A 61795-nucleotide genomic window follows, 5' to 3' on the forward strand; every position below is an offset into this window, starting at 1 on the left:
GGCCTACATTACACTTCAATATCATTGTGACTGAGTGTTCAAAATATTCAAACAGTGGAAACGGTTCAAGGCCAGAGGGACTCTTTGTATCTCACACAAGGATCACACATGCCTTCCATATGCCGTAAGTGTTGGGAGAATTGAAGCAGTTGGCAGCCACCGGTGGGTCCACGCTGGGCTTTCTCTGGTGGAGTGATGGCTGGATCACACTCAACAGGAATAGCTGTGGTGGAGTTAAACCTCGGTGCATCAGCCAGGAGTTCTGCCGCAGAAGCAGCTCTGTCTCACCTCGATTGAGGTCCATAAAAGCCCTCATTGTGCCCAAAACATGGCCAGACTAAGGCAAGCCGCGCCGCACCATGTCCTCCATGCTGTGAGAAAATAGCCATATTGCCAGCATGGGGAGCTGATGAAAAAACAGCAAATATTTACACAAAGTTGGTCTACTGCTGGTCGGTTAAGTGCTCAAGAAGAGTCAGTGTTCACAGTGGAATGAATATTTAAGATGTCAATGTGGCATTGTTGCAGACAAAAATATATTTACTAATTGGGTTATTATTCTCATCTTATGTTAGTAAGGGGTCCTTTGATCAAGTGTAACATTCACATTAATGCATTTTATGCTTTCAATCCCTGTGAACTGAACTCTATTCGCTAACAATTGAACCTAAGGAACACAAAAATCTAGGCGGATTTAATTAAAACTAGGAAGACTATACCATTCATTCTGTTCTCTTAAATAAACTCAGTATCATTGCATTATCAGTAATGGGTTTCATCCTAGCAAACCTTGAAAATTCATCGCACTGTATAATGTACTGTAAGTTGCTTTGACGTTGAAGTCTGCCAAATGCACAAATGTAGAAACGTAATGCTTATTCATTGTAGTGTGTCACAAAATACAGAACGGTGATGTTATGTTGGCCGCCCGTGAGCTGGGACTAATACGGCAGTGCCAGACAGCTGAGAGAATTTTAAATCAGAGCCCCTAATGACAATACAGAACTAAACAGAGCTCATTTCTATCTAATTACATTTCACATTCCTCTTAAATGCACTGAGAGGTAACGCATCAGAGCGTATAAATATCTGTCACACTTTATTAAAATAAAGCTGACAGTAAGATGGTTTTCATTTGTACATGATGAATTTTGGTGTGTGTGTGACTGCATTTGATTAAAAAGCTATTGTTATTACACAACACGTCTGGGTGTGACGTGAATTATGTGCCAATGTAAAAACCCAACGAAGATCCCATTTCTCATGGGCTCTCTGGTCAATGGTATAAACCTTGCAAAATATGCAGCATTTATTGTACACAATAAATTATGACTGTAATTCTCACACAAACTATAATACTAGACCACAAATGACCTTTATGCCTAATGCAATAAACTAAAAGTAAACAGCTCTCAGAAGTCATATTTGTTTATAGGTACAACACATGACTGCTGTAACATCAATTGAAAACATTTTCAATAACTTCTATGCTGCAAGGCGCTGACATACAAAAGCTGATGGAACTTCACATAGTTAAAAAAAGTTTGAATCTACTTGGTAATGATATTTCTATATAAACTGATGATGTAGTAATGTGTTACTATTACTTCTCTCAAACTGTACATTTTGTATACTAACAGTCTAACTGCACTTCTTTTGAATCACTTCTTGTGAATCACTGTCTCACTGTTAGATGGAATGACAGATGAAGGTTTGAATAAAATAAGCATGTGAAGCAATAGACGAGTTATTAATAATTGTCATTGATTTCATTACGATCAATGTTTTATGTTAACAATGGAGTTTGCATCTGTATGTGTTATGGTTTAACTGAGAAAATAGCTGAAAACAAACTGCTGGAGAAAACCGATGACGAAATGTATCCAAGTGACCTAGTTCCTCAGAAGTTTGTGTTCCTTCATGCAATCTCGTGTTCAGATTATTGATATTCAAGGAGTAATGTAGTATCGCACTTTCCCTCCATCTAAACTACACAGCAGTCCTCCAAGTTTGAAAAATATGTGTATTGGCCTCCTCGAGGAACAACACATGAGCACTGAAACAAAAGACAGGATGATGAGCTCATGTCTGAGGAAGGTCTCTCTGTCTTATTATCTCTCTCTGTCTTTCCTCCAAATCTGGGAGCATTTTAGACCTGGATTCTGTCTGTCTTTTCTTTATCCCTTTTTAATTCCTCCAGACTCGGTCTGTCTGTCTTTCTATCTCTTTCTCCGCTGGCCTGCAGTCACATGTACCAGGGGGTGGTGAGCAGTTGTTATTCTCAGCTCTGAGCCCTGTTCTTAGTCTCAGTCACTCAACAGTGATGCCATAACGTGTCTGTTTTGATAGATTTGTTTTCCGTGGAATAAATACTTCTTGAAAACCACATCCATGTGCACAACATATCTGGTTAAAAACGCTGAGAGCGCTTTAACTCAAAATCACAATGGCATTGCTGTTCATTGATTCAATTCATAATGTATTATAATATCATATATTATATAATATATTAAAAGTCTAATGTAATGTTCTTTGACACAAACAGCCACTGATCATTTTGTACTAATGTAGTTTATCTATGGAAGCATTTCCAACCCAATCTAATGGCAAGCACGTAACTGTTTTATGTGGTCGCTAATTTTGGATAATTCGCATGAATTCGTACAATTTCATACCTACATTTTATTACAATTTGTGACATTAGGTTTAGAGATGGGGTTAGGGGGGGAGCTACAGTATTGTTGTTTTCGGTAACATTTAAGTTTTTATTTGTTTCACAAAATAGCCACCTTGTAAAAGGGTAAATCAAATTCCTTTGAGATCAGGTTGGCATGTCACTGAGATTTGCAGCCATATTGTGTAGTGAAAAAAAAGCTATTACTGTAAACCAGTTCGTTGTGGTCATTTGGACTTGTTCTTTCTGAGCTAAGGTAGAAGATTGCTGTTTTATAATCCTTCATCTCAGATGGTCTGTGACCAAGCGGCCAAACTCCACTCCCACATATTTTTAGGGTTTATGTAATAGTGTGATAAACGAAAAAGCAGCTGTTAAACGGTTGAAAAAATGAAGGAAAGGGAGAAAGAAAGAGAAAAGGAAAGACCTGTGGAGTAGGTTCGTATGGTTGGCCAGGAAGATTCCAGCTCGAATTCACCTTTGTGTGTCCTTCTGTGCTCTATTAAAAATGTGTTGGTCAGAAGTGTGTGACAGGTTAACTTTTGAAAATATCACAACCCTTCATGTTTTGTAGATACTGTATATAATCTCTTTGTGTAAATGTTGTGCAGGGATTCAAATATAAAAACTTTTTAAAAACGTTTACATTAATCTTCATCGCACATGCTTTGATTCAGATGCAGATGTAATTTCACATTAAATATTTCCCTTTTCTGTCTAAATCCAAGAATCTCATAGAAGCAAAAGTTGCAATTGAATGTTTGGTTGGGCCACTTATATTGTTCCCTGCCATATGAAGCAAAAACACAACGTGAATAAATATTGTTTTATTCAAAAAGTGGATTGTGTAAATGTGAATTTATTAGAACATTGATAGAACAAACATTGTTATGTTTCACTCATCTAAAATCCTATTTTATATGTTTTTTTGACTGCCATTAAATCTTTAAGGAAAGCAGCTGAACTGTTATCAGTCCTGAGGGAATGTTCTGGCTCTGCACTGATTAAAATTGTTTGTTTTTGTTCTTCCAGCAGAATAAATAATTACTTTAGGAAAACTATGTTTGTGCTCCTTCAGTGGTCAGAATTGTATTTCATCTGTCTCTGTAATCATTCACAATATTTGACATTTGAGTAAAACTCCCCATTCATCAGCCTCCTCCAGTCAGATTCAGTTCACAGGTCCCCGCACTGAGCTCTAAACTTGCAAATGAGTTAATAAAAAAGAACCCTGTCCCGACAGATTACATAATTTAACTGTTATTGGGTCAACAAAGACCTTGTCTGCTCACTCTGCTAGGACACTGTCATGCATGACAATGTTCACATAATATTTTATTCAGTCTTATCCAGCTGTCTATAAATGCAATGTGTGTTTTTGTGAAGTCAGAACTTGGTTTGATGTCCCGTTGTTTAATTGTCTGGCCTGTGGGTATCAAGCTTTGTTCTTCAGAGTCAGTTTATGGCTCAATTTAATTTTAAATAAGATCCTTTTGCAAACAGAGTTTCCCAATGCCCCTATAAAGTGTTAAACTGGAGAAACTGATAGAAAGAAGCAACAGCAAATGTTGATGTTGGTTAGTTTCTATACCTGTCCACTTCTTTTATTGTAGGACACTAATTGGATTTAAATTATTTAATTACTTTATTTTTAATTTGTGGCCGTGCACATTATGCTGTAAGTTAAAATTCTGCTCCCAAAAATGGTTTCAGTTTAAAACAACAGTTTTTATAGGTGTACAAAAACTCCAGCAAAGTCAGGTTCTTTGCCATTTTCTGCCCTCAGTATTGTATGAATAAGCATGCAATGGCAACCATCAAGACAAAAACTGAAATTAAAGCAAATCTGCCATCTGCTGGGACAGTGTGGAAGCACAAGTCATTTGGGAACTTTCATTTTTGTTAAATGTTTTAATCAAGTTATTTTTGTATTTTCATTTGAAAACCTTTCAAACACTGCAAAATGTAGGCTAAACAGATATGTTGGTCATGTACATAGTTATGCTTTTATTTTATTTTATTTTATTTTATTTTATTTTATTTTATTTTATTTTATTTTATTTTATTTTATTTTATTTTATTTTATTTTATTTTATTTTATTTTATTTTATTTTATTATTTTATTTTATTTTATTTTATTTTATTTTATTTTATTTTATTTTATTTTATTTTATTTTATTTTATTTTATTTTATTATTTAAGTTTGTTTTTTAAATAATATTTAGGCAAATATTTTGTTTTATTTCAATTTACATAAACATTGTAATACTTTTATTTTTATGTGCTGTAAACTATAATAACCTTGGTGTAAGAGTGCCATCATCTATGTATATGTCACTGTCAAAATGCATCCCATGACCCAACTATGACAAAACACATCCTAATGAGCCCAGGCTCATCAGTCACGTGAGAAAAGCATGTGTCGTTTGCGACTGGATAATGTTTTAAAGAAGGAAAGCAGATCTGCACTATGCGTTGCCATGGTGATGGTGCACGGGTGGAATTCTCTGAGGCCCAGCGCGACAGGTGCTCCTCCCTACAGGGAATTTTAGCTGTTTAACCATATCAAAACCTTCTTACTTTTGAACCCGCTCCAGGATAAACCTGTGTACAGTGAGAAGGTGTGTTTGACTGACACATGAATAAGAGCACGACATGCTGTTTAAACTGACGCACATCTCTGCATTGTTGGTTGTTTGCGTCAAGGAACTCTGATGCAGAGGTGTGGTTTGCAGGTGCAAATTCAGGTAAGGCCAGTTCCCGGATAACCACTAGCCAGATAGGTCCCTCCCTTTACCTCTTGTGTTTGAATGCATATTCTCTGATCTCTCACACGGTCCTAGTTTAACCTTCCTCGATCATCTCACCGAGGCTTATCAGAAAGAACATAGGTAGGTACACAATTTTAAACTTAAGTACATAGAGACCTGATTCACATGCATCCTTTCTTAAAAATTAAACAGGTTTTGTTTGTTGTAAAATGGAGAACTGGTATTAGATGTCAGTGATGTATTGAAATGTTTATCCCCATCAGAGTTTGGAACAATAAGAATAAGAAAGGGGATGTTGATGAATAATTCAATGAACGATTCATGATAATGTCTTAACATGTGATTGTATTATAATGTTACACACATTATCAAATGAACTACTTTGTAAACTGTGTAACTAAATTTGTCTAACAAATAGCTTAACCACAGAATCGTCAACAAATTTGCCATTACATTTCTTCTAAGACAATCAATGTTTTCTTTCTGATTTTAATTCTGTCTTTCATTCTGCTACGTACATCATTAGTTTACATGGGTCATGCCACAAACTCAATAAGGGAAAACCTGTTCTAGTACATTCTAGGATTAGAATATACTGTATGGCTGTAGGAATGTTTCGCAGATAGAGAGAGAGAGAACATGTCTAAAATTGTGTTATAACTTTCTAATCACTTCAAGATTTCGACAGTAAATTTCAAATAGCCTCATAATTCTGAATGCATTATGATTAATTGTTATAATATATAGCAATACAATGTAAAATAATAATCCATAAACAGCCTATATACATCAAACTAATTCAAATTAAACAAATATGAATAGTTATCATTTATGTTCCACAATTATTAATAATATAAATAAAAACACTCTCTTAATTTGCCAGATTAGCTCATCTGAATTCCGGGACACATCTTTAGATTGTTTAGAACATTTTTAAGAGGTGTGGGGGTATTATTATCACACTGGTTATAAAGCTTTGTTTGTGGGTAACAATAATGGCCAACAGAAGAAAAACTGGCTCAACAAGAATTTTCTGAGAAGTATCAATGCAATGAGCATGCTCATGTAGTCATACGTAAAGGTCTAGGTGTGTCACACAACTATTTTCATTATAATTATTTATAGAAATAAATAAACAGATAAATTAAACATCATTATCATCTTAAATGGTGTAGCACACCTTCAAAACGTGTATTCTATTAGTATTTGACTTTATCGTTTTTGTTTTGTTTTCTTATTTGCTTTGAAATAGTTTCCTCAGAATAGTATCTGTTTTTACCAACCCCAGAAAAGTGTGTGCTTATTTCAGTGTCACGGTTGAATGGTGTATGTTACATGAAGAGGTCTTAGATACACTTCATTAGAAATGAGTCATGGGAGTATAAAAACAAAGTTTCTAAACACAAGTTTCTAGTAATGAACTACAGTAAAAATAACTTTCATTTAGTAGAAGAGACATTTGAGGTTTCGCCTCTGAGCTTTGATTTCATAGTTACACAGCATTTTTAAAAAACGATTTGTTCAAACTACTGGCCAAACTATTGGGGGTGACATTGTAGCACATGACACATTTTCGGTAAATGGCATCTGTAAAGTTAGCTTTTGGAGATATTCCATCTGTCAGTATCGGTCAATGACGGCTGCCGTAAGAGACATAAAAGAATACTAAATGCAACTTTAACTTTGCACAATTTTATTTTATTTGAGTTTTTTATTACAATACGCATGAATGTTCCTTCTATAAACACATATAATATCTTAATGTCATGATGTTTTGGCAGACAGAGGAACCAAACATGAAGTTGCCACTGGGCATCACGCTCACGCTCCTTCTGTTGCTTCAGAACCTCCAACAAGTATCCACCCAGATGCCTGATAATACAATACCTGAAAATGACAATGGAGAACAGTCATTGGAAGAAGAGACCAATACTGAACCAACAGGAGAAAATGATTTAGGCAATTTGACTACACAGGTGACACCACAGAACAGCGAGAGCAGATCAGAAAATGACGGACAACCATTTGGCTACATTTATGTTGAAAATAAACAACAGGACCAGAATCCCGCAGTTACGACACCGATGCCGCTAGCAGCAGACGTGCTGCCTACTAATGAGATAGATGAAGGAAGTTCTGAGAGCCTTGCTACTACAACACCACATCAAATCGCACTTAATTCCAGTTCTGAACTCTCAGAAACATCAGCAGAACACAATGAAACAGAGACACAAGAGACAGCACCAAATACCGTCACATCTGAGCCGACCCAGACCACTCAAGTCGATCTTAATGGCACATATCCTGATCCAAAGCCAGAGAATTTCACCGAAGACACCATCCATCACGAAACAGGTTCTGGATACTTCTCCTCAGAGGTACCTGCTGAGATCCCAACCACCACGGTAGAAGCTCATGAAGATCAAGAGAACATGCAGAACATGACGACCATGAAGCCATCTGAACCACCAGCATACAGTACAACAATGCTTGTGACTCCACCTGCCATTCCTGAGATGGACACCACTGCTGCCCCAGAACTTGAGAATACAGATACAGATGTAAATGGATCTTTTGACACCAGGGGCGATTTGGCAAAAGGTTCGACTCATTAATTACTTCAAACTGGCATTAAAGTATAGAATGTTTGAAATGATAAAGTCATAAAAGGGATAGGTCACCCAAAATGGATGTTCTTTCATTTCTTGCTCACCCTCGTGTCACAGACAAAGGCATTTTAAAGAACATTGGTCTGCATTGACATCAATTGTATCTATTCTCAATATACTTATTTTGTGTTTCACAGAAGAAAGAGTTATATACAGGGTTTGAACAACAAGAGGGTAAATACATGATGACATGATCATTTATTTTTATCTTTGGGTGAACTATCCCTTAAAGGTTATTTAATGGCTGATTCATAATGAGACACCCAAAAGCCTTTTATTAAAGTACATTTACGTTTAGGCATTTGGCAGACGCTTTTATCCGAAGCGACTTACATAGCATTATCCTATACATTTTGCATAGGTATCTGCAATCCCCTGGGATCAAACCCACAACCTTGCGTTGTTAACACAATGCTCTTACCACTGAGCTACAGAAAGTATGGTTCTGATATGAGTATTGTTTTTAAATATTTTTTAATTAATAGGTTAAAAAATGTAAATTGGTAAAAGGTACGAAGTGGCAGTATGACAATAACAAGAAAAATCACATCAAAGTAGAAATAGAATTACAGTAATTTAATCTCAGTCACAGTGCTTTGACTCTTCATAAGCATTATATCCCTGTTCTTTTCCACAGGTCACGTAGTTTCAAAGCACACAAATCTTTTAATTTCATCCCTCAAGCTAACCCACATTTCCAGCTTTTCAATTTGGGTTTAAAAGCCATATTTGCTGCTGTCCCTCTGTAATGGATTGGGTTTCGGTCTTTGTTTGTCCCCTGCCCTGGGCCAGAGTGTCCAGTTACTGACACCCTGACAATAAGAGTGGTGTTCACCCAAGAGATATTGGGAGGGGCTCCTTTTGAGGTCATGCATGGACCAATGTGACATTGACAAAGTCCAAACCGCAATTGAGATTTCAAACTGATTTCACTGTCTATATTGTTTATTGTAATTTTCTGATCAACATGAATTTAACTGGAGCAAGAGGGTGTCTCTGTACAGTTTTGTTTTTAGATTAAGCATTTGTTTAATCATTTTGGATCTTTGGTTATTGCAGCTCTTATATTTGTTATTTTAAACATCAAATATGTCTATGCAGGTTTTACTTCAGACGGGTTTCTAGACACTAAGAAAAACCAGGCATGGGGTGTCATCCTGGTGGTTGGGATTATTGTTGGGCTCATTGCCTTGACAGCATTTCTCGTTCTTAATCGAAGGGACAGAAGAGATTTCTCTCACAGAAAACTGGTGGAAGACATCTCACCTGATCCAGGTAATACAAAGCTTTCCTTTCTTCTTATTTTCTGTCTGTGTTGAAATATGATCGTGAGGGTTTCAATGTGAACAGTGTGTAGGTGTTTATTTATTTTGTTTTTTTTCTCATCTGACCAAAGTTCTCCGACTGGATAATAGCGAGCCACTGGACTTTGGTTACTACAATCCAGGACTACAAGGAGACAACATCCAGATGACCAACTTTCCACAAGGCCGTTGAAACTAAGAAGAGATCTGTGATGCCAAAGACACTTTATTTAATTTCACACTCATGTGAAGACAGAAGGATGTAATGAAGAAAGGATTCATCTTTGCCAAATGAAATTATTTTACACAAGTGCACAATTAAACAATTTTGTTGTGGTGTCTTTTATACCTATCTGAAGGAACCGTAAACAAAGGAACCAAGAATATTTCTTTGAAGTTCAAAATAGTCATGCCTTTAATGTTATGTGTTATTTTCATCTGAAGGTCTAATGTCTTGACATTAATATTGTAGTTTGTGAAAACTATGTGATTTCTGAATGTCGAAATAAGCAAAATGGTATGTCACAACTAATTCACGTACTGTATGTAAGAAGATGTATGAATGAACTGGTGGATTCCCTACTAACTTTCTTCTGGGCCTATAATTTTTTTGAAATAGTTTACAAAGGATTGAATTAATATAAAAGGGTATTGTAAAAGTGAATCAATATCACGAATACGTTTTAGAATAATAAATAATAAAATAACATACCACTGTTTCAGTATCAGATCATTGTATAATCAAAATATTTGTAATGATATTTGAAGCGCTTTGATCACTAGTTCAATGCTAAACGGTTGTTTCCTCCACTCCTGTAGATGGCGCACATGCCCTTTGAATATAATACACGCGTCATAGTAAACAAAGCGAAGAAAGCGTTTTGCCTCTGGTTGTTGAGGTAGTTTATTTCGGAAGACATGATCAAAACAGAAAAGATTTTACATTTGAAAAGCTCAAAGGGCAGAAAGGTTCGTGTGGTCCGCGAGCATTATGTGAGGGAACAGGTGCCTTGTGGGAATTCACTGTGTCAGGCGGGCTGTCACAACGGTAAGAACATCAACATCAAAATATAATACTGAACAAATCTTAAAAATATCCCCCCTCTGCCTCGAATGTACACAAAATATTAAGCGTTTTGTCAACCAGCTTCCTGACAGATGCTTTACTAAAGGGGTTCACGTTATATGCTGCGCTTTTTGTCTTGCCTTCGTTTTTTCATAATTTTTGCTCCCAAGTCGTCAATGTCTCCTTAAAAATGTAAAAATAAAAATGTGAATTTGTGATGTAGGAAATACTATTTATAATAAACATTATTAGATTTTAGAGATCGTGAGACATGAATACATTATATTAATGTTGGTATGGTTAAGTAGATACCATACTGTATGTATAACTTTATCAGTTAACAGCATGGCTAAGAACAGTGCCTGACCAGCATAAGCCTGTCAGCAGGGTGTATAGACAAAAAAATTGAAAGAAAGAAGACTTTTTGTACTCCACTAGATGGAAAGGTGCTATCCAGTGATGTGACCCACTATGTGGTTCCGGATGGGGGGGTCGTTCGGGATTTTCTGGAGATTCTGGAGTTCAGGGAGCTGCAGGGGATCGTGTTCACCCAGACAGCCAACCAGCACACCCGTGGACGCAGGTCCATACATATCACAGCTTTTATTATACTACTGATATTCTTAAATTGCACGAGTAACATGCATGTTTAATGAATACTCATCTTGGACTCAATTGGACAGGTTTGCCATGTTGCATATTTTAAAAGTTATCCTTATCTCATACAGGCACTACAAAAGACTGCGTGCTCTGCTTAAAGACCCTCGCCATGATTGTGTGCTATTTGCCAATGAGTTTCAGCAGAACTGCTACTGCCCCAGAAACAAGGGAGAGTCTCAGGAAAAATGGCATACAAGGTGAATCCTCAAGAAACCTGTCAAGACATATTCAACCACACATTTGCTGTTTTGGGTTGTTTAGAGATGTATACTCAAGGAAGTGCTGCTTACTTTCTTATCTATACCCAGTTCATTTTAAAAGTCATGTAACAGTTAGAAGAACAAACATATTTTGTACAATCTCCCAGTGTTATATAAGTTCATATAAGCTGCAGGCTTGATAACTACAAGAATAAAAAAAGCAACAAAGTGTATAGTTTTAGATGTATAACAAGTCACCCCGTATGTTGTCAAATAATTTTTTATGAAAGGAGATTTGAAGTTCCGAAATAATATTGGTATTCATTAGGTAAAATGTTGTCGTGCATGACAGTCTCATATACATACAGTATACTCATGGTTATTGTAGACACTTCAGAAAGTCAAAACACTGACTCAAAATAATTTCATGCGCGAAAATGACACATTCATAAAATGAATGTTTATTTTATTCCAGATGTGTCTACAATGCAGCAGTTTGGTACTATAACCATCTGGCTGGACTAAGGCCTGTAGTAATGCTTACAGAAGATTGTGATTCTATTTCAGAATTTAATGCCCAAAACAGCGGAGTGTATATCATCTCAATTCAGGTACTGTGTGTGTTGTCTATTTCATGTGTAGGCAGTAGTGTTTGACTATCATAGAGGTCCTGTTAATCTTTGCTGTAGGAGTACCTGGCAAGTTTCTGTCCAGACCTGCGGGCAGCTCAAGAGCTGTACAGCTCTATTGCTCAAACACTTCAGGAGCGAGAGAGCGAGGGAACGGAGAAGGTGTATGCTGAACATCTGCCCGCTGAGGTGCTGGAGGCTGGCATTAAATCTGGCAGGTACATCCAGGTAAGTGGTTTCACTTACAGATCTTCCGATTATGTTAAACTACCGGTCTTTTCTGGTTGTTGCTTAACTTCATGTACTGTATACAATCCACTTTCTACTTTTTTAAGGGAATTCTGAGTGTGAACAAACATCGGGCCCAGCATGAAGCCTTCGTCCGTTATCAAGGCTCTACTAACAAGAATTCAGGTTGTAATAAACATTTATCACAAGGCTTGTTGGAATGCTTGATTCTGATTGGCCAGTCGGGACATTTGCAGGTTCCCTATTCCCAGATAACAACCTCTCAATATTAATAACACACATGGCATTTTTTTTACCTGGCCTTGTTCGTGTAATCCTGTGTTTAGAGCTAAACAGTGATGTGCTGGTCAACGGAGTGAAGCATCGTAACCGGGCGGTGCATGGAGACATGGTAGTTGTAGAACTCTTGCCACGTAATGAATGGAAGGGCCGGAATACGGCACTAACAGAGGGTCAGGGGGAGGAGCGGACGATGGAGGACACACAGAGCCAGCCCATGCCCACAGGTCATACTTGATATGCTAATATTTAATACATAATCCTGACGTCCCAAAATCACAGAATTCTAGATGGATAGCTATATAATATGTGCCTTATCTGCTTCTGCCATTTTTCCATTTAGGCAGGGTGGTGGGTATTCTGCAGAGAAACTGGAGAGATTATGTCGCAAGTTTTCCTCCTCTTGAGGAGGTGCAGTCGCAGAGCCGTAATTCACAGAAGATCCTGCTTATCCCGTGGGACTACCGAATCCCCAAAATCCGCATCAGCACACAGCAGGCCGAGGCATTGAAGGTTGATGACTAACTTAGTATTTTCAAACACATCATGGTATATATCTAATAGTAGGATTTATATGTGATGTAATATTACAATCACATAATTCAAATATATTATGTATGTTGTTTTTGTGAAGGACTGTAGAGTTATTGTGCGTCTGGATTCGTGGGAAAGTACTTCTATGTACCCAAATGGCCACTGTGTGAGGGTCCTGGGTAAACCAGGAGAGCTGGAGACCGAGATTCAGACCATTCTGTTGGAGAACTCCATCCATGTGTCTACATTCTCAGAGGCCCAGGTGAGATTATCAACCAAATCAGATGAGCTACAGATGTTTAAATTAAGAAATATAAAGTAAATCTCCAAAAGTTCTACAGAGATGTATTGGTGAGTTATGCCAAATGGCTGTTGCACTTAATGTCAATAGAAAAACACAGCATCATAATGTTTGTTGTTTTTTTAGTTGCGTGAGATGCCAGTTAACACAGAAGAGAACCCGTGGCAGATGGACAGCAGTGAGGTGTCCTCCAGACGGGACCTGAGAAACACTCACTTGGTGTTCAGTATTGATCCTAAGGGCTGTGAGGATGTGGATGACACCTTGTCTGTTCGAATTCTGCCAGGAGGAAAACATTTAGAGCTAGGTGTTCACATCGCAGATGTCACTCATTTTGTTAAAGAAGGCTCTCTAACAGACTTAGAGGCACAGTCAAGGTATAGTGATTTATCAGTCATCCAGATTATAATGGTATAATATTTATAGAATAATTGTTCAGTTTACCAGATATATATTCATGATATGAAAAATGTAACTAAATGCTTTTTTGGCCACATTTGACAAAAATTTGGTACCATATATTATTTATTGTATTAAAAAAATTATTGAATTAAATTCATATCTATAATGAAATATTTTAAAGGGATAGTTCACCCAAAAATTTTAATTCTGGCATCATTTACTCACCCTCCTGTCATTTCAAATCTGTATGACTTTGTTTATTTTACAGGACACAAATGAAGATGTTGTGAAGAATGTTGTTAACAGGCACCCATTGACTTGCATTGGTTTTGTGTCCATACAATAGAAGTGAATGGGGGCCAGTGCTGTTTGGTTTGGTTACTAACATTCTTCAAAATATCTTCTTTTGTGTTCTGCAAAAGAAAAGGCTACACAGGTTTGAAATCACAAGAGGGTGAGTTAATGTACATTTTTGTGAACCCTCCCTTTAAAAGCATGGCAACTCATTCAGAAACATGTAGTTTACTTGAAGTTTCTTATTATTTATGTAAGTCTCCAAATCTAAACTTAAATGATGAATCGCCCATCTTTCTCAACGTAGGGCAACCACCTACTACCTGGCGGACCGCAGGTATGACATGCTGCCGGCAGTGTTAAGTGCAGACCTGTGCTCCCTCCTTGGTGGAGTGGACCGGTGAGTAATCTCCCTTCATCTACTTATTACACGATTTATCTCCTTCTAGAAATTGACCGCCATGTGCTCTTAATATCCCCCCGCACCAAAAAATCTGTTGCTTACTACAACCTAAAGTAGTGAAGTGTGAAATACATAGAGTGTGAGATTCCAAAGGCCTGAATGGTATGACTCAAGGGGTATTCTTTGAGTACTCTTTTAAATGATCAAAGCATATTCTGTCTGTTACAGATATGCCATGAGCGTGCTGTGGGAGCTGGATGCTAATTCTCTTGATGTGTGTAAGGTCTGGTACGGTCGCACTCTTATCCGTTCATCCTACCAGCTTCACTATGAGCTTGCCCAGAGCCTGCTGAATGGAGAGGAGGTTGAGGTGCATGAACTAAGCCAGCTGAAGGGCTCTCAGCGGGATCAGAAACTGGCTGAACTTTTGCAGGCCCTGGAGACCCTGACAAGGATTGCCAGACACCTCAGGGCACAGAGGGATAAAGGAGGTGCTCTGGAGTTAGAAGGGGTGGAAGTGAGGGCTCAGCTGGATGAGGATAAGAACATTATTGCCCTTGTGCCCAAACAGCCTCTAGAGGTTCATGAGACTGTGGCCGAGTGCATGATCTATGCCAACCACTGGGTGGCACGCAAGATACAGGAGAACTTTCCTCACCAAGCGCTTCTGCGTCATCACCCACCACCCAAACAAGAGTACTTTAATCACTTGATTGATAGCGCGAAGGCCAGGGGCTTTAGTATTGATACAAGGTAAAATAAATGCCTTATCTTGTATATATACTGTAAAATACATGTATGTTAAATGTTAAAATATTTATGGAAAATAACATGAAAGCAGAGTAATGTATATACGTTAATATATATGTATTTTCTAACATTGTATGTATTATTTATATAAAATGCTAAATAATATTTTAGGATATACTGCTAATACTGTAAATACAGTAAGAAACAAAATCGACTAACTAGATAACTTAAATAAAAACGATCACCCTTAAATATACAGTAGGGGCCAAACACTAAAATAATCAAAAACAAACTCCTAACAACTACTGTACTCAACATGCCTTTTAATACATCTTTAATATTATATTTAAATGTAAATTTTTCCAAGTTGGACATCAATTTTGGCCACAATTTTATATTGTATTATGAAGTATTATCTTACATTAAATGCTTTTCTTACACTAGGTCAAACAGAGCTCTGGCTGATTCTTTGGAAAGGGCAATGGACCCTCACGACCCCCTGGTGAACAGGTTGTTGAGAATTATGGCGACCCAGGCAATGTCTAATGCCCTTTACTTCTCTACAGGAGCCTGTCCAGAAGAACAGTACTATCACTATGGTACATGCCATTCATTCACTCACCGCCGATCTTTTGTTACACCACTCCTACAAATTCCAGATGTTTATTAATAGTGGATAAACATTAATCAATCTTGTTTTCGTGTCATTTTTAGGTCTCGCTCTGGATCGATACACTCACTTTACTTCTCCAATCAGACGTTATGCTGATGTAGTAGTGCATCGGCTCCTTATGGCTGCCATTCAGCTAGAGAAGGAAGGGTCCCTTAACAAGGCCTTAGCTGATAACAGAGAACTCGAGGAGCTGGCTCAACAAATCAACAATAAAAACAGAGTAAGTAAGGCCATAAATCCCATCTATAGCACAGTTGCAGTAAAATGGTAATGTCTGTTTCTCTGTTTGAATGACAGGCAGCGCAGCATGCACAGAAACAATCCACAGAGCTCTTCCAGTGCCTCTACTTTAGAGACAAAGACCCTCACACAGATGAACGCTGTGTGGCTGATGCTGTCATCTATGCTGTCAGAGCGAACGGATTTCTCATCTTCGTACCACAGTAACCCACCTGCTTATGGATTCAAATTGGTTGTAGAGTATGAAGCAAAATTGTTCATGTAAATTTATCACACAGGTATGGATTGAAGGGAGCGGTATACCTTAAGGATCGGGATGGTCAAGTGGTCAGCATCAGTGGGGATGGAAAGTGTGAGTGGAATGCCGGGACGTTGCAAAGATACCCTGATAAGATCAGCACACGCACCAGCACTGGAACCCATACATTTTACCTATTTGACCATGTTACGGTGAGTACATCCTGAGCAAGTCATATTATTACTGAACTTCAATTTATTTCTGTCAATAACATTTTTCTTAAATCATAATTTTTCTTGTCAAATCCTTTGTAGGTTCGTATTTCTGTAAAACCATCCGGTTGCCATGCTGACACATTGTGTCTGGAGCTTATCAGCAGCAAGCCTCATCGTGCCATGCAACCCGAGTCACAGCCAGCTGGCCGCAGCCGTTCTGACCTTGTTCAGGAAGTCGTCCGCTGGGCAGAAGAGGCCTCGCTTCAGGCTGAGGAGAAGAAGGAAAGAAAGTCCAAACTGAGTAAGGAGGAAAGGCAGTTTAGACAGAGCAAAACACCAAACCTTTATGTTATTTTACAAGAAATCAGTGAGCTTGCCCTGCTGGATCTGTCTGCCTGCCAGATCACAAATACAGAAGCACAGATGTGCAATACATCATCTTAGCTTTATAGTGTCGGACAGTATTTCCTAGATATAATATCTTGAATACATAATATGCAGAGTTTTAGGGTAGATTTGAGATACCTGCCATGGACTGAAGATCGATTCCATGTGTCCAGATGTGCACTGTCCTCAGAAAGAAACCCAGGACAATAGTTCTAATCCAGACGTATCTCGTTTATATGTGGATTTGTTGTAAAAAACAATAATGTTTAGGAATTATAAACACTTTTTCTATGTCCAGTATTAGCACATTCTGTGTAAATATTATGTTGTTGAGGGTGTGGTGGCAGATACAGTATTTACTAAAACAAATAAACAATATCATGTTTAAAAGGATCACAAGTGACACAATTGAAAGGTGTTTTAGTGGTTTTTACATGGGGTGAGAAATTCCACTGAAGAATTTAGAGTGTAAACTTATAAAAATCTCCATCAGTATAGCAAAATAGTAAATTCTCTGTTGTGTTACCCTTTGGTTTTAATTATAAAATGGGAATACATATTTTAGAGAAACCATTGTGTAACTGATTATTTTCTAGATGGTTAATAATGCTTTACATTTTGCACATGAAGAGATTTGATCATGACGTTTTTTTAATGAAATAAATAGTATTTTTCCATTACTAAAATTGTACTAGTTCCATTTTTATTGTTCTCTGTGCAGTACTGTGGTATTAAAGTTCAGTCGATTCACAACTCCACTAAACGCACAACTACTGATGACTCACAATTTGCATGACATCATTAAAATATGCAAGGTTATTACAAACACTTTTATTTAGAATATAAAATCACAAAAACTGATTAAAATAACTTTTATTGAAAAAAAAACAATAACAGTACAATATAAGGACAAACCTACGACTTAAATCAAAATATATGGTCAACATCAAAAGCGCTTTTTGACTAATTGCATCCGTTATCTTTATATTTTGACAGTATGATGATACTCCAGCCAACAATATAAATGAAAGCAATGAATATTAAGATCTGAGGAACGGATGTGATTCCTTGTGAATCTGAGATGACGGAATTGAACATGTTTTTTCTTGAGCTAGTTTAAAATCCTCACGGAGGATCAATGTGTTAAGATTCAAAATGAAATTTCTCTCTTTGCAAGGCGAGAGTTCTAGAAAGAGTTGGTATTACTCTTCCCTAAACATTCATCCGAAATGCAGATGATGTTTTGTATACAAAGTCACATGTGTAAAGCAAGTATAACATCAGCTGATATTGTTTGGAGTGATGTTGAAGAGACTATCTATTACCAAAAATTATTTTGCAGACTTCTTGCAGGGTCCATAGGTGGGGTGCTCTTGGACCTTTGCTTTCAATTACTATCATCATCTATGCCATTTGGAACTGGGCTGGCACATTCATTATCATATAACGGAGAACTGGGAGGTTTAGTTGGCTTTTGTTTGAGTGGAGTTTTATTTGATGTGCTCTGCTCAACGCTCTGATTCTCTTGACTAACATACAGTCCTGAGGAACTGGTTGAAGGTTCATCTGCTTCGTCCTGGGTTAAATTCTGAGAGGATGCTGGGAAAATCGTACAAAAAACAGAGTAAATCAATTGTGTTTAAAGAAAGCAGAAGCTAAATCATAATAAAAACTCATCTTACACAGGTTTAGGGTTAATTCTTAAGACCAGAGGCTCAATATAAAGCCTCAAGAGACACCATACGTACCCAACTTTTGCCGTGCTAGTCTTCTCTCCAGAGCAAGCTGTTTGTTGAGGTCTATACGTCGCTGCTGTTCCTCAGTGAGAGACACTGGAGCAGGAGTTGAATGGACAAATGGATCTTCATGAAAACTTACATCTTCACCTAGATCAAACTCTTCCTGTGCAGGAGCCTGTGCCTCCTCTGAAGGAAGTAGGAAGTCATGGAACCACATCAGATGAATCTACTGATTTCACTTCTACTGTAAGGCAGTCAACATTTAAAATTATTACCAACAAAGTCCTCGTGTGTTAACGGCATGTCCATTCGAATTCGTTTGAGACACGTCTAATGGAGAAACAATAAAGAATTCCAATTAGACATGTTTTATAACTGATCATAGCAAAAGTTACAAACTATTATTACAACACAATTAAAATTGTTTTGTCATTTCGTGCTTATGGAGCCAGTTTCTAATGCATGTGTACATACAGCTAAGAATCTAAAACAGCACTGGCATAAAGGAGCAATGCATTCTGTGTAAAAAGCCCTGGAGTGAGCTTCATCTTTATGAAATTACAATGAATTTTTTAAACATATCAAGTCTTACCTGAACTTCTTTTTTTCCTCCCAAACTCTCCACTTTCTCAATGAAATCTTCAAACTGCAGTTTAGGATAAAGTCTATGCGCCCAGTTTTCCATTTTCTTCAGTAGCAGCTTCAAATCCTCTGCCTGAATTAAAAAGCATCAGGAAGGCGCTGAGCATTGATAACTGTATTCTCATATCACGCGGGTCCATAATAAAATCATACAGCAAAGCAATATCAAGGGTTACCCATTACCTCATGTCCTTTGCCTTTAAAGGTAACGTTGTCAAATAATGTACGTAGAGCTGGAAGACCTTTCTCAGAAATCAACCTAAAGAAAGGGATGATAAATCATAAACACTATAGAAAATCATAATCTCGGTGTTTAAACAAACATCTATTAATAGCAATGTGAATACCTGTTAGAATCCAGTTTCGGCTGAGGCCTCTTAACTGATCTTCTTTTCGCCATTGGCACTTCTGCTAGTTTGGACACTTCTCCTTCCTCTCCTTCTCCTATAACAACAGAATAGGTTGTGCTGCATAAGCCTGTTGAAAACTAATGTAATCCTAAATGATGGGTTTTGTTATGATGTATGTACAGTGGGAATAATGTAGCATTAGAGAATATTCAACAAATGTTTAAGACTTCATTAGGTTAGTAAAAAACTATTTGGTAAAGGTAAAAAACCTGTAAAGGTAAAAAAGAGCGTTTACTAATCTAAACATACAAAACACAATTAATCCCATTGAAATGGAGTCGTCCTTCATTTATAATGGTGTGGAATGGGAAACGCACCCTCTGCGTTGCCAAAAAGACCCTCCTCAAAGTCATTCTGTCCCGGTGATGATGGAGGAGGCAGAGGAGGGTATTTCTCATCCTCAGTGTGCTCATAATCTGGGATGTCAAGAAGACTGTTTTCTGATTGACCAAGCATGGTGCAGGAGATTCTGTAAAGAGTTAACAACACAAATACAATTTAAAGCTCTGTTTGTCGTTATCTTGAATTGTTTAGACCTGTTTTATTGTTGTAAATTACACAAAAAACTGAAATAATAGTTTCCCTCAAGGATATTAAACCTAAACAATGAACGGTCTTTTCTGTGAGAAATACGTACGTATTTTAAACTTACCAAATGTGTTTTCTCCAAAAATGCTCCGATCAGCGCGAGGAGGAGCAAACTATCTAAACGCGGCTTTTCCTCTGCCAATCACGTCGCTGGATTTTCTTCTTCTTGTGGAGATTGATGGGGGCAAGCAAACACCGGTAAGTCCACTTACGCCACCTACCGGATCAACATTGTTTTCTACAGACGCCGACTGACTGAATATAGTTCAGGTAGAACTTCAACATTCCCAACAACACAATTTACTAACAACACATTATTACGCTCAAAGGCGGTATGTTGAAGCCAGAGTTTCAAACGTTATTAAAAGCACAGGTCTCAAACACGTTGTTCCTGAAAGCAATGTGGAAGATTGAAGATTGTGGATAATTTTATTACCTCAAGACTTTGCTTTGAGAGGTTTTACAAACAAGTTTATTTAGTGTCTTCTTTTTTCAATAGTTGCTAGCAAATTGCTTATTGCTTTTAAAGTTACAAAATCTTTAACAAAATATTAGTTTGTCCTCTTGAGAAATTTGCGTCAGAAAGGCTTACACGGTCCAACAATTCATAAACACAAATGCATTAAATTTTATTTGCAGTGTCATGAAAACACATCTCTGCATATGATGTTCAATATTAGTAAATAACTAAATAAATAGTGTTTTATATACGTGTTCTCAGCAGAAACATGAGTAAAACCGCACTGAGCAGAATGCAGAGAGTGCACACAGTGGGGATGACAATCTCCGTGACCATCTCCATGTGGCTGATTAATGGATCTGGAAGAAGACAAAAACAAACTAGCCTCAGTGAAAACTAATAAAGCATTAAGTGAACATCAATGTCAGCAAAACACTTGTGCAACAAAGCACAGAACTGAACATTTGTGCATGTAAACATATATAATGGCAGTCCCCAAAATACCAAATAATTAATCTCTGTACCTAAACTTCATCACGCACTGGCCAAACCTTTGGCATATCTGCATGTTTCTTATCTTCCTTAGATTTTATTCTAGCTGGAAGGGCAAACAAAAGAAAAGTCCTGTTAGAAGCTTACGTTATAATTTCCTTCCTCTGTAGGCTATATATTTCTGTTGATTATAAACGGACAGAGTTTTCTTTTATTTGCCCCGGCCAGAGCGGTGCTGCCCTGTGCTGAGCGAAGTTGACACAGCGGTTCACTAACCTTCCGCAAGGAGCTGGTTGCTTGAGGTGCATGTTTCCATTGCTTTTCTTTTCCAGCTTTCAATCTGCAACAAACATTCAGCATTAAAATGAGGTTACATTACTTCCTGCTCACTATTTCAAATGTCATATGTCAAAGCCGTACTTCTATTTGGTTGGGGAAACCGTTAGAGCTGATGATGCGTTTGTAGTACTGAACGGATGCTTTAGGGTAGCGGGGTTTATATCTGCTCTCAAAGTCCACGTAATACATGCCAAATCTTTCAGAATAGCCCTCGTCCCATTCAAATTTGTCAAGCAGTGACCAAGCTGTGTATCCCTTCACATTCACGCCACCTTTAACCGCTGAATAAAAAGCAAAACAAAATAGTTACACTTAGTGGTTAGAGAAGATTTGAGTATTTTCTATATTAATTAATTATGACCTTTAAGCATTTCATTGATGTAATCCCTGAAGTACTGGATTCTCCAGTCATCACAGAGATCTGTGCACATAATCTTCTCTGATACTCCATTTCCTGTTATGTATATCATGGGGTCTCCATACTGTGTCTGAGTATCAAACAAAATGGAGACACAACTTTTCTGTTTGCTGTATTTTACAAATTTTGGTCAGATGGCTGCCGTCTTTCTGGAACTAATTTAAAGGGATAGTTTACCCAAACATTTTTATTCTGTCATGATTTACTCACCCTCAAGTTGTTCCAAAACTGTATTAAAATGTTTGTTCTGTTAAACAAAAAAGAAGACATTTTGAAGAACCTTTGCAACCAAACAGGTCTGGGGCACTATTGACTACCATAGTTTTTTTTTGTACTAGTAAGTCTAAAGTGCCCCAGATCTCTTCGGTTATAAACATCCTTCAAAGTATCGTTCTATGTGTTCAGCAGACCAACAACATTTACACAGGTTTGGAACTGATGATAGAATTTTAACAAGGGTTGACCGTAGTACCTTCACAAAATTCAGCAGACGTCGGAAGCCCCATGGCACAGAGTAGAGCCACTCTGATCCGGGGTCAGGCCAGTGTGGGTCCACTAGCTCAGCGAGGTCACGGTCAGTGAAGTAGCTGTTTCCGCGGTTAGAGGGAAAATTATTTTGTGTGATGTAGCGAGTGGTGAAGTGGCTGATGCCCAGAAAATCACAGGTGCCTCTTATGTAACTTTTCTCCTGAGGGCTGAAAGTAGGCAGACGAGAGCTACTCAGACCTTGCTGGGCACTCTTTCTGGCTGCAGAAATAAGACAGAAAACCATCAAGCTAAAGGGCAGACCATAGATTAATCAAGTTGCTTTCGTATTTACTTGACACTTGCCTATGTAGTCTTTCATTATTTGAGGATAGTCTCCATTAAAGAGTGGTGTGGCAAACCAGCCCAGGTAGAACTGGACATATCTTTCAGCGGCTTCTATATCACGTTGATTGGTCACATCCACTGGTTCTCCCCAGTCAGCCGACAGGGAGATGCCCACCATGCCTGAAATTACAGGAACACTCTCAGAACAGCTTCAATCTTTTGTGCCTAGACGAGGCAGCAGCTGTGTTTATTGTCTGACGTTTGTCTACCTTTCTGCTTGTTTCGCCATTGGGCGTCGTATGTGTGCCAGACCTTAGCATGAGCCTGTCAGAAAGACATTGACAATTCAGTGGATTGCATTACTAAATACGCATATCATTTTTGTGAGATTTGCAATCACAATGGTTATAAGATTATAATGTTTTGGATTTTTGTTATTTTGATAACCTTGAGGATGTTGTGGGCAGCATTATATGCACCAGTACCCCTCATCTTCAAACCAGGAGCATGTTCTCCAGTCTCATAACCCTCCACTGCAACAGACTACAAACACAGATAAGATCTTTCATCAGAACTGTATGAAAATTAATTTGATATCTGTACATGTCCAAGTTTGAACTGTAATAGCGAATATTTTATACCCAAGGATTGTTGAAGGTTATCCAGTATTTGACTCGGTTGCCAAACCTCTCGAAGCACAGGTTGGCAAAATCACTGAAGTAGTTGGCCATACTTGCATTTTGCCAACCTCCATATTTCTCTTCCAGAACCTGTTAATGCATTTAGTAGAATTTTATTGCAGTGGTATATGATATTATATTATGGAGTCATAGTTTATTTTACCCGAGGTAAGTCCCAGTGGTAGAGAGTCACAATTGGTGTGATTCTGTTCTCTAGTAGCATATTAATCAGGTTATCATAATGCTCTATCCCTTTCTCATTGATGTATTCATCTAAAGGGAAAATCAGAAAAAAACTTTAGATAACAAATTTGTTTTTGTTATTTTGGCATTAGTATTTAAATTACCCTTAATGCCACTCGGCAGAATCCTTGGCCAGGAGATGGAAAAAAGATAATGGTTCAGCTTCATATCTTTCATCAGTGTGATGTCATCCTAAAACATAGAATATTTTTTGGAACAAATGTGTTTACATGCATAGTTTGTTCTTCCGAGTGTGATCAGGAAATCATTTCACCTTAAATTTGTAGTAGCCTTCACATGATGAGTCTCCAGTGTCATTTTGGTGAATCTTTCCTTTTTTATGAGAGAACACATCCCAGATGCTCTTTCCTTTTCCATCTTTATCCCATGCCCCTTCTGTTTGATATGCTGAGCTGCCAGCACCCCAAGAGAATCCTAAAGGTTCATGGACACATGCCCTGTTATTTTAATCTTGGTTTAGACTGGACTACTTTTTGTTCTGCTTTAACCACTAAGGACACTTTAACTACACTGTAAAAAAATCTAATTTTCCAGCAGCTTGGGCGGCGGAAATACCATAACATGATTTTCATATAAATTTGCAGTCTTTTTTTGTAAATGACCATTTTCTACAGTATTTTAAAAATGGAAAAAAAGTAAATTTTCTGACAGCTGGGGCAGCAGATATATGCGGTATAGTAAACGTTTTTTTCACACAAAATTACAGGTTTTCCATGGTTTTGGTCTTTTTCTGTCATACAACGTTTTTTGAAAGTTGCAGTTTGTTTACAGTGTTTAGTGTGGCAAATATTATATGAATAAGCAGGTTGTTTTTTCAGAATTTTGTGTATTGTAATATTTGTTCCTTTTTTTTCCCTCAGAGTATGCATTACCTGAGGGAAATGTGCCATAGGTAAATGGGCCCTTTTCATTTCTGGTCCAGTCAAAGTCTTCACTAGCAAAAATGCAAAATGCCAACAGCAAAGTATGGTAAATCCTCAGAACAGTGCATGGAGGCATCTTCTCACGGGTTTGCGATTTTCACCAGTAGAACCTGCACAGATCAAATAAACTAAATGTACTAGCATTAAACAAGTTAAAACAGCCTCTCACCTCTTCTGAAGATTTCACAGACCCGGACTATTCTAATTGCAGTTAATCTCAAAAAGGTACAGAATACATTCTTTTATGTGAGTTATTCTAAGGTAACACTTTACAATAAGGTTGTATTTGTTATCATTAGTAAATGCATTAACTAACATGAACTCACAATTAGCAATATAGGTTTTCTTCATTAATTAATATTTGTTAATGTTTTTTAATGTCAATACAATTATTCATGGTGCATATTAACTAATGTTAACAGTTACAGCTTTAGATCTACAAATAACCTGTGAAATTTACATGAACGAAGATGAATAAATGCTGTACAAGTATTGTTCACGTTAGCTAATGCATTTACTCATGGTTAACAAATATAAACTTATTGTAAAGTGATACCTATTCTAATTTCAAAAGTTATAAGCATACTCGCAGTGGTCAGCTTTGAAAGCATTCGGAGCCGAGGCATATCAATGATGCTAGCAATCCATGAGCAATCAGCCAAAAATGCATAAAAGTGTAGATATTTTCCTGCCCCAGAGAGTCAGCTCTCATTTCAGCCAACTGTTAGACACACTGACACAAAACACTATCAGAGACAACAAATAAGTCAGATTGTCAAGAGCTGCCAGTATGAAAGACATCTCCAAAAATATGAATCCTGAAGAGAGATAAGATGTAAATTGTGAAGGGAAGAGGATGTGAAGATGATGGAATCGCTTGCTTCTGTTTGCAGGAACCAGCAGTTTCGTTCTGTCTCCTCCAACCCTTTCTCTCTCTCTCTCTTAGTCTAGATTCAAACTCAAGCACATATACATGTATACCTGGTCCAGGCCCAGCATTTGTCTCGACTGGAATCCACCCCAAAATGCCAGAATGTTAACTAAACTTCTGGACTTCAGTCATCCTCACAAAGCTGCCAGTGCCACAGGCACAAAACAGTAGCGAAACATCTAGTAGATCCCAGCTCCATACAGATGCCCCATGACCCACACAAAGGTCCAAATACCCGCTATTCAAAGTCAATGGGCTGAAAGGGAAAAGTGCTGCTCCTAACAAGTTTAATAGAATTGTAGATTTAACTCTGTAAGCAAAGTTGATGTCGGTGTTGTTGATTCATTAACATTTTGGCTTTGGATGTTGGAGGCACTGGGATACGTTTATTCTGTGACTAAAGTACACATGTTGTCTTCATACCAACAGCGTTTTTGAATTTATTCAGAGTCAGCCGTGTTTCCAGCTGTGTAAAAGAATACGTCTTTGCAAAACAAGACACATGGGATATTATAGTCTGAATATAATGTTTTAGTTTTTTGTAATGTATGTGTTTGAGGATTACAGCTCTTAAATCTACAGTTTAATAAAATATAAATCCCAGGCAACCTGACTGAAAATGTTTTTTCCTAGACACTATTTTGACATTTTTACCTACATTGTGGTTGTGTAAAACATGAGAGATCTGAGCTACAATAAATGTGAGCAAGAAACCTTTCTTTAAACACGTTTCTATAGCTGCCCCGATTTAAACATGAAAACATTTACTACATGCAAAATGCATTGAAATTACATTGCAAAAAAATGCTGAATTGATTCACAAAGTATTGACACTGCACCCTTTTTCTTTGGCTGCGTGTGTCTGTGTGTATAATGCTATTCTTATGTTCATACTGTATGTGTGTATAGAATGTATGTGTTGTACATGTGCGTTCTTTTACACCAATGATATGTTTTGTAGGTGTAGTGGATTTACATGTCTTTATGCACATAAGGCTTTGACCAAAACACTTCATATTGTTTGTGTTTAGCATATCAATACAGGGACAGAGTACAGAGAGAACAGCAGAAACAGAATGAGCATTCTAGCACAACCTGTTTCTATGTACCAGCTGTATTTAAGGACCATCGTAGTGGCCACCATGAGCTGACATGAACATATTTACTAAAGTCCCCGGATTAGCCCAACAAACCAGGTATGTTTGAAGTGAGTTTGGAAGCAAGAGCAATGGCAAAATTTGCGGTTGGAGTTTCAACCAAATCTGCATCTCCCAATGGGACTGTAGTAATCATTATAGAAAAAAGGCATAAAAAACTTGTGGAAAGGAAGATCATTTTCATGCTGTTAGGACAAATAATACTGAAACAAACCAAAAACGTATATACTTGTGTAGGAAATGATTTGTTCTACACCCACATTTACACAAATGTACATTTACCTTGTAATTGGAACAAATAAAGTTCAATTTGTATCATGTCAAACTCTGTGGAAGATAATTTTAAATGATTCTAAACAGTTTATATAGCGGTAAATATGGTATTGTTTGCAAAATGTGCAAAAAAGTGTTTGATTGTTTTTTATACCAATGTTCTAGTATTTTATGCCTGAAATACACTGAAAGTATTTGACTCTTTTTTTTCTAGCAAGCTGGGGTCTGTGCTCCAACGTGCCTTCTACGGGTCCAGTGGAAGGGTAAGTGTTTGTTTTGAAAAGTAAACATACATAGAGTTAAACATAGAGTTAAAGTAGATTTTACATTTGACAAAATGTTGGTTTGTTCGAACCTGTGGTAAAATATGGAAGAACTCAATCATTGGTTTAGATTGACCTAGAAAATGCCTTTGTTTAACACAACTATCGGTTGAAACTGATCAATCTTATCAAACATTAGGTTAAGTGTATAAATGAGTGTATATTCAAATGATATACTAGTAACTGGTGTTTTGTCAGGTGACTCTTTTCGAGCAGAGGAACTTTGCCGGCCGGCGACTGGACCTGACCTCTGATTGTCATAAGCTCAGTGACAAGAATTTCTCTGACAGATGCAACTCTGTGCAGGTGGAGAGTGGAGCGTGAGTACATGAGACAGAAGAGCTTATTTTAAAATTGTATCACTTTTTCATTATGTAAAAGAACTAATTTAAACATAACACGTGTGTGTTTTACGTGCAGATGGGTGGGTTATGAACATGAGAACTTCAGGGGTCGTCAGTACATATGGGACATGTCTGACCGGGGGGAGTACAACTGCTCTGAAAAGTGGTGCGCTCAAGGTGACCACATCTCCTCTGTCCGTGCAGTGAAACAGGTAAGACTAAAACAGCAGTAGCTTTGTATTTTTCAACTATCAGATTGCAAATTTACTGGAACACGTAACAATCTCTGCTTGGGTTGGTGTGGTGGTCTAGGACAATAACCCTCCCCGTGCACAGCTGTTTGAAAGGGTAGGATTCTCTGGCAAGAAGACAGAGCTCCATGATGACATCCCAAACCTGCTGAGTCGATACAGTCTCAACAGAGTCACCTCCATCAGAGTAATGGGCGGAACGTGAGTACAGGCTTACTTATGTTATTCAATCTGTTTTGAATATATTCTGTTGTTTGCCGATAAGCATCAGTCATATGAAGCTGATCACTTTTCTCATCTGTGACCACAGCTGGGTGGTGTACCAGGAGCCAAACTACCGAGGAGCACACTATGTGCTGGAGAAAAAGGACTACAACAACTTCTCTGACTGGGGTGCTCAAAACAGCACTGTTGGCTCGATTCGCAAAGTCCGCTTTAACTGAAGAAAAACCACTTTGGGAAAATACCCACATCTGTCAGCTCCTTATACAAACAATATGCCAGCTAAGAGTGAAATAAACCCAACAGAAAAACTATTTTAGTAATAAACTGCTTAAAAAGACAAATATCTTTGTTTGTGCTTAAATTGTCTAACCGAAAATAACACAGTTTTCAAGGTGTGACAAAGATGAGATCAGATTCAGGAGCTGTAGGAATCATTGTTATGCTGCCCTCTGGTGGTGAATGTCATATCTTGTGAATTTAATATTTCCTGTACACTTCATATTAGAACCATCACCATTTTCAGATAACCACATACCACACAACCACCCCAATACAATAACAATACCCGTTGTCATTCTCAAATCCTGAAAAACACTGGTTTCAAATAAATAATTGTTTCTACTGTTTTATTTTAATATTGGACTGTAATACTTTATAAATAGAGATCCAAAATGAATACCTACTGCCCCATAACATCCAGAAACATTTTCGTCTCAATGCCCTGATGGATTGCATCCGTTAACATGGGATGCTTATAGGAGCTGTGAGCTCACTGCTTTGCACTCTCTTCTATGATGTAAATCCTTTAAAGAGCAGCTGTGGAGTTCAATGGTGTATATTTGATCATACGTTGAGGAATTCACACCGGCTTTAGCTCAGTGTTGGACTCGAAGACACATGCGGACGTGCTCTCTAAAGGCCGGTGAGGTATTTCTGTGGGCCGTGGGAGCTACAGTTGCTGTCTCCCCGTCGGGCTGATGACATTGTGTTACATCTCTCTCACGGTCACCAAAGCGGTCTGGAAGTACGGGCCGGAACCCACTGATTAGCTGCAGGAGAAGTGGAGGGGTGGAAAGAATGCAAGTTGGTTTAAAATTATTTCTGACAGAGAAGGTGGTGGGATTATGTAAATTACAAACAAACCTTTGACATATCCAGTACAAGAACTAGTGCTGCCCCATTTACAATTACAAAATGAGTTATGGCTGCAGTCCTTACTTGTTTTGTGCCACAGGGATCCGTTTTAGGGCCCATCCTTTTCTCACTTTACATGCTTCCTCTAGGAGACGTTTTCATGAAACATAAAATACATTTCCTTTTGCTATGCTGGTTTACATCTCTTCAAAACAGAGTGATAGCGCCCATTTTTCAAAGCTAACTGGCTGTGTTAATAAAATAATACTGGATGGCCATTAACTTACTTATGCTAAACTCTTACAAGACAGAGGTATTAATTATTACACCAGATGCCAGTAAAAATAAAAAAGTAGAGTGCAACATTTCCTTTGATGGTTGTTCCGTTGTGTCTTCGTCCACAGTTAAGAACCTTGTTGTGTTGCTAGATAGCAGTCTGTCGTTAGATAGCCATATCTCAAATGTGTGTCGGACAGCATTCTTCCATCTCTGTAACATCTCTAAACTGCGGCCAATGCTCTCAGCTTTAGACACTGGAAAACGTATTAATGCATTTATGACCTCATGAATAGATTATTGAAATTCATTGTTGGGGGGATCTTCAGCAGCAGCCAGACTGCTCACTAGATCAACGAACTTTGACCACATAAGCCCAATTCTGTTATCATTGCACTGGCTGCCAATACAGCCTAATAACTTTTATTTTAAGTTAAGTAAAGTTTCAGTAAGTAAGGGCCCAAAACAAGATAAAGTACATTCAATGCCCTGTAAATGGCAGTATTGCTTCTTCTGTACCAGAAATACACTGCTGCAGATAAAGTTAGGGGCTATGCAAAATGTAATGTGTAATTGCATTAGTCATTACAAATGTAGTGGAGTAAAGAGTACATGTACTTATTCATGAATGTCTCAAGTAAAGAGTAAAAGTTGCTAATATCTTTATTCCTCAGTACAGAAATAAAGTCAAAAAGTACATTAACAAATTACATTTACTCCACTGATGTGTGTATAGTATAATGCAATGTAAGTTGCTCTGGAACAAATTTTGGCAATGCCAAATGCATAAAAAATTGCAAATACATAAGAATAAAATATAGTGGGGTATATACAATTCATAAAACTGTTAGGCCCCTCTGATATACGTGGAGAATCTGCTAGTGAAACATGATGCTGACCAACACAAAAATAAGTGTAAGCAATGGAAAACTATAGACAGATAGCAGCTGTTTCGCTCTAACATTTTAGTCCTATGATTTAAACAGAAAACAAAGAATGTGTATTTTGTGTTTTTGAGGAGCTCAGGGCTGGAAGGCCATCACAAATCTCTTTCCCTCTGTAGCACACACACAAACAAACATACTCAGAGTCTGGCTTCGGTGGTGGCGTGGCTTGTTGAATGGCAAAAGTCCTGTGTTTCTTAGCTGTAAGCCAGTTGGTCACAGCTGAACTAATTGACCACCCATACACAGCATTCCTTGTGCCCTCAGGTTCTATCCCACACACAAACATATACAAAACCATACACTCTCCAAGCAAAAAATACACACACACACACACCCCACAGTTCAGCTTTTTACAGTCAGTGGATCCCCTTTCCCATACCTCAACAACCAAAAATCTACATTCATTCAGTCTTATAGTTAGCCAGACTAGCAGTACCGTCGGTAACCTCACGTTTTTGTTTTACCGTTCCACTGCTGAGGAAACTCTCACGTAACTGTTCTCCATTTGTTTACCTTTATTCTTTTCTCTCATGTAACATGATTATAGTACTCCGTAACATAGTAGCGTACCAAACCCTCAATCTTCATCGGATAATGGTAACCAAAAAAAATTTTTTTAATCATCATGTTATTCTATTCTATAACAGAATGTGGAAATACCATGCAGAATAAGAATGCATTCAAAGATTGCAAAATGTGGTAAAATGGACGCTTTTTGAATGTTCGCTGCTAAGCATTATTTTGGGCTAGCTAAACACATTTGAAATGATTTGCAACACAACATCACTCTGTCAATGCACAATGTTCTCTCTTGCACTCTCACTCATTGGTCTTGGTTTATGTTGCACGCCGATTCATATCATCTCACCAGAAAATAGCCTGCAAGGCTTAAATGAGAACGCCTTCATGTCTGACCAGCTATTTCAGTATGATTATCAGGGAAATCTTGACGCTACATGCTGCTTTGCTGTGTGGCGTCTTGTTACGACATGTTTTTGGTTCTTTAGTCAACAAAGAAGGGAAATGCCTAGGGAGACTGCATGCTCAATGTTAAGGGCATATCTGTGTTTGAAGGAATTCCTCCATTATCAGATGAAAGAATATCTGATTGGAAGAATCAGAAGACTTTTTTCTGGGATATTTCCGCTGTTATGAGATTGCTGTAATGTTCCACTCGATAAGTAGACATTTTAACATTGTAGTTTTACTTTTACTGGTAATATAGTTTTATATATTTTTTCATGCACTTGTGATCTACTTAATTGTGAGATTGAGAGCAGTATTTAACTTTCGGGACTAGTTGGGCCTTGGAACTGAAGAAAAAGGCCAACGGATTGTCTACACCAAATAACAAAGAGTTCTGGAATCTGTATCTTTTGTCCCAGGCCCTGATATGAACTCAAAGCTTGGACAGGCTTGTGCGAGGCCACCTGTGAACCACAATTATCACCAATGCTCACAAATACGAACAAATACACACTGGACCAATTAGGCCTCCCGTGCACTCACCTCCATTCAGCCAGCACTAACAGCTTTACAGTAGTGCCAGGACTGACTGCCTCACTACCATCTCACTCAGTAATGACTCTGTAAGCGTTGTGTGTGTGTGTTTCGTTTTAAGCTATGTTATGGGGAAGAAACTTAACTCGCAATTTAAGAAAACATGACACCATTGTGAGAACATGCTAACTGCTTATAGAATTCAATCACCTTAATAAACATAACAAATTACATATAAATAAAAATGTAAATCTGCAAAGAATTTTGAGTGAGGGTGAGGTTCAGGGATGAGAGTAGGACTGAGTGATAGAATATAACTAAATAAATAAAATACCTCAGTATAAAAAATAGTTATGGCAGTAGTACCAATTTGGTGTAGTGTACCGTATATGGGACCCTGGACCACAAAAAGGGTAGTAAGGGTACATTTTCATGAAATCTACTTCGACACAGACACATTTTTGCAGTGTAAGGTTTTAGCATTTATAACTTCACTCTTAAAAATAAAGGTGCTTAAAAGGTTCTTCACAGCGATGCCATAGAAGAACCATTTTTGGTTCCACAAAGAACCATCCAGTAAAAGGCTCTTTGAAGAACCACCTCTTTCTTACCTTTTTATAATCTGAAAATCTTTTTTCGCCATAAAGAACCTTTTGTGAAACAGAAAGGTTCTTCAGTTGTTAAAGGTTCTTTATGGGACCGTTTAGACAAAAAAGGTTCCTCTATGGCATTGTGAAGCACCTTCATTTTTAAGAGGTTAGCTGTGAACAACTTTAATAGTCTATAGAATGTCCTTATTTAGAAAGATAAGTAAATGTGTATGTGGTGTACTGGTAAACCCCTAGAGTATGGGGGACCAAATGTCTCCACAAAGATAGTTATATCAGTCTTTTCCCTTGTAGATGTTTTTCTGGTCCAAGGCTTATTTACCAAACAATATTATGCTAATTCGGAAATGTGAAAATGCAAAAAATATTGTGTGATGGTTAGGTTTAGAGTTAGGGGGCAGAATATACAATTTGTACAGTATTAAAATAATTACATCTATGCAAAGTGTGTCTGAGCTGACATTAAAAGGTTTAGAAAAAAAGTAATTACCTTTAGGCTAAATATCATTCCCCACACTACTTGAAACACCTTGAAAGAACTTCCAAAGGGATCTACTGTACTGTAAGTAAACTGTGGAGAGGTGCTTATTAAGATAAACACAGTGTTGAGAATAATACTATTCTACAAAAAGATACAGTAACTGTCTAACCTCTTATTTGCTTGAATTGTAGTATTCTTTACTGTATGGTTACATTCAGAAACCCAGATGACACACAGATAAGATCTTTCCAAATGAATCTTAGCGAGACGTCACATCAAAGATTCTGTGTGGGTTTGCGTCCCCATTTTAAGACGGCCTATATAGTCTGAGCTTTAATTCCATCTCTGCATCGAAGGCCAATGTCTGTTTCCAATTAAGAGTGGAGGCTGGAAAACAGCCTTTCAAAAGGGTTTGAGAATGTTTGGATGTTTACATTTCAGCCTCTCTCTTCAGCGTGCAGGCCGCTTTGAGGCCCGGCTAAAGAAAAGGCCAAAAAACACGAGGACTTTTAAAAAGGCTCGGTTCTCAGCCCCACGCCACCCACTGAGCCCCTGATCCTATCAAACACAGTCCAAAGTGGTTTGCTCAATAAAACAGGCATGCCTTACCCTTCTGCCAGGCTGCACAGATCCGCACCAGGTCATCTCAAAACCCCCTAGTTTTATCTGCTCACTTGAACTTAGAATGAAATTCCTGATCTAATGCTGTTAAGATTTTCAATGACTCTATATTTCCAATGGAACATCAACAAGAACATCCCTATCAGAATTTGGTGATGAATTATGAGTTATGCTTTCATGTCATTGGAATTCAATACAACTTAAAAATTAACAGTTCTTTAACACATCATTCCGCTGTATAAACGCAATGAAAAACAGAGCTCTGGGCAGTCTCTTGCCTGCTCCAAATACGCTTATACTGACCCCATTATGGGCGTATGGATGTGGACGCTTAAATTAGAGCTGGTCTGCATTCACATGTCATTGCCAATCCCTGCTATGGACTGTGAGAGGGACCATGAAGCTGTAATCTAGAGCTCATGTGTGTGTACATGTGTGCGTGTGTGGTGTGTCAGACACGGGTCCAGTAAATAAAACTGAGCACAGTCCACCTCGGGCACATGAGACTTACCAGTGCCACCATTTTTTGGAAACAAAAATTATCTTAGTTTCATAATATGAAAACATAATGAAGCGATGGAGAATATTTTACCAACACGTATATTTACTGTATGTGACAAAGAGTTTAGGTAGCCTACTGTATATCTCATAGATGTAATCTTTACAACAATTTGTTCAACATTGTTAGAATGAAAGGGTCAGCCCTGTTTTTTTAAGCTTATTTGGATTTCTGTGTACAACTGGTCTTAAACCTATTGATAAATGTTGTCATATGCCTTAGGCTGCCCAATGTACACCTCTTACAGAGATGAACATACTGCTCTCTCTCTCTCGCGCACGCGCGCGCCCGCTCATGGATGCCAGCAAAAATAAAGGTTAACCTATAAAAAAGAACTGAGAACAAAGAAAGTGGTTTCATTCGTTGTGTGATGTTAAGCAGGGTGAAAACCCTCAGATACTAAATAAATCATTTTGTGAGCTTTATTTATAGCGATGGTCTATGAAGAAGTAGCAGAGAACAGACGCCAAACCAATAGTACCAAACTCATTTATTAATGTATTTATTCAGAGTCATTGAGTCATTGATATGTCTCGACCTGTGGTGTGTGTGTGTGTGTATGCAGCCAGCTTAGCTAATTCTAAATGCTAAGTGCTTCTGTGGCTTGTCTAAATAAAGACGTTATGCTAGACCATTTATTTTCTGTTGTCATTGGCTGATTTGTGAGGTTCTCCACCCAGTGATTTTTTGAAAAACAATTGGATTGTGCATGTTCTTCTTGCAAGCACAGTACGACTGCTGTTGTAATTTTAGTTTCTATCCGTTTATATTTAGGTTAACTAAACATTTTTTATTATTGAACGTTGTCTTGGTAGAGTTTGGTATGAGAGAAAACAAAAAATTTAAAGATACATTTACATTCATTTACATTAGAAATAAAATCCTTTCTCCTGTATTTCCCACTTTTTAGGCTAAAATTCAGTTTTCTTCACCCAGACCAGGCAGGTACAGGAATTCGGGAGATGATCTGGTAGTGGTCTGGTCTCCAAACTCTGAGCTGCAGAGCTGCTTTGCTTTGAAGTTAGAAGAAGAATCACATGCAATTACTTGAGATATAAACCACGTTTTTTCAAAAGCACTCAGCACACTATGAGCACACCCCCTCCCTCTCTCTCTCTCTCTCTCTCTCTCTCTTTCTTCTTTTCTCTCTGAGAGCTTACATTTTTCTCAAAAATGATTATGTGCTGGTTGGAGGGTTGGCCAAACGTTGGATATTCAATATATGGTATAGTAACCAGTGTAAACACATCCCACCCATTCCCTTTAACAATCACAAGCAAACACACCGATTCCCACATTCATTGTAAGTTCTTCCTAAAATGGAGAAATACGAAATGTCCAACCACCAGCAGGAAAGTTCATGTAAAAGAGAATTACTATGTACACCTCTGTGTGTCTTATCACTTTGATGACCAGGGTGTGTGTGGAAGGTCTCGTGATGCCGGTAAGTAAAAGGAGTGAAGAGCTTCCTCAGGTATTCACCCGACCACCATAGCACAACAATCAGAGAAGTAAAAAATCGAAGTCCAAAGAGGAGAATTAGTCCGGCCAAAAGTAGTGGATCTAGAGAATAGATGAGTTCAATGACACAACTGTCAGTGTAATATAAGATATTTTGTGTCGTATATCTTTCTATGAATTGTAAATCTGTTCTATTTTCATCCAGTTTTCTGTGCCTTGTTTTAGTCACTACAAATATGATTCATTGCAGCAAAAGTCAGTATAACTATGAATTAAAAGAGATATTTTTGTTCTGAATCACTTTTGTATTCAGGATGTTCTGTGTTATGATACAGTACACAAAAAGACATCCACACCCCCAAAGGATCCGTTTACTCACAGATCAATGTTCATTAGCAGTCCAAAGACATTTCAGCGGTTTGAGTCATACTGAAATAGTTTGTACCTCAATGTATCAAAATACAGCTAGTGTTTTTTTTTTATTAAACAGAATTTATTAGGTAATCATATATTACCACTGAGGATTCGATATTATAGAATATATATATATATATATATATATATATATATATATATATATATATATATATATATTGTATTCAATTAAAACTATTCAACAGTTATTGATTCTTTGCAAAGGTCTACCGGAAGATAAGTTTGTGCCACATGACTTTGTTTTTGTTGTTACTGCAAAAACTATACATGTCACAAAAACATTACTTTCAAAGCAGGGGCCTTTTCCTGAAAGTGACTTTTGTCTTAAATCTCCTTTTAAAACTTTATCTCTGAGGAAAAGTCCCTCTGACCCCTGGCCAGACTCAGACGTTTCTCAGTCAGGGACTGTGTTTCCTTACCTTGTAGCTTTGTGCACATCGCAGATTCGAGGAAGAAATACAAGTGAGTTCAGCCAATCTTTTGTTGCTACTTTGACCACAGTGTGACATTTGTTTAAAGGGATAGTTCACTAAAAATGAAAAATCGCACTTTTATAGATCACAAGCTAACAGGAATGTAGAGAATTTTTCGAAACAGAAAGCACCTGATGATAACTTCACTTCAAACAAACAAACAAAAAACATTACAATTTACCATGAGAAGTAAAGTAGCATAAAATCAGTATAGCAGTGTATAAGTGCTGTTGAAACACACCAGAAAAGAGGCCCTACGGGTGTCTGGTCAGTTGACAAAGTATGTGTAGCTGCTCGGCCCGGGAGAACAAGTGTGTTTGTGTATGGAACTGAAGCCCTTATCTCCAGCCTGTACTGACGCCATAGTCTTCCTGTCTCAAATCTCCTCCATTGATTTACTCTCTCTTCTCTGTCTCTCCACCTCTCTTAAGTCTCCTTTCCCCCTTGCTCGTCCTTTCTATTTCTCTTTCTCTATCTCTCTGGCTTCCTCTCTCCTTAAGTTCAGCTGAGAGGAGCCCGGGGCCCCTGGCACCAGTCTCGTCCTTCTTCCGCTCTCTCTCTCTCTTTCTCTGTCTGTTCTCGTCTCTCTCCTCAAGATTAGATAGAGTCTTTGTACCGACTGACGTAAACACCCGGAGTCACAGATGCACGCAATGTCTATTACTGTTGACAGGACACGCCTGTCTCTGGTTATGCAGGTTTACTGATGAACGCAAACACTTGTAATCTTCATATCTCTCTGTCTCTGTTTGCACATCTCTGCTTGTCTTTCTTTCATTTAAAGAAAAATAAAAGGTTCTTGAGGTCGACAGCAGAATACACGCTATTACAGCCATTTATTTTTGCATGCCATTGTGATAATTGTTGGCCGTACACAACGCTGAGATGACGACGCACAAGATAACCTCATTTGCATCGACTGTGCTACATAAATGCAACACAAGGCCATAAGTGAAGTGCATGCTAAGTGAAGTACACTCTTTGTTTACTTGAACAAGTGAGAGTATGAGCTCTATCTCTCTGTCTAGAAGTTTATGACGGCGCCAGGCGCTCCAAGACTCCTACGATCAGCAACAGAAACAACGTGTCCTGATCTCACAGAGTTTCTCTTAGTTTCCTCTGGTTACAGCCTACTTCCTTCCTCAGTTTCTCCAATGCTCTCTTTTCACGCTTATAGGCTGACAACAGACGTGTTTAAAAAGCACACAGAACGATTGGAAGGAATGAACCATGTAGGCGCTGTTGTATAGAGTAACTTCAGTGAAAGCTAAGAGAGGAGTCTATCTTTGAATTACTCTTCTCATGTTTTGTTTTTGCAACATACAGAATCACAAGTTCCATTGTAGTTCACTGTTTTGGTTCTTGTTTTTGTGAGATTACATGCTTAAGGAAGCACTCATGCTTCACGATGTAACACAAAAGTACGTAAGTCTTGTCAGGAGTTTTGGCGGTTCATTTAAACAAAAACAGCGTTTTGGGGGACTGAAAATACAAACTTTTGAAAACGGGTCTCAAATTGCAAGTTCAAAATTAATTTGCACTTGTAATCTTTAATCAAAAACATGAAGCTCCTCTCCCCCTCTCAACAAAAACTCTTCACCACATGACGTAAGCAACAACAAAGAGGAAGGACTATACTGACTGTGCAATGGCCAGGCATTTTAGCCCTTCCCTCCAGGCACAACCTACATTAACATTTATGCATTTGGCAGACGCTTTTATACAAAGTGACTTACATTGCATTATCCTTTACATTTGTTTCGAAGTGTGTGCTATCGCCTGGGATCGAACCTATGACCTTGGCGTTGTTAACGCCACGCTCTTACCACTGAGCTACAGGAAAGAAAATGGGAATTTACAACAAAACAATCACAAATGGAAGGGCAAAATAAAGCCCCGCCCTACATTTGTTTTCCAATTTCAGAAGCCGTTGCACTCAGATATACGTCGCAAAACGGAACAGTCAATCGCAACTTCTGTCTCATGGTGACTAACATCTTCAGATTATGAAAATCAGTTTTTTCTCGCCTACTGTTTTTGGCATACTTTGTTTCAGACCTACTATTCATGACTCTTTTTCGCCCAGTATGTAGACTACTTTCACGCTGCAGCCATGTTGAAATTGTAAGGACAGACAGACTGCAATGGTTTGGATTACCAACCTGGCGTTATTAAAACGATTTATGATCTTCAACGTGACAATATAAGCATAGAATGCATGTCACACGAGCTGTTTTACTTGACCACTTAAGTCGTACAATCACATATTACTGACTGTTTAAACTGCCATAAGCGGGTTTAACTTGCGTGCACACACAGCCAATCTGACGTTGTTTTTTAACGTATCATATGTTTTTTCATGTCACAGACATATGAGTGAATAGGCTATAGATGAAAACCACATTCGAAATCTGCAGCTCATGCTGGATAGAATAAAATAATCCAGAGAATGTGGGGTTCATAAATGAAGAATCATTCATTGTGTTTATAAATATAGATTTTAATTAGTTCACTATCGGGTTTAAAGGGTCTGCTAAATGTTAATGCTAACTACTCCAATGTATTTTTAGCAGACTGAAGACTTTTCAGTTTAATATCCAGAGCAGAGGTTTTTGTAAAGATTATTACAAAGCGTTTTTCACATGCACACACCCCTGCCACGTAGACATCTATCACATTTACATAGCAGACGTTCATTTAGGGCTCTGGATGTCGTCTTGTCTTCACCATAAATTAGGTTTTGCTTGCTGAAATTGTGTTTTAACAGTCAGAACCTTCCAGAGTAGACAGATTACACTCCTAATGTCTGTCTGTGGCTTCCTGCTACCATAGACCACAACAGCTGTCGCTAATCAGGTCAATAAAGTAAAGTCCTGAAAAAAAAGTAAAGCTAAAACATCTTGCATAAAACATATCAACACAACCTATTTCTTGTCAGCTAGGATGTCAAAATCTCAGATTTTCAGTACATGTTTTTTTGTGGCCAGGAAGCATCAACATCTTGGTTATGTATGTAACCTCGGTTCCCTGATGGAGGGAACGAGACGTTGTGTCGAGACTGACAGAATGTGGTTTGACTTGAGAACCTATCATCTCCGATTATACTTTTGAAAAGGCCAATGAACTTGGCGAATGGTGCCCATTCATTCACCTTTTTGGGCTGAGGAAACTGAGAGGCACTCTCGTTCGCTGCAGTGGGCCGGCGCAGTGCCTGTGGCATGATGGACACAATGTCTCGTTCCCTCCATCAGGGAGCCGAGGTTACATACGTAACCAAGACGTTCCCTTTCTGTCGGTCTCTCTACGTTATGTCGAGAGTTACACAATATTGAAAACGCCACTGTGCTGTGATTTTCAGCGGAACGACACTGACCAGCCTAGGCGCGTAAAAAATTAGCGTCTCCGCGAACCGTAACCATCCAGTGTTGTACTAAGGCATCAATTCTTGTGGTCACGACAAGAGGCTCTTACAATCGGCCGTACATGCGTGGCCTTGTTACTCTAGAGGCGACATGGCCGCCTGACACCGTAAAGGAGCACTGGGTAGCGCTATTCCTTCACTGAGGAAACACTCTACGGAGACCACTTCCGCAAGGAGGAGTTTTAGTGGAGACACCTACATGGCCCACCTTGGGGAGGTCATGGGCTGCCAACTCGGGGGCCGGCTCATGAGGATTCCTCAGACGGAACCGCCTTGTGGGGGGGTTACTACGTGTGGAGCACTAGGTCCGGTTAAAGCTGTACACTAAGTGCTCAGGTAGTACCCAGCCTGCCACCACGCAGTGCATAATGATGGATGGAATGCCTATAGTTATTCCGCTTCCGCTTGTCCCGTGAACAGTTGTGCGTGAAGGCATCCATGAGGGAGTGTCAGGGAGTGCCAACACGGGCAATGGGAAGGGTCTGGGGAGGCCAACAGGACCACCTGTGCCCGCCCGAACTGTTCCCAACTGGGCTGGCGCGGAGATGGAGTCACCACTCTCTGTGGATCGTGACCTGTCAAGAGAGCACATCGGCTGTCTGATTAAGGTCAGTCTGGATGAAAGTGGCCCGCTGGGACACCATCCCCTGCTGACTCTGGAGACGGAGGCATTGTGCGAGTTGCTGTATCTACAATGGATACCCGACACTGCCTGCCCGTTGCACACTGCACCTCAGCCGAGCAGGGAGGCGTGTCGTCCCTAGGGGGAACCAGAGCAGCCTCTGCGATCTTCATTAAGCCACAGGGAGACAGGGCCAGACCGACGAGCAGGACCTTGCCCCTAGGAACATCTCGGACATCTTCTCCAGTAGGGTGGTAACCTCGACCCGAAGCACGGGAACGTTCTCGCATCTGACTGAGGTAAGAGAATGTCACGAAACTTGGCTGTGGTGTCTGGCGAACCGGATCGCATAGCCGAGACGGATCATCCTCACTACTGTGACCAGGCCCCCGGACAGCGTAACGAGGGGGACTAGCAAGGGATCTACATCATCTCCCCTGTGAGGGGAGGTTCTGTGGAGGGCAGCACAGCTGTCTCGTCAGGGCCCTGAGGAGGCGAGCAGGTCTGCTAACTTACCTGCCTTAAGTCCTAGCCGCCGAATAGAGAGTGCGGAGAGCTGCAGAAATAGGATGCGCAACGTGGAATTGAGGCTGCTGCACCCAGGGAGAAAGGAATTCTCCTTGAGACAAGAACAGGCACCAGGACCCAGAAGGGTCCGGCTTGAATTGGGACGTGGCCAGGACCGCCCCAGTGCGGCTCAACAACAATGATATGGCTGGAGCGGTGCCCGATGTCCTGGGCCTCCCCGCTGGGATGCAGACGCCGTCCGGGACCCTGATGCCCTGGCGGGGGCCGGGACACGGCGGATGAGGACGTGCCTCCATCTGCTACCGACCATCAAAAACTGTTGTCTTCAACGGGCGTCACCAACAGCCCACTGCAGGGAGTCCTCAGCACTTGATGTCAGAAAGTCGCGATCAGATGTTGCAACCGAATTCTTGTCCTCTGTATGCTGTGGTGTGGTTTCACTACGGGACAGTCTGGCGATGCCCATAGGAGACAGGTTTATCGAGCGCGACGGGGTCACCACCGCCGTTGCTGCCGCAGATAGGCAGCGAACGGTGTCGTCGTCATTTTCATGCGAACACAACCAGCTGTGACCTCAATACCATGATCGACATGTTCCGCAGTGCTGGATGTCGTATCCACGAACGCTACTTCAGCATGCTGGTGATCCAGATATGTGACGCAGGTATCGTGCCTGTCTAGCTCGAGGACGACCGGTGGTACCCAAGACTTCGACGGCAAGACATGCATGGCGACATGTGCACGCTGTAGGATAATTTCCTCTTTTAGAAATATGTTCTTTGAAGATACCTCTGACAGCTCCTGAAACACCCAGGGGAAGTCCTAAACGCCAGACGGAGTTCCGCTGCTCTGCGTCGTGAATCTAGTAGGAGAAATCGAAGATCGCTCAGCATAAGCCTTGCAGGTTCCGAAGAACAAAAAGGGGAATGAATGCCATCCCATTCGCCAAGTTTATTGGCCTTTTCAAAAGTATAATCGGAGATGATAGGTTCTCAAGTCAAGCCCCAAGAAAGGGAACTTTAATGCCATATTGCCAGTGGCGGTTTTAGGCGCGGGCGAACTGGGCAGTCGCCCGGGGCGGCATTTTTTCATGTCACGTGGGGGGCGGCACCGGCACGAGCAGTAAAAAAAACTCTGGGCCGCCGCAAATCGGTTATCTATTATCTATCATTCATTCATTGTGTGGGGAATTGGCAAATTGGCGCCCCTGCATGCTGAAAAGATAAAGGTATGCAACTATAATGTTCTCTCAGTGTTATGATAACTGTATCCATGTTGTCATCTGTTTAGCCTAGTCGTTAGAGCGCCCGACTTTCATTCGGACGGACGCCGGTTCGAGGCCCGCTCAGGGCAGGTAACCGACAACACAAATTTGGTTTTAAGTCAACAAACACGAGATCTAATTTCACCATAATATTGTGCTTTGCAACAAAACTGTTACAAGTTCAGTTATTATTATTTATTTCCATCAGTTGGGTTAACGTAAGGTCCCGTAATGAGCAAACAGAATTTTCCAATCTGTAGCTAGTTTCTAAGACGAACATAACCTTTGCTATTTATTTGCTACATCACACATGTCATGATTATGAAGGTTTTATGCATGTTTATGACAACTGTCATTAAGTGTCATTCGCTCAATTATGACATTTTTAATGCAAATATTGTTTGTTTGAGGTCTTTGTTGACAACTTTACATTAACCAATGCATCTTAACCTGTCATAATTGTCATAAAAACATGACATAGCAGATTAATAATTGAATGTAAGACACTACTTAGCTGGTGTTTCGGCATCTAACCATATTGCCTTAGAGACACTTCTGTACGCGTCACAGCAAACATTTTACTTGTACGGTCAACAGAAAGTTGGCCATCCCATCGCTCACCCCCTACCAACCACGACAAACAATATAACACACCGGATATAAAGGAAACGGAAGTGAACACAACAAAACACGTGATTACAAATAACCAATAAGAAGATAAATGAATTAAGGCCACTACAGCTGGGTTAACCATCATATTGGTTTTGACATTGGCTGTCATGAGGCCATTATAACTGTCATGAATCTTTTTCTGACCACTTTTTTTCCAGTGGTACAAATTGAATGTCAGTAAAATATCATTAAGTGTTAATACTCTGTCAAATTGTTTTATAACAATGTCATGTATACTTTTCTTGACCTCAACTACAGTGGTACAATTACATTTTAATGACAAATTCAATTTGTACCACTGTATTTCAGGTCAAGAAAAATATGACATAATTTAGTTTTTTCGAGGGGGGGGGGGGCGCTCAAAGATGTTCTCGCCCGGGGTGCAATTCAATGTAGAACCGCCACTGCATATTGCAATAGTGATGAATTTCTGAAACTTTTTTCTTTTGCATTTTCTCTTTTTTGCTCAATGAATTATACTCAACTTATTACACAGCTTGTTGGAATGCTTGATTCTGATTGGCCAGTCGCACATTTGCAGGTTGGTTATTCCCAGATAACCACTCAAAACTAATAACACATGGTAACCCGGATGAGGCAAAGTCATTTAATAACATAAATTACATTATATTTACAGATATTTAAAACAAATTGCCTGTTTGTGACATTTGAACATCTTTTTTTTACCTTAAAACCAAAAGTAAATGGCTTTTCCTCATGGAAGGTCTGCATTCTGAAAAATTTGTTAATACAATATTTCAAATTTACATTTTATGTCAATTATTTTCTTATGTGGCAAGTAGCCGTATAATAAGCAGGATAACAAGTAGCTGGCTGTTATCGCGAAATAAGCCCCTTCAATGTGATACGAGACCCTCCACTTCGCGTCGTGTCCTGATCACATTGTCGGGTTTATTTCTGCGATAACAACCGGCTGCCTGTACATGATCCCTTACATAGTGTGATGAAAGAGTTTGAATTCATTATGGGTCTTAAAGCTTAATGTTAGTACAATACTGGCATTAAATTAATTACAATCCTATCATATGTCTTGTTTTAACACAATATCAACCATTACGGTCATTGATATCACGATTATTGTCATTCTAAAATAATCACTATTCTGTAAAGTATGAAACCAAAGAAAGACCTTAGCGCTGCCCTTTCCCAGCACAGCCCCCTCTTACTCCCCAATATCCATTAGGAATAAGGAGCTTGATGACATGCTATTCCTGTTGGGTCTTGTTAGACACTATCAGCAGTACCATGGTTGTCCAGATTGGATAGACTGGATTTATTTTGGGAGTTGGTTTGGTGCTGGTGTCTCCATCTCTGCTCCAAACATCTACTGATAGATTATCTAGGAGACTTCATGGGAGTAGCTGCAACTATTAGCCTGACGCCAGCCTACCACAGTTATCAACCCGTGTGATAAGTGAAGGGAGAAAGCTGAAGAATTCTTCCACTCAACACAGAGTGGATGACCACAATGTAATTAGCTCTGGGGAAAATCTTTAGAATGCTAAAAGTCTGTTATGTATGACAAATTGGATTAGACCACCAATATCCCCATAACGTTAACATTACATAAATTCTTGTTTGCTCTATATATTTCTATGTGCATTTTAGTTATATTGCCTATAAGTAATTTAAACTTTTTTATTTAAACTTATATAAAGCTTTATTTAAAATGTTTAGCAGTTTTAAGATGCCGCAACTTACAAAATAAGTTAAAATGTTAACTGTTAAAAATTGTAAATGTTAAAACTTAATTAAAGTTAAAGTAACTTAGTTAAAGTAATGCGCAATATAAAAGCTGCCATGACTTTTTAACCCCTAAGTTTATGAAAGTCATGTAAGTATATCGAAACTATTAAGAAATGTTATACCGGTTAATTATAGAGAAATAAGGGTGCCAACGCCACTAAAAAACTGAACAGTCCATAATTTAGATCTTTAAATTTAGGTACACAAATAAACCTAAATAAAAGAAAATTGAACTCCAATGATTTTTTTAACAACACATTTTTGTACCAATATCAATAATATTTTCTCATTACTTCTAAAAAACTAACCAAAAATGACATGCTGTGACACCTTGTAAATTGTATCTTTGTCATTGCATATAATCATAATAACGGAAGATGATGAAGGTAGAGTAATGGCAATATTATTTTAATCATGCATTAATTCGTATGTAATGCATAATATTTATCTTGCTATTTATGAACACGACTACTATATAGACTATAAGACCTACAAGAAAACCACAACATCTTGTGACACTTTAGAAGTATTAAGGCAATATATTTTTTGTGGCAACAGTAACATTTGGGTGTCCTGCGGCTGGCACAACACTCACAGAGGTACATGTTGCTCCTTTAAGAGAAATTTGATACCGTGTTTGCGCAACAATCAGCGCGGCTCGCAGCCGCCAAAGTGTCTAGACGAACACATGATGGGAATCAACCAATGGCTCCACTGCACTCCTCGGGGGCCCCGTGTGTGTGTATCTGAAGAAGAAAGAGTGAAACGGCAAAAGAAACCCTCGAAGAATCCCATTAATCTCCACCGAAACACGGAACGAAACGAGCGGAAACCTCAAGCCATCTCATGTCCGTCTATGCGATCACTTTTCCGTCGCGACCAAATCGTTTTCTTTCGCGAGAAGCGCGTGGAATGTGATTGAGGATTATATTGAGGTCCATTCATGTGCTCGGCGTCAGTAAACCGCTGCAGAAATTGACGAGCTGGTCCGAACGAAGGTCCGTTTTGGGAAACTACGTGCAAGAAGCAGACGTGTGTTTTCATTTTGTGCTTTAATAACGAAGTTCACTGTTGATGGAGAAGAATGTTCGCAGACTTGATGCGCTGCTTATTGCGTTGTGCGTTATTACTACAGCTATGCCTTTGCTACGGTGTTGATATTTTGTAGCATCGGAGTCTAATGTTGGGCTTTGCTCAGGCTCTGCTCGGGTGTGCATGTAAGCACAGATCATTGATGTCGGACGGCGAGCGCAGGAGTGTCTGGAGTCTCCGCGGTTCCGACCAAACATAGGAAAAACGGATGTAAACTGCCTAGACTGTCGTATGTTCAGGACGAGACGCACGGGTCTGGTTCGGCGACTCTGGAGAAGCCGTGTGATCACCGCGGGTAAAGATGGAGGTGTGGATGACTGGAGTGACAGCAACCCGGAGAAAATCCCCAGAACGGAATACACCGGGGCCTCGTGTGGCGCACGCGTAGGGGAAAGCGGGGAACCGGGGGTCTTCACTGAACACGGCTTGTGTGCGCACAGACGGCACGAAAGCCCCCCGAGCGAGGGCAGAACGGTGACATGTTGTTTGTTTAAAGACCTTCCTAGAGGCAGCCAGGGCAAAAACAGATTGACTTGTCATGTGGAACATAGAAACCAGAACACTTGCGCTTCGAGTGCCCGGGGACGGGAAAACGGCGTCGTGACGGAACAAGAACTCAAGAAGTGCACGTATGCCTTTCTGAAAAAGTTTAAGGAAAGGTCTCTGGATGTTTTATTGGAGGCATTGGAGTCTCACGGCGGAATGCCGAGTGGATGTGTTCTGGTATCACAAACTGAGGTGCGGATTGGTGGTCAGCTGGTGTCTCCTAAGTACCTGCTATGTAGGCTGTTTCGCTGGGCCGACCTGCGGCTCTCTTCTGTCCTCAAACCCCTGTGTTACTGCCAGAGCTTTAGAGCAGAGGACTGGCAGACTGTCTCCTGCTGCAACCCCTATCACTACAGTCTCCTCTGTGGACCACTTCGAGATGGTAAGAAAAATCAGGGCATGTTTTCAGTAGAGGCCATAATGATTTTAAATGGCACTGCTGATCCATCACAATACGAGAGATGGATATAATAATGTCAGATTTCTATAATGATAGGAGATTCACATCATGCATTTTCTGTAAACATGACATGTATGAAGGATTACAGTTATGTATATAAAATGTATTTTTCTTCCTGGCCATAAATGCGCACAAATATTTTGATCAGTCTGTTGTGCATTAAATAAACCGAAAAACAAAATGAAATCCTTATTACAGCTATACAAATGAATTACTTGAAACGTGGGTGAATTCACTTAATGATAGGGAGGGGAGCTGGACAGTGATACTCCTGTTCAGGAAGTGGAATTCCCAATGAGTATCCCACTGGGATTCTCAATTTCTTTGCTCCCTCCCGTTTCACAAAAACACTACTCTTACATTGTGTTCACATGAAGGGGTTGAGCTCAGGAACAGAATTGATTGAAATAGGGACGCACCGACATGTACATTTTGGCCGATAACTGGTTATTCTTGAACCTTGGAAGCTGATATACAGTATTGGCTGATATACAGTACCTAAATATTAATATTACATTTTCTGAGACTGAAAATGGTTTCCCCCCCTGAAAATGATGTACCAAGGCTACTTTACACGAATTCAAGATTCATTAACGTCTATTTAAATTATTTTAAACAAATTATTCCTTTTAAATTATAGATGTACTTCCAGAGCAACCCAATAAGTTGTTCTTAATAGCCACAAGTCTAACAGGTCTCACGACACAAAGCATTCAGACAGCAGTTGGCTTCAAACATTATGCTTTTGTTCCTAAGAAATATGTATCTACATACTACATAAACAGTGTTTTGCCAATAGCAGTAAGTGAAAGATCGTGACAGAAAAACAGTACTGTACTCGATTTGAACTGTGAGCAGCATGCAGCTGAAGTGGTTTTAACAGAGGAAATTATTCATAATTTATCGGTAATAATATATCGGGCTAAATTTTATTATCAGTATCGGCCAATAAATGTTAATTTTAATGTTATCGTATAGGCTGAAACCGATAATTTATCATGCATCCCTAAATTTGAACTGTTAATAATGCCCAAATAAAAATGAAAAAATGAAGATCCCTGCTGCAAAAGTTAAATGGACACACCTAGTGAATGCACAACCGCTAAGCTTATAGATATGTTGGAGTTATGAATTGGACTGTAGCAGTTCTACAAGAGACTTAAGTTCCCCACAGACTGTTACCTCCAACACTAGTGTTCTTTTGTGAGTTTTTAAGCTGCTCCATTTAAAACAAAGTCCGTGTTTTTCATTAAGTTGTCGTTCACAGTTTTAGCAAAACTGTAGTCATGTTATTCAGAACAGGCCAATTTTTATTTGAATTCCATGCATGCTTGGGAAATGACAAGATATCCATTGTCTTTTTGATGGATGTTGTTCTTCACCTGTAATTTTCATACCACATTGGAAACATTCTCATTTGCTGTGAAACATACCAATGAAACTGTTACAAATTCTCACTAATACATCTCCAGTCTGTTTAAATGGGCATAGAGACATTAAGAGTCAGAAATGTGTTTAGTTTGTATATCACTCTAAACAAGTCACTCTGTTTTCAGACACGCCGCCTCCACCCTACTCCCACCTCTCTAACTTACCAGAACACAAGCCACTGAGTAAGTAATGCCCTATTGTACAATTGACCAAAACATCATCTTATTAGGAAAATTAGATTATTATTTATGTTCAAAGCCTTCATTTAGTAGATACAGACCCTTTTGATCAGAATCATTTTTGTAATCATGTTTTCGATTGAGAAAGTAAAGATGTTGTCTTTTTCTTGCAGATTCTTCCCTACCAGTGCTGCCATACACAGAAACGGAGGCCACAAATTCGCCCAGTGCCATGTTACCGGATTATTCAGGTTGGTGTACAAGTCTTCAGTTAATTGGAGGAATAAATTGATAATTTGCAGTTAATAACTGCTGAGACAGGGTTGTTGGTAGAATTGATGTATAACAAATATCTTACAGTAATAATTGGCCTTTAAATGTGATGCTTAAGTTTGCTGGCTGTTCCTAATGGTGTTAATAAGGATGTCTTTGGCAACTGGGTCATCAAACGCTTATCCATGTGTTTGTGTACCTTTAGGTTTGTATTGGCTAGCTAACTTTCCTCTGTAAACATAGCGGACGTTTATTTGGTCATACAATTTATTATCTCAACTTTTCATGCTATTTCATTATAAAGCCATGTTTTGTAGGGCGTTATTAAACCGACAAATAGTAGATCGACTCCATGCTGTGATGTAGATACACTTTCCTATAAACCTTCATTAACAATTATGTTGAGTCTTTCTAATGTTGGGGACTAAATATCTCAAAATACTATATGCATATAGACTCTAAGACGTCCTTCACCAAGCTTTCAGCGCTGGGGCAAAACTCTGTAAATTAGATTATGAGCAACAATGGGCAGTTTTGTCAGAATGCTGACTGGTTGCTCGGGGCCTCCCGCGCTCTACCGCGCCATGTCTGGCAACGCTGTGGTTATTACCCGCCATTTAGAGGTCTGCAGACAGGGAACAAGATCCTCTTCTGGTGTGTCACATAGGTTCTTTCCTCCATTATTTTCATGTTGTTGCTTCCTGCAGGGTTTTGCAATGCAGGCCCTGGCACAGCCAGCCAGTCGCATTTTAAAATAAGGTTTAAATTACAGGCCTCGCTGTGGCTTCCCCTCTTCCTGACAGAGCACAGGCCAACACGCAATTTAACTAATGAAATCCTGCCTGTCTCTGCAGAGATTCTTAACAGATGTTGACAAAGAACGACTCTATCGATTGTTGGAAAAAACGTTTGCCTCTGTTTTTGAGGGACATATATTTAGGCTTTTGGGGTAGATTCTAATGTAGTTTATCTGCGATTGTGTGCATTTTCCATCTGCCTGTGCAGAAAATCGTACGTACTAATATTTAACTCAGTGTTGTGACAGGGAGAAATCATTGTGCTTTCTCATTCCGACACAGGCTGTTAGCTTCATCTTAGATAGAGATCAATATAGAGTCAGTTCTCAAATTCATCATCCAGAGGAAAGAGTAACTAAATTAACCATACATAAGAATGTATGCATGTATGAATTACTGCCCTGTATTATTTTGCTAAAGATTTAGATTAAAACTGAAAAAAGTTTTTCAGATTAAAATATTTTAGGTTTAGTTTTGAAGCCTAAGAATCTAGACCACCAGTGTTTTTCTAGAACTGGGAAAGTACTGGAGGTGTTCTCTGGCAGTTCTCATTGTGGCATTTCTATTATCAGCCCTTTAAGCTCCTTCAGCACTCACTGGCTCAGTGGAAGGGTCTAATACGTGGAGGGAGATCTAATATTTGGCACAGCGGGACAGACAAGACTCCATCCTTTCCTCCCCCCTTTCATTTTGTGGTGTTGGTTTAGGTTAGGCACACAAGTACCAAGAATGCTTTTGCAGACACTAACAACTGCATGCATGCACATGGGTTACTTGGTTAATGTGAGTTAAAAAATTATATTGCAAAGAACTAGAATTAAACTTACACCAGATTCTGTATTTGAGTATAAATAGTTTAAAATAGAGAAGGCAGTTAAATATGTACTGAACTACATTTTATATTATTTGGGCACATCTTTTGCTATTTTAAATCATGAGAGTGAGTAAAATATATGGAACTCTCTGTTTGTTCATGGCTTTTACTTATTAAGAGTCTTAGATAATGATCATATATTTCTGCTGCCCTCCTTAAGCAAGACGTGCTTTATTAACAGTAGGTCCTCTGCTGTCTGTTTAGGCCATAGAGGGTTGAGACTGAGCAGAATTGGGGCACAGGCCCAGGGCTTTAGATCTTCTCTCTCAATAGAGCCTGTGAAGCAAAATAATGCCATCAGTCTGTGTTTGAGTTAATCAGACTGGATAGGCTGGCGGCTGGGGGGTCAGGGGGTCGCAAGCCTCCACTGAGTGGTCAGAGAGCTGAATGCTGGCCCTCGGAGGGGGAGAAGGGGGCCCCAGTTGGCCCCGCGCGGGGAGAGAGGAATGCCGGGGCAGGAGCGGGGGGTGTTAGAGTCAGAGATGACAGATTTGGGCCTGTTAGTGGGGGTTGTTGCTTCTTCAGTTTCAAATCCTCATCTGATAGAATGTGAGATTTGGAGGGTGCTCCGTTTAACATAAAAAAGTAATAACCAAGCTTTTATTTGAAGCGGAATTAAAAATTTATTTTTATGAAAGGAGAATAAATGTGATTATACAAGGTTTGATGTAACTGTAGGAAAAAAAAAGTGTTATTTTGCATGTTATATGTTATTATCTTTTTTGTTGTTATTGAAAAAACAGAGAAAATATGCGTTTTATGGTTTATTTAATGTTTTGTATGCTTAACTTTGTTTCTTTTCAAAATTCACATATCTTTTTCTCTTTTTCCCCAGATGGCAGCATGTCTCCCTCCTCCCTGGCACAGAACCACTGGTGTAACGTGGCATACTGGGAGCTCCGCACACGCGTGGGCCGTCTGTACCCAGTGCACGACCCTTCTCTCAGCATCTTCTATGACCTACCTCAGGGTACAGGCCTGTGCTTGGGCCTGCTCCCCCTCCCTCCCCGTTCCACCTCCGTCCAGCGCACCCGTGGAAAGATCGGACACGGCATCCTCCTCAGCAAAGAGCCCGATGGAGTTTGGGCCTACAACCGCAGCGAGCACCCCATATTTGTGAATTCACCAACTCTGGAGCATCACCCCTATCTGAGTTTGACTGTCAGGAGAATCATGCCAGGCTACTCCATTAAAGTTTTTGACTACGAGAAGTCGTGCCAAATTCAACCCCCCGGCGATCCGGCGCACCCGGAAGGTCCGTATGACCTGAACAGCGTGAGGATCAGTTTCGCCAAGGGCTGGGGACCATGCTACTCAAGACAGTTTATTACATCGTGTCCTTGCTGGCTGGAGATTTTGCTCAACAACCATAGATAGCATACAGTTCACCAACGTATACATACTTTAACCGTACCGCATCCAGCACATGCTCACTACAAGCACTCACAATCCCAAATGTAATCTATCTAAATTTAATATAAAGTTTTATATAAACGTATTATATGGAATACTTGTAAATACTGAGTAATTTTTACAGCATAATTATTTATGTATGATGCAGTGTCTTTATGGATGAACAGAGGAAATAAAAACTATGGAAATGCACTTTGGATATCTGTGTGTTATATGTCAAATTTTTACTAACACTTTTTAAATTTAATAATTGTTAGGTCATTAAAAAATATTATAAAAACATAATTCTGTTTACTCAACCTCAAGTTGTTTCAAATCTGTATACATTTCTTCGTTTTGATAATCACAGAGAAGGATATTTGTAAGGATGCTTATAACTAAACAGTTCACATTAACAATTCAAAGTCATCTAATTAAAAATAAAACTATAATCATTTAATCTGATATATTGAAAAAGGCTTTGCATTTAATAATCCCATATCCCATAATTATGAATAACTGTGTGCAGATGCACTAATGTAACATCTCATTTCATTTCAGTCTTATTATAAATATATTCTTTACATTTATGAAATGATCAGTGTCTCTTGACTTTGATGACAAAAGTTAAGTTAAATTTTACCAACAATGTCTATCATTGCGTTCCAAACTGTTAAAAGCAACAGTGGAATATTTTAGATGTCAAGCTTGAGGTTGTTTGGATAAAGATAATTCGCAAGTTCCTTTTAACTAAAGTGTTTTATTTTCCAGTGGAACAAGACATGAATTCTTCCCAATACCATAAAATACCAAAAATCTGATAGTCTAGACAGAGTAAAACATCCTTATTATTTGGAACAACACACATTACAGTAAATGTCAGATCTCAATTTTTTCAATATTGCAATGCACGACTGCTCATTGGGGTCTGGGGAAGCTTTCTTTTAGTCCTGTTGTTTGTTCTAGAGGGCGACCGCGTAGTGGCTAGCTTACTCAGCAGTCTGCCTGGCCCCACCTCATCCCTTTTAAAACAGGACTCCCAGAAAGCAACATAGACATTATCCTGCGCCACGCTGCCCCGGCCGCCTCGCTCCAGACACATTCTTCAGCCCTCTGAATGCCATATTATGACTGTGGAGACCGAGGAGAAAAACTGGAACCTTTGAACATTTGTATCTGTGCAGGGAAACGGAAAAAGAAATTCTGAAAAAGGCCGCTGTGGATGGGAGCATTTGCATTTAGCAAATGTTTGTCTCCACAAGAGTTGTGCTGCTGTTCATGCAGGCTTTGAACAGACTTAATGTTCACATTTTAAAAACAAAGTTTATTAGGTTCGGCTGTGAATGAGATTAAGCACAAAACAGTGCCAACAACATCACATAATATGCTTTTAAGGTCTATTCTTATATACAGTATGACTCATGCATGCATGTTTGTTTATTGCCTCTAATTGATCTCATTTGTCATATTGTCCAAGCAGGATTTCTGTCACAATGCTTCTCAGCTGTGTTTCTGCTGTGGTGTTTTTAACTCCATGGTGGGCTGACCTCACAGTGAACTGGATTTCTGAATGGTGATTTTGGCTCAGCCAGTACGACTCTAATTCATTTTCAACCACACCAGATCACCCATTCTAACAGTGACATGGGTTACAGAATTGAGAATCAAAATATCTATGTGCTCTGAGGTAATTGTAGAAGTAAAGACAAACAGTTGCCAGGTTTCACAATGCAGAAACCATGATCACAATTTTAAACGTCCAAGGATTCATATTTTACATAATAAACATTGAACTTTTATTTTATTAAAAGGGAATAATTAAACTTATATACTTATAAGTTTAATTATAAACTAACAGCTGATTTACTTCTTGGTGGTACATTTCTTACCTAAATATGTTCAACAGAAATAAGTCTTTCCTACAGTCTGGCAAACTAAACAATTGTATGTGCCTACTAATGTAAAATGGTTTGATCAGATTACACTTTTTGACAACCTGGGACATTTTGGGGCACTTGAAGGGATAGTTCACAGAAAAATCGTTCATTATTTACTCACCCTCGGGTTGTAAGTAAACGATGACAGAATTTTCATTTTTGGTTTATAAAACTATAAAATTGCGTTTTTCTTTTTATTCCCATACAGTCTAAAAAGATATTAAGCATATTTGGGAAAAATAAAAGAAGTCGACAGCAACAGATATCGTTCCGTCATCAGGTAATTATCTAAATATAATATTTAGGCTTCGTTTTCTTTCACTCTTTTTCCTTCCATTTAAATCTCTCAGCAGTCAATATAACTGTTAGATTTTTAAAGTTCATGTACCTAAATGTAATGCCCCTATGTCTGTGATGTATAAGTTTATGTGTGTAGTATCCTTGGCGTGTAGACATATTGGTGTTTATTCATAATCCTGTCTCTGTTTTGTTTCTCTAAGCACTATGTCTTTCAGCCCCTGTAGTAATTATAGTGAGACTGAAAGCCTGGCTCAGGACAGCCCTCTTCTTAAACATCCTTCAGACGCAACACTGCTAGAACCAAAATCCTGACACGCAGCCAAAACCATTTCCCTGCCCCTTCACTTCTTGAAAATAATCTCCTTCTTTTTCTTTTCCTTCTCATCTGCTCTCTTTCTCTACAACTACATTCTCCATTCTGTTCTCCCTTCTAGACAGTTTAAATTACTCCCAGCCCAATAAGTGACTGTCTACAAGGTGGTTTCTTTCTACTTTTTACTGTAATATTTGCTTGTCCTTTATCGTATCATTTTCAAGAATTACAAGTTAAGTCCGGCAGGGTTTACATTTTTTACAAGTATGAGCTATGTATTTTGTGCAGAAATAAGCCACCGAAGACGCTCCAGCATTTCCTGTCAATAGCTCTGTAGCAGAAAAATCAATATGGTCCCCACTGAGCCAGACACAGTTCTGCCGTTCAGCTCCAGCCTTTATCATCTCAGACAACACAAGCCATTTTTCAATTTATTCTGATGGGAACAAAGTAATTTGTCTGTGTGTGTTTTTCAAAAAGCATGTACAGTACTGTCAAAATCCTTGAATAGCTTAGTTACGTTGTGGACTCTAGCCTCTCTATTCATTTCTGTTCTACTGCCATTCATATTCTCGTGAAGGTCGTATTGAATCCTGTTTAATGCATTTTTTATTTACTATTTCCAGCACAAACATTATTCAACATTTTAAACTTTGAACTGTATTTGAATGTCAGGACAAATGAGAGTCCTTTAGCAAATGAAGTGTTGGGATGCAATCCACCCCTGCCAGCTCTCTCTCTCTTTCTCACCTTTCTCGCTCTCTCTCGCTCCATGAGGATCGGATGTTCTTAAGCCTCCAGGAGGGCAGTCGGCCGGCAGACGGACTGGCTCCACACTAGACTGTGCATCTACATACAGCCAGACAGTTTCTCATCAGTTTTACTTTCACTAACCTCAGCTAAACATGCTTGCTGCTACCAAACATTCTCACACATAAAAAACATACGCACCCGCTTGTTATCTTAGTGTGGATTTTTATTGACTTTTTTGTTTCAATACTGAACTAAAATTCATACACACTCTATGATTTTTATTAAAATAATCTAAACTGTTCTCCCCACAGGCCTAAAAAGATCAATACATATAATAATTCACTTTTGGTTTAAAGGAAATATATGAGCCTGATATTGATGGATATGACAGAATACTTTGGGTAGATGAGTAAAGGTATGCAGTAGACTTTAGACATAATTAGTGATGCTTTTGAAAAAAGCTCAATATTATTATTTCCTCATACTTATTATAATAATAATTATTATTATTCTTGTTTCGCCAAAAGTTTGGCGCATATCTTGTCCTGCAGCTTTTGTCGTAGACCCATGAATGAGGGCTCATATCGAGCTAAATAATATAAAATATGTCATATAAAATAAATGATATAATAAGTGATCGGGAGGGGGATGTGCGATAGGGGAAAATTGCATTGACTTAACATTGCGCCGAACTTTGACGGGTCGTAGCTCCGAGCAAGGATTTCGTAGAAACATGCAGGTTACCACATTTGAGGAGGCTAGCAGGCTCTGTAAGAACATATATCACAATGGGGTGTAAGTTGTACCCCTGGGGCGTAAGAGCCCCCAAAAATTTTCCTATACTTATAATGGGCCCATTGACTGCCATTAAAAAATGTTACCCCTGGGACGTAAGAGCCCCCCAAAACTCCCCATTTGACAGGAAACATGCCCATATAAGGCATTAAACGTCCCTTGTTGAATATCTTCGCAGTACAACCACTTAGAGACAAGGGGGTGGGCTCATTTTACTCAGGCAACCAATCAGTGTCACAGGATCAGTATGCCACGCCCATAGAAACCATTTACAGCAACCTAGCAACCGATCCGATAGACTCCAGGTGTGTATCTGGACCATTTTCCTGTAGCTCAGTGGTAAGAGCATTGCGATAACAACGCAAGGTTGTGGGTTTGAACCCAGGGGATTGCAGATACCTATGTATAAATGTATAGGATAATGTAAGTCTCTTTGGATAAAAGCGTCTGCCAAATGCCTAAATGTATATATCTTTGCAGCAAAGTGTTGTAGAGACATAGGGGTGGGCTCATTTAACTCAGACAACCAATCAGTGTCACAGGATCATCATTAAGCCATGAAGCCCCGTCCATAGCAACCATTTACATTAACCGATCCCATAGACTTCCATTTAAAAAGGTCCATATGGATATATTTGCAGCAGTATCATAGAGACATGTGGTTGAGCTCATTTTAGTCAGGCAACCAATCAGTATCCCAGGAACGTCATTAAGCTTCGAAGCCACGCCCATAGCAACAAAACATCTCAGCCTAGCAACCATATAGCAATACTTATATCTCTGCATCTCTGCGGAACATCGTAGAGACACGGGGGCTGGTTCGTTATACTCATATCTTAGAGCATCATCAATTCGCAGATGTTAAGCAACCAAACCACTTAGCCTAGGTACTGTTTAGCAAGACCTATATCCCTGTATCAGAACATTTTAGAGTCATGGGGGTAGGTTAGATTCATTAGTACTTGGTACTTAGTAGTGTCATAACCCTAGTGCCGTGTTCCACGTTTTGCCACAAAATCATCACTCACATTTTCTAGTTTCTAGTTTTTAAGTTATTTTGTTGCCCTTGAGATGAAATAAGAAAATCCGTAAACAAACACATAACATTCTGTCTTCAATAAACTAGCTCAAGTATAAAAGTAATTAAGTGTATTCCCCTGTGAATCACTGCCAAATCCAATTTGATGACTTATTGGTGGGGTTTGTACTACAAAAGACAATGAATTATCTGTGAACCACATTAGTCTGCGTTGTATGCTATTTTTGAAGGCTAATTTTAAACACCATTCTTCTGCCATCACATCTATGTATCTCTCATCATCACCTGCTACATCATCATCGTCTCTCGCGCAGTGAAACCAGAGTGGGAGGCATACCTTCTTAAAATGGCTCCCTGTTCCTCTTTCTCATCCTGTCGTGTTATTGAAGCGATGTGTCAGGCCTGTCATAGGGTCCCTCGAGGATAAAGTATCATAACTACAGAAATAAGTGTCTCCATATGATTAAGATCCTAACGCCTCACGTCACGACTATAATATCATAAGCTAATTCATTAAAAATAATTTTAAAAAAAAATCCGACACAAATTATTGCTTTCTTGTTGTCGTAAAAATGGGTATATGTTGCCCTTTAACGTGAGTGAATGAGCCTGCATGTGTGTTCGTAATCAATTCACCTGCTGCCACCTAGAGGTCTGTGTACAAACGGCGTGTCGGTGAACCTCTCGAAAGGAGCAGGACAATCCACTGGCATCGTGTTTTGGCGACCGGCCACGCAGCTAGTCAATATTTTCCTGGAAGACACATTAGATGTGAGCGCTCACTGGAGCCATGCAACCCTAAGATGTTTTCCTTTGCCGTTTCTGCTTCCATTCATGAGGAGTTGGAGTTCAGCCCAAATAGCTGTGTGATACATTAGTGATTTATATCTGTACTGTATTGTTTAATCTTCTCAATTATACTAGCAGACACTGGAAATGTTTCCACGGGTTTATAAACGCTGCCTAACCATGATGAATATTTTTAACCCGCAGGCCTGAGATATGTGGGAGATAAGTTTATGTTCATTAAAGTGTAACAAAAGACGTTTTACCTTAAATTACCTTTAAAAAAAAGTAGTCTATGTAATGTGCGTTACGGAGGCCAGCGAGAGAGTGCCGTGCAAGGTGAACCTCACTCTCCGGCCAACAGAGACGCTCTAGCCACAGATGCTACAGACTGCGGTCTTTAGCCTCCAGAGCGCCCGTCTCCCATTTAGACTGATGCGCAGAGCGGGCAAGGAGAACCGGCTACATATGTTAAAGGGATAGTTCACCTAAAAGTTCTGTCATCTTTTAGTCTGTATACAGTTTTTATTTGTTTTGCTAATCAAAAAGGAAGATATTTGTAAGAATGTCGGTAACCAAACAGATGGATGATATCCGTTTGTTTGGCCTACTGACAAATGTCCAAATATCTTCCTCTGTGTTTAGCACAACGAAGGAATCTATGCAGGTTTGAAACAATCTGAGAGTGAGTAAACAATGACAGAATTTACGTTTTTTGGGTGAACTATCCCTTTAAAGAACAAAATGCTTGCATTTGTTTGTAAATAAAGCCTGCTGCTTGGTAAAATTGAGTTATCAGTGCACACAACAGTGATTAACTGTGGATTAAAGGGCGTTTGTAAAGCCTGTTCAGAACGGCTGCTTTAACAGACCCCACCCACCCAAGAGCACCAGAGCTGAGCCGAGCCCTGCATCTCTTTATACTAACTCACCCTGACAGCACCCTGCTGAGAAAGGTACTGTGCGGGATTGGTAAATATTGCTTTAAATTGTGCTTAAAATGTCACTGTTATTTGAAATGAATAGATACGGCTTTTAAATAGACAGATGAATTAATAAAAGGATAAACATCTGATGTAGACGTTCTTGTTGCTAACGTCAATGTCAAACCTTTGCCACCAGGTGTCGCTGACAAGCTAGTGCATGCATTAACCGCCACATAATGCCTAGTATCTGTACTGTACTACTACGTCTACTGATTCTCGATAACGTTGTTTTGCTGTTAAAACAAATACTTTTAGTGTGTAATATTTATTTTCTATGTAATTTCTCCTCCATGCAAAACAAATCTTTAAGTGTTCGGATCCACGAAGCGCTGCGCAGACCGATCAGAGCTTGCCACCAAAGTACCGCGAGAGCGATGTGACAAGCTATACTTTCAATCGCTCTCGCGGTACTTTTGTTTAACACGGAGCGGCGTATTTAGTCAAAAACTTTAATCCAAACGACGGGCCAGCCACATTGCACGTGTTAAAGGCCTGGTCGCATTTACAAGTTCTAGTCAGCATTTGTTAATCCCTGTCATCCTTCCCTCAATGTTTCCAACACTCAAATGGCGTTATGCTCTGACTCACGGGTACTAAGACCAGCACACATCACACTAAGCACAATAGAGAAGTCAGACATCAGCACCTGAATCACAGTAATCCACACATGGGTGTAGGGCCCATATCAGTCATAAAATACATACTGCCTTTGCTTGGTCTGCACTCTGTTAGTCCATGTTACTCACACAGAAATACACAAAAGTGAGTCACTCCTTCAATAATACATATCCAGAGTGTCACATTGCATAACCTTGCAGTGTGGGCTGGTGTTGAGTGATGACCAGATTTATCAGAGCCCTCAAAGCTTATCAATGTCTTTCTAGAGAAAATCGAGGTGCCTGAAGTGTGAAAATGAACTCAGCCAATCACATGTTTGGGTTTTACACTTGTCTTTTTGTTACCTCAACACATTTTGTAGCCATGAGGAATGCTTCAGTACATTACTAAAATGTCCTAGTCACCCAAAATGTATAAATCTTTCATCATTTACTACTTACTTTCATCCACTATCTCTTTTTTCTGCAGAACACAAAAAAAGACATTTTGAAGAACGTTGGTTCACAAAACAAAGAACCATTGAGACATTTTAATTTTTTCTCAGAATAAAAAGTATAGGCCTTAAGCGACACGAGGGTGAATAAATGATGAAAGAAATTTTCATCAAAATTCTGTCATCGTTTTCACCCTCTTGTCATTTCAAATCTGTGTGTCTTTCTTCTGCAGAACACAAAAGAAGATATTTTGAAGAATGTCGGCACTCATTCCCTTGCATTGGTTTTGTATCCATAGAAGTGAATGGTTGCCAGCACTGTTCGGGTACCAATTCTCTTAAAAATATCTTATTTTGTCATAGAAAACCACAGGCTACAGGTTTGAAATGATAAGGGGGTGAGAAAATGATGACAGAATTTAGAATTAACAGACAACAGATTTGCTTAAAGGATGGGCTTGATCTCAATACGTGACTGAAGTTGTCAGCCAACCTTTCCCCCTACCAATTCCATTGTTTATGACAGTGATTGAGCAGTAAAACTTTTACTGGTAAGAAGGTTTTATGGACGTGTGTGTGCATGCGTGCCCGACAGGACAGTTCTATTCTGGATCTGTCTGAGTCTGTGGACAGATTGATGGATTTAGAAGAGTAAAACTTGGATCATATTGTGCCATGCTGCCAGGAATTTTCATGCTGTCGTGGTATGACGACTCTCTGCACAGCACCCTACTTAAGTATGCAATAAAACTTGCCATAATCACACCCTATGGAGTTGCCAACTTCTCAGGTAGGCTCGTAAACGTGCGCACAAACAGACTTACACGCACAGCAGCTTGGTTAGATCTCATAGATTTTCATTGTTTAAAATACCATAATAATACTTTCTCCCCTACACCGTAATCCGAACTAAAAAGTAAAACCAAATATGGTGAAAATAAAGACCACCTAATATCCTCACCAGTGTTTTAATATACCTGTAAGGATCCTTTTTTAAGACTAGGCCTGCACAAAAATACCCAGACCTGTACACCCACATAAACATTTATACACATACCAGCACACACATCTAGCTCTTGGCAGGAGTATTTGTTTATCTCTCTGTACCTGTCACTCACTTTATACTGGGACAAAGTCATCATCATGTTAGAACTATTTTTCACAATGATTTACTGCCTGTGCTTTCCAACTGCTTTCCAGCAGTTAAAATCCTTAACGCAACATACTAAACTGTGTAATTTCTTTTTACACTTTTTATACATGAATGGTACAGTCACTAATGTGGCTGTGCTGCTCAAATTATGTTTTCAGTTCTGTCAAAGATGCTTAACTGGAGTCATCCCCCAGCTGGCCTTTATAGCACATTGGTAGCGGTATTGTGTTAAACACTGCTGATTGTACATGAGCTTCATCTTATCACTCCTAACACATGTCCTCCACTGGGACGTAGTTCAGCCCCCTCTGACCCTCTTTGCCACCTTGTAGCTCCCCAGGGTCTCTTGAGTCCATCCACAATACCTTCATCAACCATCAGATTGTATGGTGTCATTACTCATTCACGCAGCCATGCCTTTTGTGTGAGGCAATTCTTCAGACAAACGCATGCACGCACACACACAGAGACACATATACCCCCACTTCTCTCTTCCTGAGCCCATCTGCCCCCTGCCCCCACAAACTCTCAGCTACAAGCCCCCAAGGCTCTGGACTTCATCCCTTCCTACATAAACATACATCCACACACCCCTGAACCAGCTGTCCTGATACTGAAGCGCCTGAGGGAATAAACAGGTGCTGAGCTTGTGCCGGTCA

The 61795-nt window shown here is 39.2% G+C and overlaps 6 protein-coding genes and 1 long non-coding RNA gene across 24 annotated transcripts; 4 read left to right on the forward strand and 3 right to left on the reverse strand.

Annotated features, from left to right (window-relative positions):
• The first annotated feature begins 5116 nt into the window (after positions 1-5116).
• Positions 5117-10466, forward strand: LOC306896175 (uncharacterized protein). The gene is made up of 5 exons (XM_079459920.1): positions 5117-5421; positions 5518-5565; positions 7227-8046; positions 9216-9389; positions 9511-10466. The coding sequence occupies exons 3-5, from the start codon at positions 7242-7244 to the stop codon at positions 9609-9611; spliced, it is 1080 nt and encodes a 359-aa protein (XP_079316046.1). The 5' UTR covers positions 5117-5421; positions 5518-5565; positions 7227-7241; the 3' UTR covers positions 9612-10466.
• Positions 10256-17620, forward strand: dis3l (DIS3 like exosome 3'-5' exoribonuclease). The gene is made up of 17 exons (XM_079459909.1): positions 10256-10466; positions 10923-11067; positions 11213-11341; positions 11820-11955; positions 12034-12201; positions 12309-12387; positions 12549-12728; positions 12845-13014; positions 13136-13297; positions 13463-13713; positions 14340-14432; positions 14664-15188; positions 15630-15784; positions 15900-16078; positions 16156-16301; positions 16377-16548; positions 16651-17620. The coding sequence occupies exons 1-17, from the start codon at positions 10337-10339 to the stop codon at positions 16993-16995; spliced, it is 3165 nt and encodes a 1054-aa protein (XP_079316035.1). The 5' UTR covers positions 10256-10336; the 3' UTR covers positions 16996-17620.
• Positions 17570-20526, reverse strand: tipin (timeless interacting protein). 2 transcript variants are annotated; one of them, XM_079459932.1, is made up of 8 exons: positions 20382-20526; positions 20047-20198; positions 19667-19763; positions 19503-19578; positions 19270-19392; positions 18953-19007; positions 18687-18863; positions 17570-18537 (listed from the first exon to the last, which is right to left on the reverse strand). In XM_079459932.1, the coding sequence occupies exons 2-8, from the start codon at positions 20183-20185 to the stop codon at positions 18326-18328; spliced, it is 879 nt and encodes a 292-aa protein (XP_079316058.1). In that variant the 5' UTR covers positions 20186-20198; positions 20382-20526; the 3' UTR covers positions 17570-18325. The 2 variants fall into 2 exon arrangements, with proteins under 2 accessions (XP_079316058.1, XP_079316059.1); XM_079459933.1 differs by lacking the exon at positions 20382-20526 and adding an exon at positions 20329-20360 and having other exon boundaries at positions 17760-18537.
• A 196-nt stretch (positions 20527-20722) lies between these two features.
• lctla (lactase-like a) lies at positions 20723-25854 on the reverse strand. 17 transcript variants are annotated; one of them, XM_079459959.1, is made up of 16 exons: positions 25588-25716; positions 25297-25452; positions 24656-24816; positions 24037-24197; positions 23867-23954; positions 23683-23792; positions 23481-23609; positions 23287-23382; positions 23109-23163; positions 22858-23019; positions 22499-22773; positions 21970-22096; positions 21690-21889; positions 21546-21609; positions 21302-21375; positions 20730-21136 (listed from the first exon to the last, which is right to left on the reverse strand). In XM_079459959.1, exons 3-15 carry the CDS (start codon positions 24780-24782, stop codon positions 21302-21304), a joined length of 1668 nt encoding a protein of 555 aa, XP_079316085.1. In that variant the 5' UTR covers positions 24783-24816; positions 25297-25452; positions 25588-25716; the 3' UTR covers positions 20730-21136. The 17 variants fall into 17 exon arrangements, with proteins under 17 accessions (XP_079316079.1, XP_079316091.1, XP_079316092.1 ...); XM_079459953.1 differs by lacking the exon at positions 21302-21375 and having other exon boundaries at positions 20723-21136; positions 25263-25439; positions 25688-25733; XM_079459965.1 differs by lacking the exon at positions 21302-21375 and having other exon boundaries at positions 20723-21136; positions 25688-25726.
• An 802-nt stretch (positions 25855-26656) lies between these two features.
• On the forward strand, positions 26657-29097 carry crybgx (crystallin beta gamma X). Its single transcript, XM_079460101.1, has 6 exons — positions 26657-26833; positions 27282-27330; positions 27589-27710; positions 27811-27946; positions 28047-28186; positions 28296-29097. Exons 1-6 carry the CDS (start codon positions 26790-26792, stop codon positions 28426-28428), a joined length of 624 nt encoding a protein of 207 aa, XP_079316227.1. The 5' UTR covers positions 26657-26789; the 3' UTR covers positions 28429-29097.
• A 16568-nt stretch (positions 29098-45665) lies between these two features.
• smad6a (SMAD family member 6a) lies at positions 45666-52341 on the forward strand. The gene is made up of 4 exons (XM_079459605.1): positions 45666-46999; positions 48634-48690; positions 48861-48938; positions 51467-52341. Exons 1-4 carry the CDS (start codon positions 46303-46305, stop codon positions 52006-52008), a joined length of 1374 nt encoding a protein of 457 aa, XP_079315731.1. The 5' UTR covers positions 45666-46302; the 3' UTR covers positions 52009-52341.
• Positions 52342-52639: 298 nt separating this feature from the next.
• On the reverse strand, positions 52640-57853 carry LOC306902237. The gene is made up of 3 exons (XR_013787417.1): positions 57498-57853; positions 55324-55422; positions 52640-53199 (listed from the first exon to the last, which is right to left on the reverse strand). It is a non-coding gene; the product is annotated as an uncharacterized lncRNA (long non-coding RNA).
• Positions 57854-61795: the final 3942 nt, after the last annotated feature.

The sequence above is a fragment of the Barbatula barbatula genome (assembly GCF_947034865.1).
Source record: "Barbatula barbatula genome assembly, chromosome: 1".
Lineage (NCBI taxonomy): Eukaryota > Metazoa > Chordata > Actinopteri > Cypriniformes > Nemacheilidae > Barbatula > Barbatula barbatula.

Coding starts and splice junctions, on each gene's coding strand:
- LOC306896175 (XM_079459920.1), top strand. CDS start 7,242: ATGAAGTTGCCACTGGGCATCACGCTCACGCTCCTTCTGTTGCTTCAG. Junction 8,047..9,215: donor CAGGGGCGATTTGGCAAAAG/GTTCGACTCATT, acceptor ATGTCTATGCAG/GTTTTACTTCAGACGGGTTT. Junction 9,390..9,510: donor AGACATCTCACCTGATCCAG/GTAATACAAAGC, acceptor ATCTGACCAAAG/TTCTCCGACTGGATAATAGC.
- dis3l (XM_079459909.1), top strand. CDS start 10,337: ATGATCAAAACAGAAAAGATTTTACATTTGAAAAGCTCAAAGGGCAGA. Junction 11,342..11,819: donor CAGGAAAAATGGCATACAAG/GTGAATCCTCAA, acceptor ATTTTATTCCAG/ATGTGTCTACAATGCAGCAG. Junction 13,015..13,135: donor AGCAGGCCGAGGCATTGAAG/GTTGATGACTAA, acceptor GTTTTTGTGAAG/GACTGTAGAGTTATTGTGCG.
- tipin (XM_079459932.1), bottom strand. CDS start 20,185: ATGCTTGGTCAATCAGAAAACAGTCTTCTTGACATCCCAGATTATGAG. Junction 19,764..20,046: donor TCTTTTTGGCAACGCAGAGG/GTGCGTTTCCCA, acceptor CTGTTGTTATAG/GAGAAGGAGAGGAAGGAGAA. Junction 18,864..18,952: donor AACACACGAGGACTTTGTTG/GTAATAATTTTA, acceptor TACTTCCTTCAG/AGGAGGCACAGGCTCCTGCA.
- lctla (XM_079459961.1), bottom strand. CDS start 24,782: ATGCCTCCATGCACTGTTCTGAGGATTTACCATACTTTGCTGTTGGCA. Junction 22,774..22,857: donor AATAATGAAAGACTACATAG/GCAAGTGTCAAG, acceptor TTATTTCTGCAG/CCAGAAAGAGTGCCCAGCAA. Junction 21,610..21,689: donor GTTTCCCCAACCAAATAGAA/GTACGGCTTTGA, acceptor TGTTTGTTGCAG/ATTGAAAGCTGGAAAAGAAA.
- crybgx (XM_079460101.1), top strand. CDS start 26,790: ATGAACATATTTACTAAAGTCCCCGGATTAGCCCAACAAACCAG. Junction 27,947..28,046: donor CTGTCCGTGCAGTGAAACAG/GTAAGACTAAAA, acceptor GTGGTGGTCTAG/GACAATAACCCTCCCCGTGC. Junction 28,187..28,295: donor ATCAGAGTAATGGGCGGAAC/GTGAGTACAGGC, acceptor CTGTGACCACAG/CTGGGTGGTGTACCAGGAGC.
- smad6a (XM_079459605.1), top strand. CDS start 46,303: ATGTTCAGGACGAGACGCACGGGTCTGGTTCGGCGACTCTGGAGAAGC. Junction 48,691..48,860: donor ACCAGAACACAAGCCACTGA/GTAAGTAATGCC, acceptor TTTTTCTTGCAG/ATTCTTCCCTACCAGTGCTG. Junction 48,939..51,466: donor CATGTTACCGGATTATTCAG/GTTGGTGTACAA, acceptor CTTTTTCCCCAG/ATGGCAGCATGTCTCCCTCC.